The sequence below is a fragment of the Solanum verrucosum genome, unplaced genomic scaffold, assembly GCF_900185275.1.
Source record: "Solanum verrucosum unplaced genomic scaffold, falcon-dt-bn FXZP01000174.1, whole genome shotgun sequence".
NCBI lineage: Eukaryota > Viridiplantae > Streptophyta > Magnoliopsida > Solanales > Solanaceae > Solanum > Solanum verrucosum.
The window spans coordinates 1,109,615-1,171,918 of NW_026020241.1; the positions used below are offsets into that span (position 1 = coordinate 1,109,615).

General features: G+C 36.8%; 1 protein-coding gene across 1 annotated transcript; it reads right to left on the reverse strand.

Moving 5' to 3' along the window:
• Positions 1–36,853: 36,853 nt before the first annotated feature.
• LOC125832857 (uncharacterized) lies at positions 36,854–40,911 on the reverse strand (the record flags this gene model as incomplete). The annotated part of the gene is made up of 5 exons (XM_049512046.1): positions 36,854–36,973; positions 37,111–37,905; positions 38,023–38,660; positions 39,102–39,358; positions 39,809–40,911. Coding segments are annotated over 5 exons (2,913 nt in total), but the record flags the coding sequence as incomplete, so codon positions are not given.
• Between the last annotated feature and the right edge of the window lie 21,393 nt (positions 40,912–62,304).

The following is a 62,304-nucleotide window of genomic DNA, read 5'->3' on the forward strand; positions in this document are numbered from 1 at the left end:
ATTTGAGAGGTAGCTGCTTATCAACCTAACGGGCTCTTTTTTCATATTTTGTTTTAAGCTTTTTTCTACCAGAGTATCAAAGACTGAGACTTGTATTTATTTTTTAATTCTGTATTTTTCATTAGTGTCTTCTACACGTAACAAATAGGTTTTGGGATGTTGTTAAGAATGAATAAGTTTTCTGTCTTTTTCTTGTTCTTATTTTACTGTTTTCCACATTTTCTTTCTTTTTGTTGGGTTGAGGCTAACTTGTCTTGGCGGGAATAGACAAGTGCTATCATGTCCATTTTTGGATCATGATATTTAGGGACTCTACAAATTGCATTGTGGTGGTTTTTAAAAATGCTACAATTACCCTTGCCATGAGCATATTTTGGCGGTTTTAATAAACCTCCACACATCCTCCACAAAATGATTGTGTAATTTGTGGAGGTTTTTAGTTTCAATTGGTGATGGTTTAGAACCTTCACAATCTGATCTCAATCTTTTAAAAATTATATTTGTGTGGATTTAAAATATCCTGATATGAAATCAAATTTTCCATAATTTGATTTGTGAAGTTTTTTAAACTATTATCGCTTAATAAAATTTGGATTACATCAAGCCCTTAAAATAATATGAATAAATAATGTTACTAGATAACAAATTAGATACAAATCAAATTTCATTAAACAAACTCATATTAATAAGCTTCAAAAAATTTAATTAATAGCGAATTAAAGTAATACAAACTTGTGTATAATAACATGAACACTGCAATTTCAAATCCTTTAAAATTCTCATCAAATAAACATAAAAAAAAATTATTAACATTGTTTGGTGATTTAACTTGCTGTCATCCGATCTTTTATTCAAGGGTGAAGCAAACTCAATCTATGTGATTGCCTGAAATAAAGAAAACCATGAAAAAAAACTCATGCATGATTAGATAAACATATATTTTTATATGTCTTAATTAGGCCTGGTGAGGAGACTGGGATAGCCCACCCCAGCCCGCTACCTGCTCAAGACCCGTATCGCCGATTTTAGTCCCGCCTGGTTTTCCGAGTTGGGGGGATATGGGGTTAGGGGACCGGGGAGGGGACGGTTCACGGTTTCGTCCCGCTCGAAATGGCCCGGTTCCTGCCCGGCTGAACCGACCGGTCTCGCAGGACACTCCTTTATTAATTTTTTTAATTTCAAATATTGTAGCTATTGGGGACCATTGGAGCAACAACTAGTGGCCCCCTAAACGACTATAATCATAATTTTTGACCATTTAAGCCTCCCTACCAACCCCTCTTTTAAAACTTTAATTTTAACCTTAAAGTTACAATAACTACATTTTAGTCCATTTTTGATATTATAAGTACCCCTTTATCCTTCACTATTTGTTACAAAATTATCTAATCTCTCATCTATATTCTATATTCTCTCATTTTTAAATCTTAATTATTGATTCCACATCATTCTCAATTCTCAATTTCTATCATAATATTTATATTTCAATTAATATCATAATATCTATAATATAAATGCATTTATATTTTTTATATTGCTATCAAGTATTCATGTTACAAGTTACAACTTAAAAGTTACAAACTACAACAATATTTTTGGAGCAAGCTTCAAAAATTGGTTATAACGTCTGCTATTAACGCAGACGTTTGATGCATTCGTTTCATTTTTTTTTGTTTATTTTATTTTTCCCAATAAGATTTTGTTTTATTATTATTTTATATTACACTACACATTTAAATATGAGTTCTAACAAAAAATTATCGGTAAGGAGAAAGTAACAACCGCTAATTGTAATCTATTTAATTTTTCCTGAAAATGTAGTAAGGAAGAAAATAAAGGTAAATGTGGTGGAACTTCTTCTAAATCAATGCCTAGAGTAAGATTTAATCCAAATGATTCTACTTATGTTGATGATACTTCTTTCACTCCTCATTTTAATATCGATTCAAATGTTGAAATTGATCATGAAGTTTTAGAATGACGTTATGGTAATACGAATTGTGATGAAAATTCAAGTGAAGAAGTAGAAGTTTATTTAGAAGAGGATGAATTGGAAGAAACACCTACTAGCCCCGCGACGGAACCTCCAACTCAAACTACAATTCCAAATGAGCAAAATTGTCAACCCTCCCCCCCGGGACCTCCTACAAGGGAAAAGTTTAAGTATCAACGCCCTAAAACCTCTATTGTGTTGCAATTTTTGACTTTTGATAAGGAAAACTCTATTGCTATTCGTAATAAGTGGAAACAACACTTTGCACAAAGATACGGTGGAGATAAAGGTGGAACGGGGGGCTTAAATAGACATTTGTTAACTTGTAGACCGATTGAATATAAGGCCACCAAATATCTAATAGATAAAAAAAAAGGAATTCAAATTAATGATGTTGATATTAATTCAAATGTTAATCAATCGGTAGGGGCTTCTAACATGGTTCAAGGAAAGTTGGGTCCTTCTAACCCCAGTGGTCCACTAACAAAACGTAAATATAATAATGAAATAGATTGCGAAAATTTAGCTAAGATGGTTCTGTTTGTGGTTTGCCTAATGGTTTTCCTTCACATCCCGATTTTATTGAATATATTCAAAAAACTTATAATCCTTCTTTTAAATGTTTTTCAAGAAATACTGTTAAATCTGATGTTTTTTATATCAAGGTAAACATTGTCAATATCTTCGTCGTTTATTTCGCATATCAGATTGTTGAGTGTCTATAAGTTCCGACATGGGTCATTGTGTTAATATATATGATTATTTAACTGTTACAACACATTCGATTGATCATAACTTTGATTTGCAAAAAAAAATCATAAGTTATAAAGAAAATGTAGAGAAAAAAAAGGTGCATATATAGCTTCAACTATTTTAGGTGTTTTAGATTTTTATATGCTTTTAGATAAATTAATGAGTGTCGCATTAGATAATGCATCTAATAATACAAACATTGTTAGTATGTTAAAAACTAGACTATGTCCAATTGATACTAATTTTTTTTCATATTAGATATGTTGCACATGTAGTAAATTTAGTTGTACAAGATGACATTTCATTATTTGATTGTGGTTGTATGAAAATTGGATATGCTATTTTATGGATTTTTTTATGATCGTAGACATTCTAGAATTAGGGAATTTAACCAGCGTTGTGCACTATGTAATATGACACCACGAAAAGTTCCAAAACATATTAAAACAAGGTGGAATTCTTTTTATGAAATGCTTTAAGTTGCTTATGAATATAAAAAACCCATGCAAATGGTTTTTAATGCTCATAATTCTGACCAAGTAGAAAGAATTTGTGAAGCAGTTTGGGAAGAAACTAAATAACTAATGGATTTTTAAAACTTTTTTATCCGGCTACAACCATGTTTTCTTGAATTTATTATCCTACTATTTCATCAATATTAATATATATTTGTTCTATTTCAATTTAATTTTCTAAATACAAATAAATCAAATAATTTACAGACACAATTGAAGGTATGATTGACAAATTTTAATTTTTTTTCCTATTCCTCAATTTTATTTTTAACTGCAACTTTACTTAACCTTCAATATAAATTACGAGATGTGCAGGGACTTGTTGGAACTTTTTATGGTACTTTAGAAACTTTACCGAAAGAAGTTCCAACTGGTGATATCTGTAAGTCTAGCATAAAACTTGAAGCAAAAATTTCGTATGAAAAATATAGAACTATAGAAATAATTGAAGGAGAAGTTTTTCAAACTTAGCTACCAGTAATGATGAAATTGATAATTTTATGTGAGGTTTTCTTGGTCTTTATTTTACCAACTGTGATGATTTTGAAGAATATCTTAATCAGTATTTAGAAATAGTTGACTACGAGCATGAAAATGTAGAAATATTATCATGGTGGAGGAGACGTGGCAATGCATTCCAATTCTTAACAAAATGGTTTGTGATGTTCTAGCTATTCAAGATTCATCAGTTGTTTCAGAGACTGCTTCTAGTGCGGCAAGATTTTAAATTGGAGATCACATACATTCATTGGTAGAAGAAAGCTTGGAGATATCAGTTTTATTTAGAGCTTGGGTCAACGCCAAGAGGGGAATTACAATTTGCCAAAGTTAACTTCCAAACAAGAATCTTGGATTAGTTCAGCAATTGGAACTAGTGGAGATGAATTAGAGGCAAAATAGTTTCCAGCAACATTGCCAACACCGGAGGATTTTACCATCGATTTGATACGAGAGTTAGAAACTAGTTTTCTTGGATAATACATATATTAGATTACATTCGAGAACTAATTGTAATAGAACCCTTCCTAGAAGTTGGTTGCGTAGATTTGTTACTCCTCTTATATTTGTAACAAAAATTAGACTTACATATGAGAACTTATTGAAACAAAACCCTTCCTAGAAGGTGCTGTGTAGATTAGTTACTCCTCTAATATTTGTAAGTTGTAAGTTGCAATTTGAATAGATTTGAATAAATTTAAAGGCTTTAATCAACTCTATTTTTACACAACTATTGTCTTGCATTTTAAGTTTAATACATACATACATATATACATGTTGATATATACATATATACTAAACTTAAATTAAAACACTTTACTTTAAAATTTGAATTTTGAATTTTGAAATTTAAAATTTAAGTTTGAAACTTCAAATTTCAAATATTAATTTTGAACTTTGAAATCTAAGAGATGAAATTTGAATTTTTCAAAAGTTAAGCATTTTTACTAAGCTAAACATGTTATTGAAAACAATTAAATAAATATATATAAAAAAAATATAAAATCCCGCATCCCGTCCCGTCCCATCCCATCCCGTTAATATAGTTTTCACGCCCCGAGCCTACACCCTGGACGTGGTCGGCACACTAGAACCATTGTCGGTGCCCAAGAGAACTCTTGGCATGGTTCAATGCTCAGCGGAACACTTACTCGAAAATAGATGAACTCAAAAGTAAATATTTGACTCAAATGTCTCAAATACATAACTCAGAATATTTAGAAAAACATTCAATTAGCCAAAAGAGGCAACTCAAGTCTTAAACATTTAACAATGGAAATGAAAAGACTCCTCAAAACACTACTGTGCTAATTAGGAAAGGATCATAGGCAACTATTAATTAAGTCCACTAAATCTTAAAAACAACCAACCAAATTAAAATGTTCCCTTTGATGCAAATTGTTGAGCCTCAATAAAACCATTCTTTCAATTCACTCAATTCATCTTCCCTGAAATAATTGTCAACCTTTGTTTTGGCCCTAGACCCTCCTTGGACATTGTGCACCTGAACTCAGGCTAAAAGCCTAAGTTTATGGTGGCTACTATAGAGGAAGACAAGAAAATAAAGGGGTATGAAAAGATTTATGTATTGATAAAAAAGAAAAATATTAATATAGTGTGGCAAAAGAAAGAAAATAAAAGGATAAAAGAATGAAATGTTGAAGAGAAAGTTGAAACAAAAAAGAAAAGTAAGTCAAAAACACACTTGAGTTTTTTTAAAATGAGGAGAAAAACAAAATTGAGGTGATACCCGGATTGCTTGTAAAAGGAAAATAGTCAAGGTAATGACAAAGAGGGCATAAAAGTCACTTAAAATCAAAATACACCACACCTGACCCTGAGCCTATGTCACAAGCTAAGAAATTTCTATAATGATCCTAATTTAACGGTTTGGGAGTTTGTGTAGAAACTAAGGGCAAGTCTATGGTATTGTGCTTGTACTAGATTGAATTCAATTATAAGAGTGAGTGTATACTTAGTCCCTGAAATTGAACTATAAATCAATATATGTGTGATCAAAGGGATTTCTTTGAGGTGAGGGTACAAGTTACATTATCGAAAAGTTGGTATCTTGGTAATTGATGTTTGTGTTGATTTTCGATGAACTTAATGATGGCACTGTACTAAAAAATTAAAATGGAGGATTGATTGTTGTGAAAAAATTACATGTGATTGCTTGAGCTTTGGGTTTACTTTTGCATCGTGTCGTTTAGAGTGAGTAGTGTCGCTTGAGTACATGAAATGATTTTAAGTCGAGGATGTTGATGTACCACAGATTTACGGTACTCATAATTCCTTAAACTTGGACTTTTGTGTACGTCTTGAGAATTTGTTATTAGATTTGATGGTATTTTTCTTGTATTTTACTAGAAAACAAGTTTTGGATTGGCCAGGATGAAAATGTTGAAGTGGTAGTGTTTTTGGGGTTTGACAACTCAACGTAGAAGCCATAAGAATAAGTTGTGAATTGAAGCAGTGAAATTCGGGGCTAAGTATAAAATGAAAAGGCCAAACTACAAGTCATAGGAACTTCTATGAGCCGCAGGGTTGACTCATAGGAAAGAGAAGAGAGTTGAGTTCCAGTACTTGAAACTACGAAATGCCAGGACAGGTCGTACAAATATCTACAGGTCATAGAGCATACTTGTAGAAATGTCCATAAATTAAGAAGTCAAGTTGTTGTTTGAGGAAAGGTTCCTATGAATCGTAGGAATTCCTAACGGTTTGTAGGAACAAGTCATAGAACTGGCTACCCAACCAGATTTTCCTATATTTCCATTTTCAAATTTATTTAGGATTAGATGTTTATAAACAATCATTTTTGTTTATATTTTTTTAGAGTTAGACAATTTCATACTTTGTTTTGGCTTTGAGAATTAATTTGTGAACACTTTGTCCATTTATTCTTGATGTATCGGTTTATCCTATAGCTTTTGTTCATCAATTCAAGATTTCAAATTTCAATTACTTTAACTACAACTTCATGATTTATTTTAACGAACTTAATATGAATTGTGATTACCAAAGCATGAGTTGAAAAATCCAAAAATAGGGTTGTTAGAACCATGTGGAATTAACAAAGTAGACTTAACAATTATTAATTTTCGAATAATGTTTATGCATGTACTGTTAATCTCTTTATTTTGATTACTATTTAATAGGAGGCTTACATTAGAACCCATTTTATTCCTACTTGCCTGACCAAAGAAGTAACGAATGAGAAAAGAGATTAAACAACAGAGATTTGGCGTGATAATCAGTCGTCTAATAGCTTAAACCATATCTTTAAAGGCTAATATAGGGTCAAGGTTAAGCGTTAGTAAAGCATACACTCGTAGACCAACCTAGTTGCATGGTGAAATTCCTTATTTGTACAACCAATCATTTAGGAGACACCTAACTTACTGACTTTGCATGTTAAACACTACACAAGGTAACTATTATAAGGTTTACTGTGTTATGAATGTGGGGAAAACATATACCCTAGTTTCATCTTATACAAATTCTACAAAATGTTAAATCATTCTTATTTGGTTACTTCTTACTGAATTCAATCAATTAATATTTTGTGTTACAAAATTCCCCTTTTACGAAAATAATCTAACTAACAATACAATCAACAATTCATTGGCCCAAGTCTAGACCTGATTTTCATGGGATTGACCCTAGCCTATATTAGGTTCTTTATTTGAACAAAGACCACTTATACTTCTTTAGGGAGATGTAATTTTGGCGTATCATCCACCTCAGGGTTGATTTGTTTGGGGAAACCATTGATTGAGAAATAAATTTGGGGTTGATAATTGCTCTAGAGATATTTGTGATGGCTACACAAAACCTAACTTCTCTCTCATTCCCATGTTTGATTAGTCATTTGTGGCAAAAGGAAAATGTCCCCTTTGTGGACAAGAGAGGCGTAGAGATAACGCTACATCACCTTTTGATATTACGTAGATCAATGTTGAGTACCTTCGAGATGAGGCTAGGGAAAAAGAAACCATTGATGGACTCTTCCTGGGTAGTAGATATGAAGACTTGGGAGGGTGAATCAGTACCTCTCACTCTAAATATTAAGGCTTTAGGTAATCTTACTTCAAATACTACTCCCTTACCTACAGTTGCTACTACTTTCCATCCCCGACTGACTTAAGTAATTATGATTTTGATGGGAAACCCTATACATTTTGCGGCTATGTGAGCCTCTCAATTATAGGCTCAATTGCCTTTTATGATTGAGAAAGCTATACAGGCTACCCTTGATCCCTTAAAATAGATGATCAGGGGTCACAGGGAGACATTGAGATTGTATAAGGAGTGAATTGATACCTTATCCTCTACTTTTGAGGAATGTGAGAGAAAGAAGGGAGTTGTTGTCAATTGCTCAGTCTTGAGGGCTGAAATGTCTAAGCTGAAGAAAGACGTGGATAATTGAAATCCACTTATATCTCATTCTTATAGGTTAATCCTGATGCACTTGAGGGCACCAAAATAGAGGTTTCTCTGGTTATTTTGACAAAAACTATGGAGCCCTAGGTTGCGCATAATTTTGAGACCTCCAAGACTGATGAAAAGGAGTTTTGTGTGGTGGAAGAGCATGATGTTGCATCTCTGAAAGTTGATCTTTTTGCGGAATTGTGAAATAATGAGGAGGGGCTAGTGTAGATGACGACAAAGGTGTCCCTTCGTGAACTTCCATGATCAACTCTAGCTCCGGTAGCATGGGTATCTACGACACCCACCTAACTACCTTAGAGTGTGACAGTGAGGGAAACTCAAGGTATAGATCACCAATCTCCCTATCCGAGCAAGAGGATGATCAGATGTTACAAAGAAGGAGAGCTGAGCTGAGCTGCGATCTAAAAAGCTACATGATCCAGCCAGCATACTAGTGACTCCCATGCCTCCTCCACCACCAGCAGAAATGGTTTAGTAGGTATCTCTAGTGCCCCCAGTATAGACACCTCCCCCTCGATCGTTGAACAGATTAAAGGCTGACGGGTTAAGGACTATCTTAAAGGAGAAGAGGTTGTCTACAGAAGAAGTGGTGGACAGGTACCTAAAAGTGTGGAACACCATCAAGTTCCACAAGTTTGAGATCTTTATAGATCCCTGAGATTCATACATACCTTCTTGGGTCCGAGAGTTTTATGTTGAGTATGGAAAGTTGGTGCCCAATAGGAAGAAGAAGGCCAGCTCATTCGTACCAGTTGATCATATGATGGTGCATGGTAAGAAGGTAAAATGCAGCAACACCGACATTAATGGGGTGCTAGGGTGTACGATGAATGTGATCCTCTACTTGGTGGATCAGATACAAAAGAAGACATTTGATGACTCGAAGGGGTGGTTGGCTCCTCGAATATCTAACATCAGACCAAAATGGATCGAGACATAAGTCTAGATAGAGATTAAGGACTTGAATATTGCTGGCCGTTATTGGTTTGGATTTATTAGCAGCACCCTAATGCCTTCACAGAATGAGTCCACACTTTGTCATCCTAAGGCTGCTTTATTGGGTTGCATCATTGACCGGGGATAGACTGAATCTCAGGTTGAGAGGACGAGAGGTGCACTGGTGGACACTTTGCTGATTGTTGACGTGGAGATGCTATAGACAGACACAACCCCTCCAACATAGGACGGTAAGCCTTCAAGTACCCCTGGAACTTCTACTATTGTTCCTTCTACTTATTCTATTGCTACTACCTCTACTGCTGCTGCTTCTCGACCACCATTGACCCAGGCTATGCTTTTCAAGATAGGCCATCTGGTCCAATCTTCTAATGTACGTGCGTTACAAGTAGAAGTTGTTGTTCCTGGTATGATTGAGAGGGCCATTGTTGCTGCCTTAGATCCTATCTTGGCTGAGTTGAGAGAGAATAGGGAGTTGATCAACACATATGGCTTGGCATTAGATTCCCTCATGGTGAGAGTGGAGGCATGTGAGCAGAGTGAACGTCAATCTGATGATGTGACCACTTAGAGAGCCGATGATGCTAGCCTGAGACGGGATATGGATGAGCTTAAATCCACAGATATGTCTATGTTTTTTGGCACGGTAGACCTTTGTAAAGCCCCGAGTACAGAGTTGCCAGCCATTTTTTAGATCCTTCTGGCAACTACGATCCGAGATGTTGTTGTGGCTAATGAGGATGCCGAGTCTAATTCTCCCAAGACTGATGAGGAGGAGCTTGGTACATGAGATGCAACAAACTATGATAACCCAAAGGACTTAGAGGGTGTGATGGTTCAGATAGTTATGGAGGCCTCTCTTATGGATACATCGATGGTTGGCTCCAGTGGAGTAAAGGATGGAGTTGAGTGGAGCACTGGTGCCTAGAACGAGGGAGTCATAGATGTGCAGAGTTCACCTCAAGCATAGCCTGATAGGAGGATCTTGACTCTCTTTATTTTTATTTCTAGACTTTTTATTTCTTTTACAGTGAGGACAATTTTTAGTTTTGTTTTCCGGGACGAGGTATCTTCACACCTGCCTCTTTTGGGTTGTTTTTGTGAATTTTTTATTTTTGATAGCTTGTTTTTCTTACTTTGTGTGACTATGGCTGTTTGGTTTTTAATGTGAATGTTGATTGGTTTTTTATCAAAATTTAAAATTACACCTCTTGATGTTTGTGAATGTGTTTGTTCTCTTGCATATTTCAGTATTGGTTGCAATCAATATCGATGACTTGAATAGTTCTCTTGATTGAACAATATGTTTATGCAATTCCAATGAGGCAAATTTGAGTTGCAGAAGTCATGGGTGAACTCTTAGCATCTCATTGTGACTGGCCGGTTATTGAAATGAATCTTCTTATGATCGTTGCACGCGCGCTAAAATTGTAGAATGTTAATTGATAATTGTGTTGAATGCCATGTGTGTTGATATTTTCTTGAAATATGTGCTTGGTAATACATAGAACTTGCCCCATTAGTTCAATGGACTAATGTCGGCAAATGATAGAGATGATCTTAGGCAAAATATTTGGAGTGTGAACCAAATTGCTAGTATACCTCTTTGTGACCACCTTGTGAGAGTGCAAATCTAGCTTAACACCATTTGAGTCTAACCTTTTCTCTGGTTGAAACATGAGAACATTTGACCTTTTCTTCCCATCACCTAAAAATTTCATGAAGCATTGGTCCTTTTGAATATCCAACTTAGGCCAAAAGCCTAAGTTGGGGTGTGGTGAAAAGGAGGAAAGTCACAAAGTTTTTGAAAATTTTCCATTGATGGATTGTGTTGAGAGAAGATGGAACCCCTCCATATAAAAAAAAAAGAACAAAACAAAAAAAAAAAAAAAGATTGAAAAAGAAAGAGAATGTTTCAGTAAAGTTTGTGCAGTGGATAAAAGAAATGGGGTCTCCAATGAATCAAACTTAAAAGAACATAGGGTGGATTGTGAAAATCAAAAAGAGTGAAAACAAAAAGAGAAAATCTAAAATGCAGGTCATACTTCACGAAGGTAGAAGTAACTAAGCCAAAATGATTATACCTTTACCCTCAGCCCCGTTACAAGCCTTAAAAGTACTTGGTGATCTTCATTGAGCTCAATGTCATGTTGATTGGAAATATAGGCAAGCCTATGGATAAAATCATGCATGTGTTTATCTTTAAGAGTGTGAGAGTTGCTTTTAATTCCTTAATTCTGAAATGTTGATGAGCTTTGTGTGAGCATGGAATCATTCTTGTTGTGAGGGCTTTGTAATACTTTTGTTGAGCTTGAATTTGCATTTGAAGAAAACATTATGAGCTTGAGTTCTATTTGATGATGGCTAGTCACAGTTTGAAACTTTTAGTGCATAGTTGAACATTACATTGGTAGATTGAACTTCTTATGCATTCATGTTGAGCCTTTAGTAGCACTATTTGTAGACATCTTTGTTGAACTGATTGATCTTGTATTTTACTTGAGGACAAGCAAAAGTTTATGTTGGGGGTGTTGATAAGTGGGGATTTCGACATATTTAAGGTTTAATATCTAGAGTTTTAGTATCCTCAATGCCTATTCTATGCTCTAAACTTATGTCTAAATTCTAATTTGCAGCAACGAAGGCAAAAGAGCAAGGAAAGGACATTATGTAACATCCCATATTCTAAAAGACCAAAATAACAGATTTCTAGAGAGTTGCAGGAGCCAGACCACGTCGGCCACTCAGGGCTCGTGGATTAGACCACAGACCGTAGGTTTGGTCCATGGTTGGCCTGCCTGGGAAGGGTCTGAGGGTCCAGGACCACGTCGCGACCCATGAACAGTAGGTCAGACCATGGTCCCTAGTCGGTGACCGTGATTTGAGACCATGATCGATGGTTCACCAGGACAGGCTGTGGGTTAGACCACGGTCCATTGACTGGGGTCAGTGGGTCACCGTTGTTAGTTAATATTTCACGGGCAGTTGGGTCTTTTCCTAATTAATTAGTTCCTATACTATGTCATTTTTCCTATATCTAGAACCCCTATATAAGCCTTTCTAACCCCAAATTCACCCCACTTAATTCATTTTTTCTTAAATCCCAAAAGAAAACCAAAACCTCCTATCAAATATTCTCTCTCTAGAACTTGAAGAAGAAGAAGAAGAAGATTCAAGTAGGGTTTGAAGCTAAGGATCCAAATTCTCCATTGAAGATAAGTAATTGGACTTGAGTTATGGTAGCTTTCATCCATGGGTTCCTTCCACCCATTGAGTCCCCAAATTCCTCTATTTCAAATGGTAGAATTCCCCAATTAGATAGAGTTTTCCTCAAACATCATATGTTCTTTTAATTATTGATTTTAATGATTTATTTATGTTTAAATATGCACTAATTGATGATTAACAATGATTTTATGGTGTTTCACCTATGAACCCATGCAAACCCCCATGCTTTCCAAATTATGGTCTCATAGAGTTGGGTTGTTGATTATGATAGATGAGTTTTTATGATCTAAAGCATGAAGTAATAGAATTACATGAAATTATGATAAATCCCTATCTAATGCTAGAATTATAGATTTGGTGATTGAGAGTAGCTTTGAACCTTGAATGGGCAAAGTATGAAGTTATGGATGTTCTTATGAAACCTATGTGGATGTTTTAAGGGTGTTGTTAGAGGAAAGTGTCAATGTTGTTGTTGGTGTGTTGATGAAAGGTTATTCTCATAAACCACTTACAACCACGATGTGAAAGGTTTTCGCACATACTGTAACAGCCTGTAAAACGAATAAGTGAAACTAGAGCCTAACATGTGTGTGTTTGAGTTGGTGTGAGGTTTGAGGGTGTAAAATGTTGTTCCGAGCTATGGTTGAGGGGTTTAGGGATTAAACATCAAGTTACGAATCCCCAAGTACAACCCTAGGGGTCCTTGAAGAGGAGCATTTGCCTAACCCCAAGGCTGCCCCAAAAAGAGAATGTTCCCAAAAATGTGGTGACATATGGAGGGGGACCACGCCCCGTAGGTCAAGCCATGACTCTTGGACTTGTTTCGTGGGTCAAGTCCCTCATGTCCAAGCCACAGCCCTAAACCACACTTGACCAGGATGGGGCGTGATCCAGGACACGGTCCGTGGTTTGGTGGTCGTGGTTCACCCCTGCAAAAGTTTTCAAGGGTTTGGCCAATGTGGGGGTGGTTTGGTAAATTCATGTTAAGTCTAGTTTGGTTGAGGGACGGTTTTAATTAGTTATGGCTGAATAAATAAGCGGCCCCTTACACTTGTTCATATTTTTCATTTAGATACTTAAATTCTAAGGTTTACCTATTGAACACTAGAACTCAAACTATAATGTGTCTATTGGACACACTGTGGTGACATGGCATAACATGTGTAGTACACTCTCCTTTGAGAGAGTGGAACGCCCTAATATTTTATTTTTTACTGTTGTCTCCTCCAATGTCTATTTGCAACACTATTTCCCCCTTTTCCACCATCTTCACCAACCACTCCCAGGAATAAACTTATTTTTTGTCAAAATTGCAATGAATAATCTACGAAGAAATGCCAGTCGTCAACCACCATGAACAAATGATCTAATTAGCTTTATCAAACTTTTGATCCCTACATTCAATTATTTCATCAAACAGAGCATCAAATTGATGAAAGGAAGAGATTCATTGGTGGGAGTCACCGTCGTTAACCCATGCCATTACCAACATTCTGTGCCACCAATATCACCTCACAATTCTCCATAAAATCTCCATCTAGCCGACGAAATTTAAACCAGAAGCATATATCGTCTTCTCTCCATCTCACAAAAAAGTCATTTCTTTCACATAACCCATTTCCACATGCATCAACACATCTATTCATAAATCATTTAAAGATTTTTATTGGGTATGAATCATTGAAAGTTGAACAAGTTTACCCTATTTTATCAAGATTTGTTGAAAAAATTTGCCAAAAATCAAGCGTAAAACAACAATAAAAAATGTACAAAAGAATCCAAAATAAATTTTATTAGAACAACAAAGATGGGCTGCAGCGAGGGCAGTTGTTTGATAAGAAATGGAATTGTTTGTTGGTGGTGGTGTTACAATGGCGGTAGGGGTGGCAGGGGGACCGGGTCGGCCCGCCCCGGCCCGCGACCAGTCCGAGAACCGGCCCGCCGGACCCAGTCCCGTTTGAAGATGGCGGGATGGGGGATTTCGGGATAGGGGACCGGTACCGGTCCGGTTCACCCGTTGGTCCCGGTCGACCCGGATGAACCGGCCGGTTTGCGGGATCCCCTAACATTTATTTTTAAAAAATAAAAAAAAATTCTATCCGTTGGGCAACGGCTAGTGGGCCCCCCAACGGATATTTTGGCAGTTTTTTCCCCCAACCAACACCCCTACCACCCCTACTTTTAATAATTTACTTTAAACCCTCAAGTTATTATAAATACACTTTAACCCACTTTTAATATTATAAATACCCCTCTATCCCTTATTATTTCTTACAAAATTATATATTCTCTCATCTATTTTTTATATTCTTTCAAGTCTCAACTCTCAATCTTAAGTCTCAAATCTCAATATTTTATTTCATTTAAGTCTCATATTATATCATAATACATATATTTCAATTCTAAGTTTTCATCTTATATATCATAATATATATGTCTAAGTTTTCATATCATATTTGCTATCAAATATTGGAGTTCCAAATTACAAGTTACAAGTTACAAGTTACAACAAACTACAAGCTTCAAGAATCGGTTATAACGTCTGCTATTAACACAGACGTTTGGTACATTCGTTTCATAATATTTCTATTTTATTTTTCGTCATTAATTTTTGTGTTATTATTATTTTTATATTATACTTTACATATAATTAAATATGAGTTCTAACAAAAAAAATATCGGTAAAGGAAAAGAGAAGGAACCAAGTGGCATTAGTAGATTATTTAATTTTACTAAAAAAAGTAGTAAGGAAAAAAATAAGAGTAAATGTGGTGGTACTTCTAGAGTTAGATTTAATACAAATGATTCTACTTATGTTGATGATACTTCTTATGATATTGATTCAAATGCTCCACTCGATCATGAACTTTTACAACAAATTTATGGTGATATTAATCCTTATCTTGATGAAAATTCAGGTGAAGAAGTAGAAGTTGGTTCGGGAGAAGATGAATTAGAAGATACACCTACTAGTCCGGTGACAAATGTTCCAAATGAAACTACAAATTCAACGGAGCAAAATTCTGGACGCCCACCCCTTATACCTCCTACAAGGGAGAAGGTGAAGTATCAATGCCCTAAAACTTCTGTTGTGTGGCAATTTATGACTTTAGATAAGGAAAATTCTATTGCTATTTGTAATAAATGTAAGCAACCTTTTAAACATAAATAAGGTGGAGGTCAAGGTGGGACGGGGGGCTTAAATAGACATTTGTTATCTTGTGTGCCGATTCAATATAAAGAAGCTAAATCATTAGCCGATAGAAAAAAAGGAATTTCAGTTAATGATTTTGATATTAATGTAATGAATCGGTAGGGGCTTCTAACATGGTTCAAGGAACATTAGATCCTTCTAACCCCGGTGGTCCACTAACACAACGTAAATATAATAAGGAAAGAAATCGTGAAAATTTAGCTAAAATGGTTTCTGTTTGTGGTTTACCTTATAGTTTTCCTTCACATCCCAGTTTTATTGAATATATTCAACAAACTTATAATCCTAATTATAGAGGTTTTTCAAGAAATACTGTTAAATCTGATGTTTTTGTATATCAAGGTAAACATTGTCAATATCTTCGTTGTGTGTTTAGCATATTAGATTGTAAAGTGTCTATAACTTCGGACATGTGTCGTAGTGTTAATGGACGTGATTATTTAACGGTTACAGCACATTAGATTGATCATAACTGGAATTTGCAAAAAAGAATCTTAAGTTATAAAGAATGTGTAGAGAAAAAAACTGGAGCATATTTAGCTTCAAATATTTTGAGTGTTATAGATTATTACATGCTTATAGATAAAGTAATGTCTGTCGCATTAGATAATGCATCTAATAATGTAAACGCTGCTAGTATGTTAAAAATTAGATTATGTCCAATTGATGATAATTCTTTTCATGTTAGATGTGTTGCACATGTATTAAATTTAGTTGTACAAGATGGTATTTCATTATTTGAATGTGGTTGTATGAAAATTGAATATGTTGTTGCCTGGATTTTTTATGCTAATAGAGTTGCTGGAATTAGGGAATTTAATGAGCGTTGTGTACTATGTGATTTGCCACCAAGAAAAATTCCAAGACATATTAAAACAAGGTGGAATTCTTTTTATGAAATGCTTTCAGTTGCTTACGAATATAGAGGACCCATACAAATGGTGTTTAATGCTCATAATGCTGACCCATTAGACAGAATTTGTGAAGAAGATTGGGAAGAAAGTAATGAACTATTAGAATTTTTAAGACTTTTTTATGATGCAACAACCATGTTTTCTGGAATTTATTATCCTACTATTTCATCAGTATTAATAGTTATTTGTGCTATTTCAATTCAATTTTCTAAATACAAAAATATTGAAAAATTTAGAATTGCAATTGAAGGTATGATTGAAAAATTTAAAAAATATTTTTTTCCTATTCCTCAAATTTTTTTAACTGCTACTTTACTTCATCCTGACTATAAATTACAAGGTGTGCAGGGACTTGTTGACACTTTTTATAATACCTTAGAAATTTCACCGGAAATAAATCCAACTAGTCAAATGTGTAAGTGTAGCATAAAAGTAGAAGCAAAAATTTTGTATGAAAAATATAGAACTACAGGAAATATTCAAGAAGTTGGTCAAACTTCTAATCCTCAGAGTAAAGCTCGAATTTCAAGTTATATGCGAGATTTTCTTGGTCTTAATTCTACTAACCGTGATGATTTTGAAGAATATCTTAATCAAACTTTAGAAACAGTGGAAGACGAAGATGGTAATGAAGATTTATTAGCATGGTGGAGGAGGCGGAGCGTTGCATTTCCAATTTTAAGCAAAATGGTTCGTGATGTTCTAGCTATTCAAGCTTCATCAGTTGCATCAGAGGCTGCTTTTAGTGCGGCAAGGTTTCAACTTGGCGATCATAGACATTCATTGGCGGAAGACAGTTTGGAAATATCAGTTTTATTTAGAGATTGGGCCAACGCCGAAAGGAGAAATGATAATTTGCCAAAGTTAAGTTCCAAACAAGAAGCTTGGATTAATGCGGTACTTGGATCTAGTGATGATGAATTAGAGTCACAAGAGTTTCTAGCAAGTTTGCCAACACCAGAGGATGTTACTGTCGATATGATGCGACAATTAGAATTGAATTTTAAAGGAAAATACAAATATTAGATTACATCAGAGAACTAATTGAAACAGAACCCTTCCTAGAAGGTGGCTGCGTAAATTAGTTACTCATCTAATATTTGTAACAAATATTAGTTTTACATATGAGAACTTATTGAAACAGAACCCTTCCTAGAAGGTGGCTGCGTAGATTAGTTACTCCACTAATATTTGTAAATTGTAACTTCTAAGTTCTAAGTTGCAATTAGATTTTATTGAATAAATTTGAAGGCTTTATTAAGTCTTTTTTATATAACTATTGTCTTGCATTTTAATTTTAATATATTCATACATATTTACATATATACTAATTTGTTTGAAAATAGTTGAACATAATAAAAAGAGAACTAGCTATTACAAAATTTTATAATAAGGAACAAATGTTAAAAAATGGAACTTTAATACATCAACTAACACCTAGATTATTAAAAAAAAAAAAAGAAGGAAAATTCAAAGTATTGCACATAACGTCCTTTTTTGGGGCCTTTTCTTCAAAATCAAAATTTCAAGTTTAAATTACTTTAAAATATTTAAAAGACAAATTTGAACTTCTCAAATTTGTAATTTCAAAATTGAAAATTGAAAATTGAAGTTTGAAATTTGAAAGTTGAATTTGAAATTTGAAATTTGAAAGTTGAATTTGAAATTTGAAATTTGAAATTTGAAATTTGAAATTTGAAATTTGAAGTTTGAAATTTGAAGTTTGAAATTGAAATTTGAATTTTGAAATTTGAAAACTTAAGCATTATTTATTAGCTAAAAATGTTATTGAAAAAAAATCAAATAAACTAAAAATGTTATTCAATAACATATAATTTCAATACAAATAAATAAGTATATAAAAAATAAAAAATCCCCCGTCCCGTCCCCCCAAAACCCGTCCCATCCCGTATATATAGTGGGACGGGATGGGACTTATTTTCGTCCCCCCAATCCCGGTCCCCCCAAAATCCCCCCAGAACCGTCCCCCGTCCCCTGTCCCGTCCCGTCCCCCTTCGTCCCGTCCCCCAGTCCCCGTCCCCTTGCCAGCCTTAAATGGCGGTCGAAGTGAGCTGTTTGTGAAAGAGTCCTAGGAGAGTTTTTTTTTCCGATATGTCATTTTCTTATTTGTAATAAGGCCACATAAGCAGCGTTTGAAAGTCACGCACAAAATATTTGGGCTTGCTGCAAAAATTGTGTTCAATAGGCATACAATGGCTTGAGTTCAAGTGTTCAATAGGTAAACCTTATAATTTAAGTATCTAAATGGAAAAAAAGGGACAAGTTCAAGGAGCCGCTTATGTGTTACACCATTAGTTAATTATGGTATTTTAAGGGATTTTAAAGTATTAAAACATATTTTAGACTTCATTATTTCAAAACCCAAAATACAAACCTCCCCTCTCCTCCAAAAGTTCTCTCTCTAGAAACCTCCATTGGAGGTGAAGACTTCTAGCTTCCAAGGTCAAGACTTCAAGTTTTTCAGGGGATTTTTGTTGATTTAATCCATTAAAGGTATGGTAGTCTTCATCCTTGACTTAGTTTCTTTGAAGGAGCCAATCTCAAAAGTGATTTCAAGTCTCCAATGTTTACCCAAAAACCCTAGATTTCAATCTATGCATGAGTTCGATTCTAAATGATTTACAAAGGATTTATTGCATTGATTTATGAATGAATTGTGGATTTAAATATGAATTAAGATGATTTCTTCTTAGAACCCGTGTTTTCCCCCAAATTCCTAAGTTGTGATTTGTGATTGGAATTTGATTGACTATGAATTATGTGGGTTGTTTATGTGTATATGGATATGAAATGTTGAAATTATGTTATTTCTCTTGCCAAATTTTATTGATCTAAGGTGTGTGGGTGAATGTGATCCATGACCCTTGAAGGGCAAGTTATCATCAAATTACATATTGAAGTAGAATTGTGCTTGATCTACTGATACACTTGAAAGGTGGAGGTGTTTACTTACTATGTATTGTAGTATTGAATTGATGGATATCTTCCTTGTACCTCTATATATAAAGGATCTATGTATGATCATGATGTAAAGTATATATGTGTGATTTCAATGACTGTATGATCAACCTACGAATGATGAGGCTATATGTGAAAGGTTATTCTCACATGCACACACACTCATAAATGACTAATGAATGGAGTTTTTATGATTATGTTAATGATGATAGGTTGATTGAAAAGATATTCTCAATTGTACTCTTATGAATGATAATGACATGTTGTGAAAGGACTTCCTCACAATATGGGATTCTTAGTTGAAAGGCTATTCTCATCTTTGAGACTATGAGCTATCTAATGAATGAATGTTGGGTTTGAGATGGATACTCATTCGAAGTTGAGGCGGGGTATATAGCAACAATTCCTTATCCCATCATAATGAATGTTAAGTATTCTGTGGGGAATAACGCTAAGCACTGAGAGGATATGAATTGAGATAGATTCTCATCCAGGAGTTGAGGTGGGGTATCTAGTAACAATCTCTTGAGTTGGATTCTCATACGTGAGTTGAGGCGGGGTATCTAGTAGCAATCTCCTTATCCCATAACTATGTGCCCACATAGGTCTATTGAGTGGATCCACCTAAGCTATAAAACAATGGTCCTACCTTAGGCAAGTAGGAATCCCTTTATCCGGTGAGGGTGACACCAGGATTCCATGTCAAGCTCTCATGGTCTATGTTGGTTAAGGCTTACCTCCACAAAAAATGTTAATGAACTATGGCTTCTTAAGAATGCACAACTTTGTATGGGTGGTGGTATGGGACGCAAACTATGCATTGCACAATTAGGCTTTGAGAGAGATTCTGGTGTGTTCCTTTATAATGTGAATTATAATGAATGTGCTCTTATGATGATGTTAATGAGAATGTTGATCAAATGTCTAATGAATGAAAGTGCTCTTAATGAAATGAAGCTAATGAAGAATGTGACTTATATATTTAATGTAATGATGTGTGTTATCTTGGATTGTTTATGAGTTACTTCCTTATCATGACTTATTGTATATGAATGTGCCTTGCCTATGGTGACTTCAAAGAAGTACTTAGTGTGAGTAGTAGTATGGGATGCTACTTGCATATTGCACAAGTGTGACTTAGAGTTTCCCTAGGTGATGGTCTTTATGTATTGATATGACTTATGTGATGTTTATGTCTCTTATGTATGAGTATTGTGTAAGGATGGAAAAGTTGAATGGTAAGTTCACTTTTGGTGACCTTAAGGTGGTACTTTGGTGTGGATGGTTGTATGGAAAGCTATACATACATTGCATAAAGTATAGCTTGAGGGTTACTTGAGGTGAAGGCATTAATGTGAAGGTAATGGTTTATATGTGATTATGTTCTAATGTGGTTAAATGACTTGTATGTTGGTTGTGGTTGAATATTATGCCTCTTATGCTTATGTTCATGAAATTTTCTCAAAATGGCATATATCATGACTTTCAAATAAAATGTCTATTTTAAGAATGTTTTTTCATGGTTATCATACTTAGTACTTAATTGTGATAACCCATTCTTCTTCATGTTTTACTACAAGTATGGGTCCCGGCATTTGAGTGATTCTCTCTAGTAAAGATTTGAATTGAGATTCTCCAAGACTAAGTGGTATGTCCTCATAGATCAAGGACAAGTGTTTAGATGTATCCTTTCTTTTCATGTAATAGACTATTATTAAAACTTCGATTGTAAAGGGTCGTGACCGTATTTTGTTTCAAGTATGTTGTTTAGATGGACATGTGAGACGATAGACTTCTGCTTGCTTTTAATGTTTTTGGTTGTTGGATTTATAAGAGAAAAGTTTTAAATTCCGCACTATTTTTAAGTATTTTATGCAATGAATATGCTATGAGGCTTGTATCAGACCCCTTCAGGGTAAAGTACGATGTGTCGCTTCTGGGGTGTAGACTTGGGTCGTGACAAACATGGTATTAGAGCACAAGTTTTTGGGAATAGTTTTTAGGATTGATGTCTCATAAGCCACGTCTAGTAGAGTCTTATTCATCGGTGTGAGTCGCGACACATCTATGACCGAGAGGCTATAGGACGTTAGGAAGTTACACTTCTTTCATTATTCTTGAAGTCGTGCCTTAGAATTTATCTCTTTAAGTGTCCTTTTCCTAATCCTTCACTTGTGTTTATAGGATATGAATACAAGAAGGACGTCTGCAAGAAGAGTGGAAGAGGAGAATGTAAATGAGGGAGTTCCTCCCCAAGGTCCTCAAGGTGACCAAGTTCCTCAAGGAAATCAAGTTACGGCTGATGCTCTAGACATGACTAATGAAGAGATTAGGTCAGCTTTTCTAACCTTAGCCTAAGCTATGACGGCCCAAGTTAATCGGTATGTGGGGCCTAGAGTGAATACTATTGAAAGTACTATGGCTTCTAGGTTAAGGGACATTGTAAGGACGAATCCTTCGGTATTTCATGGTTCCAAGGTGGGAGAGGATCCCCAAGAGTTTTTGGATGAGATGTATAAGATAGTCAATGCTATGGGGGTGACTTCTAGAGAAAAAGCCAAACTTATCTCTTACCAATTGAAAGATGTTGCCCAAGTTTGGTTCACCCAATGGAAAAGCAATAGGCCTATAGTAACGGGTCCTATAGAATGGTAGGAGTTTTAAGGAAGCATTCCTTGGTAGGTACTTTTCCCTTGAGAAGAGGGAAGTTAAGGTGGAGGAATTTATCAACCTTAGGTAAGGTAGCATGAGTGTGGAGGAGTATTCCTTGAAATTAACCCTATTGTCTAAGTATGCTCCATCTTTGGTGTCTAACCCTAGAGATGAGATGAGTAGGTTTGTGACCGGTGTATCCAACCTTTTTAAGGAAGAGTGTCGTACGGCAATGCTACATGATGACATGAACATTTCTAGACTCATAGTGTATGCTCAATCTATTGAGGAGTCCAAACTTGAAAGGTAGAGTAGAGAGATGAAGAGGTCTAGGTCCGATGAAAGAAGTCAACCAAGGTTCAAAAAGAGGTCATCTAACCAATATTCTTTAATGGTGAACAAGGATAGGTGTCTAACCCTAATTCTCAAGGATGAAATGGAAGTGGTTCTTCTTTTAAGAGGTCTAGATGTGCCAAGTGTGGGAAGCAACATTTGCGTAAGTGCCTTGCCGGCACGGATTGGTGCTTTGGGTGTGGAAATAAGGGTCATAAGATAGAGAGATTTCCAAACACTCTCGGTAAAATGAAGGGAGGGTAAGCAAGCTTTTCTTGATGGCCCGGATCCTAATGCTCCAAAGAGAAACCGTTTCTGTGTGCTTCTAGCTAGCAAGGACAAAGGAGCTAATCGGGATGAATGTACCGGTAACTAATAGTTCCTTTTGGTTGTGAATGTTGTATTGAGGTTCTTTTGTTGTTTTTCATGTTAGACTTAGTTGGGTTTTCTCCTAAGTGGAGGATAGTATGTTGAATAGTAAGGTTGTTGAGAGTTTTGATATCCTTATCTCTTTCCTTCTATTCCTATTCAAGCTTGAGACCAAGAGTTCTTTGTAGCTTGTTTCATGTTTTTACATTTATGTGTAAATATGTGTTTCCATAGTCTCCTTATGTTATGAATGTTCTTAATGATTTTATGTTTGAATGATAAAATGAGTTTATATGAACTATGTTCCTCTTGTTGATATGCATTTAGTATGAGTTGTATATATGCTTCATGATGTTAAATGTTGAACATGCATAAATGTGTTTTTATGAAGAAATTGCATAATGTGCTTAATGATGTTGTGATGAGCATGATATGAGTTGGAGAAGGTAATTCCTCCAATGTAATGAGAAATGTTGAAGTTATGTTTGCATAATGAGTTTGTAGATATAGTCCCTACTTTCTTGTATTGCATTGACCTTATTGATGTGGAATTGATGTTTCCTCCTAGTTTTGTGCATTTGTTTATGATGTTCCATGCGTGATGGGCTGCTAGTCTTGAGTCACTAATCTCTTAATGTGTTTTAAGTGTCATTCGAGGACGAATGTTTCTAAATGGGGGATAATGTAATGACCCATAAAACAAATAAGTGAAACTAGAGCCTAACATGTGTGTGTTTGAGTTGGTGTGAGATTTGAGGGTGTACAATATTGTCCCGAGCTATGTTGAGGGGTCTAGGGGTTAAACGTCAAGGTAAGAATCTCCAAGGACCACCCTAGGGATCCTTGAGGAGGACCCTTAGCCTAACCCCAAGGCTGCCCCAAAAAGAGAATGTTGCCAAAAATGTGGTGACCTATGGAGGGGGACCACGCCCCGTATGTCAAACCACGACTCGTGGACTTGTCCCATGGGTAAAGTCCCTCATGTCCAAGCCACAGCCACAAATCACGCTTGACCAGGACGTGGCGTGATCCAGACCATGGTCCTTGGATTAGTGGCCGTGGTTCACCCCTACAAAAGCTGTCAAGGGTTCGGCTAATGTGGGGGTGGTTTGGTAAATTCATGTTAAGTCTAGTTTGGTAGGGAGACGGTTTTAATTAGTTATTTATGGTATTTTAAGGTTTTTTAAAGTATTAAAACATATTTTAGACTTCATTATTTCAAAACCCAAAATACAAACCTCCCATCCCCTCCAAAAGTTCTCTCTATAGAAACCTCCATTGGAGGTGAAGACTTCAAGCTTCAATGGTCAAGACTTAAAGTTTACCAAGGGATTATCATGGATTTATTCCATTAAAGGTATGGTAGTATTCATCCTTGACTTAGTTTCTTTGAAGGATCCAATCTCAAAGTGATTTCAAGTCTCCAATGTTTACCCAAAAACCCAAGATTTCAATCTATGCATGGATTCGATTCTAAATGTTTTCCAAAGGCTGTATTTCTTTGATTTATGAATGAATTGTGGATTTAAAGATGAATTAAAATTATTTCTTCTTAGAACCCATATTTTCCCCCATATTCCTAAGTTGTGATTTATGATTGGGATTTGATTGATTATGAAGTATGTGGGTTGTTTATGTGTATATGGATATAGAATGTTGAAATAATGTTATTGCTCTTGCCAAATTTTATTGATCTAAGGTGTGTGGGTCCACCTAAGCTATAAAACAATGGTCCTCCCTTAGGCAAATAAGAATCCCTTCATCCGGTGAGGGTGACACCGGGATTCCATGTCAAGCTCACATGGTCTATGTCAGTTAAGGCTTACCCCCACAAAGAATTTTAATGAACTATGGCTTCTTAAGAATGCACTACTTAGTGTGGGTGGTGGTATGACACGCCATCTATGCATTGCAAAACTAGGCTACGAGATTGTGGTGTGTTCCTTTATAATGTTAAGTATAATGAATGTGCTCTTATGATGATGTTAATGAGAACGTGGATCTAATGTCTAATGAATGAAGGTGCTCTTAATGAAATGAAGTTCATGAAAAATGTGACTTATGTATTTAATGTATTAATGCATGCTATACTTGGATTGTATTATGAGTTACTTCATTGTCATGACTTATTGTATATGAATGTGCCTTGCCTATGGTGAGTTCAAAGAAGTACTTAGTGTGAGTAATAGTATGGGATGCTACTTGGACATTGCACAAGTATGACTTACAGTTGCCCTAGGTGATGGTTTTTATGTGTTAATATTACTTATGTAATGTTTATGTCTCTTATGTATGATTATTGTGTAAGGATGAAAAGGTTGAATGGTAAGTTCAATTTTGGTGACCTTAAGGTTGTACTTTGGTGTGGATAGTGGTGTTGAATGCTATCCATACATTGCACAAAGTATAGCTTGAGGGTTTCCTGAGGTGAAGACATTAATGTGAAGGTAATGTTTTATATGTGATTATGTTCTAATGTGGTTAAATGACTTGTATGTTGGTTATGGTTGAATATTATGCCTCTTATGCTTATGTTCATGAAGTTTTCTCAAAATGGCATATATCATGACTTTCAAATAAAATGTCCGTTTTAAGCATGTTTTTGCATGGCTATCATACTTAGTACTTAATTGTGCTATCCCATTCTTCTTAATGTTTTACTACAAGTGCATGTCCCGGCATTTGAGTAATTCTCTCTAGTAAAGCTTGGAATTGAGATTCTCCAAGACTAAGTGGTATGTCCTCATATATCGAGGACAAGTGTTTAGATTGTTCCTTTCTTTTCATGTAATAGACTATTGTTAAGCCTTCGATTGTAAAGGGCTGTGACCCTATTTTATTTCAAGTATGTTGTTCAGATGGCCATATGAGACGATAGACTTCTGCTTGCTTTTAATGTTTTCGATTGTTGGATTTGTAAGAGAAAAGTTTTAAATTACGCACTATTTCTAAGTATCTTATGAAATGAATATGTGATGAGGCTTATATGAGACCCCTTCGGGGTCAAGTACGCTATGTTGTTTTCGGGGTGTAGACTCGGATCGTGACACATAGTAAGGACTCTTAGGTTGAAACGTCATTCTCACCTAATTAAATCAATGAATAAGAGCTATCCTAATGAACAAGATTGGATTGACAAGGTGACATGTCTTTCCATGGATGATGAGAATAAGCAAGAAAATACTATTTCGTGGAAATTATGTTTAGCTCCAAGTGGATATTGACATCTAGATGGAAGCTTTCCCATTAGTAAAGGTTGGGTTTGTAGAAAAAGTCTCATGAGATGGAAGATCTCCCGTAGAGGCTAAGTTTCTAGTAGCAATCTCCTTATCCCATAACTATGTGCCCCCATAGGTTGATTAGCTAATGGATACACTTAAGCTAGAATGTTCATGGTTCTACCTTAGGCAAGTAGATTACTTCTTTTTGGTATGGGAGACACAGGGTGATCATGTTTTAGCTCACATGGTCTATATGTCGGTTAAGGCTAATTCTCTCACAACAACATGACTAATGAACTAAGGTTACTTAACGAAGTATCACATATGTGTTCAAAGGCTTAAAGATGATTTAGCTTGCATTGACCATGATGTTATGACTTATGTTTTCTAACCCTCTTATATCATGTTTTAATTGGTAAATTGCATGTCATGAAACGAAATGTCCTTCTTAGCATTTTTAAATGTTTTTATGCATAACTATTATACTTAGTGCATTTTTGTACTAACGCATACTCTTGCCTACATTTTTTCCAAATGTAGGGTTCGGCAGGTAGGGTTTCCATTCTAGTGGCTAGACCTTGGACTTTGATCTCTTTCTGAGCATGGTGAGTCCTCATGGTTCGAGGATGGACTTTCCTTATTGTAGTTTCACTTTCGTATTTCCTTTTGAACTTGATATATGGGCTAGGCCCAGTTTTCATTCGATTGTATTAGATGGCTATATTGAGATATGAGTTAGACTTCCATTTTTTCTATAAATCTATTTTGGACTTTAATGCAGTTTTAGTTTTCATTTTTCTACTACATTATGTTATGAGGCCTAAGTGGCTTGTATGGAGTCCTTTGGGGTTCTATACGCCATGTTACATCTAGGGGGTACCCCTTGGTCGTGACAAACTTAGTAATCATAGCACAAGGCTTAGAATGGTCCTAGGATGTCTCATAAACCACGTCTAGTAGAGTCTTGTTCATGAGTGTGAAGTGCACCACATTTATGAATGAGAGGCTACAAGATGATTAGGAAACTCCACTTCTTTCATTACTATTAAGTTGTGCCATAAAGTTTAACTCTGCAAAGTCTCTCTCCTAATCCTTACCTTATGTTCTTCAAGATATGTCTACTCGAAGGGATTACACTAGAAGGAATGTGAGGGAGAACGAGGAACAATAAGCTTCTCCTCAAGCTACAATCGACCCCTTGGCCAAACAAGTTACAAATGCCGAGTTTAGATCGGCATTTAAAGTGTTGGCCCAAGCCATGAAGCCTTAAGACAATAGAGAGAGGGTAGTCCCCGTGAACTCAAATGTGGGTAGGGCAGCTTCAATAGTGAGGAATTTTTTAGGATGAACCCTACGGAATTTCATGGCTCCAAAATTGAGAAAGATCCTCAAGAGTTCATCGACGATGTCTATAAAGTACTTGCTATCATGCGACTGACTCCAGGTGAGAAGGCGGAATTGGACGCCTACCAATTGTAAAGTGTTTCTCAAGTGTGGTACACCCTATGGAAAGAGGCTAGACCGGTGGGAGTGGGTCATATTTAATGGGAAGTGTTCAAATCTGCTTTCCTTGATAGAATCTTTCCCCTTGAGATGAGGGAAGCCAAGGTGCTAGAGTTCATTAACCTTCCTCTAGGAAGCATGAGTGTGAGGGAGTATTCTATAAAGTTCACTCAATTGTCCAAATATACTTCAACTAAGGTTGTCGATTCAAGGGCTAGAATGAGTAAGTTTGTATCAGCTATATCCGAAATGGTGGTTAAAGAGTGTCGTACCGCCATGCTCATTGGTGACATGGATATATCTTGTCTCATGTTGCGTGCACAATAAATCAAAAAAAGAGAAACACAAAGAGAAGTCTTTAGAGGTAAAAAGGGCTAAGATCGGTGATGGTGGTTTCTCACATGCTAGATCTCATGTACATTGTTGTCCTAAGCATCGTCAAGGGTTTTCTCGTCAAGGTTCCTCTAATTCTCCACCTAGGTTTAACAACGATAGGGTGTCTAATTCTCCACCTAGGTTTAATGGAGGTGTCTCTCATTTGGCTAGGTCTACATGTGCTAAATGTTGGAAGAAACATGATGGTAAGTGCCTAGATGGCACTAATAGATGCTTTAGTTGTAGGAAGAGTGGACACAAAATGAGAGAGTTCCCCATGCTTGTAGCAAAAGGAATGGAAATCAAGCAAGCTCCTTCTAGTGGTTCAAATTCCAATGCTCCAAAGAAAAATTGCTTCTATGCTCTCCAAACCCAAGGTGACCAAGAGAGCTCTCTGGATGTAGTGACTGGTATGTTAAAAGTTTTTGTACAAGATGTGTATGCTTTGCTTGATCTCGGGGCTACTTTATCCTTTGTAACACCTTATGTGGCCATGAAGTTTGATATGCTCCCCAAAATATTGTTAGAACCTTTTTCTGTCTCTATAGAAAGTGTCCTATTTCCTTATGCCATAGAGTTACCCTTGTAGATTTGGTAGAACTTCACATGTTGGTCTTTTTTGTCATGCTTGGGATGGATTGGTTGTATTCTTGCTGTGCTTCCATAGATTGTAGGACTCGAGTGGTTAGATTTTAGTTTCCAAATGAGCCTATCCTTGAGTGGAAGGGGGGAAATTCCATGCCTAGAGGTCAATTTGTGTCTTTTCTAAAAGCTAGAAAGATGATTTCGAAAGGGTGCTTTTACCATCTTATTAGGGTGAGGGATGTTGATTTTGAAACCCCTACTCTTGAATTGGTCCTGTAGTTAAAGAGTTTCCGAATGTTTTCTCCGATGATTTACCCAGTATTCCTCCCGAGCGGGAAATAAACTTCGGTATTGACCTTCTCGCAGATATGCAACCTATCTCTATTACTCCTTATAAAATGGCACCGGTGGAACTTAAGGAGTTGAAGGATCAATTAAAGGATTTTTTGGATAAGGGCTTCATCCGACCGAGTATCTTTCCACGGGGTGCTGCGGTTTTGTTTGTAAGGAAGAAAGATGGTTCCCTTCGTATGTGTATTGACTATAGACATTTGAACAAGGTCACTATCAAGAACAAATATCCTCTTCCGAGGATTGACGACTTGTTTGACCAACATCAAGGGGCTAGTTATTTCTTAGAAGTTGATCTTCGTTCGGGTTATCAGTAATTAAGGGTGAAAGATGATGAAATTTTGAAGATGGCTTTCCAAACTCGGTATGGTCATTATGAATATTTAGTAATGTCCTTTAGGTTGACTAATACTCCAGCAGCGTTTATGGATTTGATGAATAGGGTTTTTAGACAATACCTTTATATGTTCGTAATTGTGTTTATCGATGATATTTTGATCTATTCGAGAAGTGAGGAAGAGCATACTGATCATTTGAGAATCGTGTTGTGAATTCTTAAAAATCAACAACTTTTTACAAAGTTTAGCAAATCTGAATTTTGGTTGAGGTTCGTAGCTTTTCTTGGGCATATTGTGTCAAGCAAGGGTATTGAGGTAGATTCTATCAAGACAGATGCGGTCAAGAGTTGGTCTAAACCTCTAACTCCTTTTGATATTAGAAGTTTTTTAGGTTTTGTTGGTTACTATAGAAGATTTGTTGAGGGTTTTCCCTCCATTGCTTCTCTTTGATGGCTTTGACTCAAAAGAAGGACAAATTCATATGGTCGGAAGCTTGTGAAAAATGTTTCCAAGAGTTGGAAGATAGACTTACGTCTGCTCCGATGTTGACCTTACCGTAAGGTACGAATGGCTTTGTGATGTATTGTGATGCCTCTAGAGTTGGGTTGGGATGTGTGCTTATGCAAAATGGAAAGGTGTTTGCCTATGCTTCAAGGCAAATTAAAGTCCATGAGAAGAATTATCTGACCCATGGCCTTGAGTTAGCAGCGGTTGTTTTTGCCTTCAAGATATAGAGGCACTATTTGTATGGGGTTCATGTGGATGTTTTCACCGATTATCAGAGCTTGCTATACGTTTTTAGTCAAAAGGACTTGAATCTTCGACAAAGAAGGTAGCTAGAACTATTGAAGGATTATAACATGAGTGTCTTTTATCACCCCGGTAAAGAGAATGTTGTAGCGGATACTCTTAGTCGCCTATCAATGGGTAGTGTTGGTCTTGTTGAGGATGAGAACAAAGAGTTGGTTGGAGATGTTCATAGGTTGTCTCGATTAGGGGTCCAACTAGGGGATTCCAACAAGGGTGGTGTCATGGTTGATAATGGGTTTCAAAATATTGCAATAACACATTCTCTGGAAAACTGGTCAGACATTGAAGCAACAACTTTTGGAACCTCAACCATGTTTCATGGATAGGCTCACCATCAATCCAATTGAAATTCCGAATATTATCCCTCAACTTAACCATCTTTGAGGGAGGGAAAAACCTTTCATAAAATACTTCTGTAAGATCCTCCCAAGAAGTAATTGATTCCCTTGGTAATTCAGTTAACCACTTTGTTGCCTCCCCCATTAGAGAGAAAGGAAACAAAAGAAGTCGGACTTACTCTTTGGTGATCTTCTTGAAGGGAAATGGTCCACACACATCAACGAAATTTCGAATTTGGTCATGAGGGTCCTCATGAGATAGTCCCCCAAAGAGACCTTTCATTTGCAACATAGTGTTGGTTGATGTGAGGCCAAAAATATATTTCTTATCATTATTTGCCTCACATTTATATTTATACTAGTTTTGACGCACGTGCATTGCACGTGAATATCAAACCATGTACCGCTCTATTTTTAAAAATAATGTGAATATTATTAAATAAAATATTAGTCATTCTTAAAATCATATCTTAGTTACACCTCTTAAATATATTTCTCCTCCCTTTCCCATAGTGCGTTACTTTGTATTATTGTATAATTTGTATTGTTGGTGTTCTTACTTTTAATATAATATAAATATTGATATATAATATAGAAGATATACTAAATTTTATTTTTTTCGTTGGGGTATTAAATTAATTTAACATTCATGTTTGGGAGTGTTCTAATTTTACTTAACTTTGAGATTGTCAAAGTCTGTAAATCAAACTTGAGGTTTTAAGAAGAGAAAAATAGAAAACACAAAAAAGGCATAGTTTAAAAATGTGGGGAAACCCCTCCATTTATAGTTAAAAATTTATAGTATACTATGTGCATATTATTTCTTATCATAAAAATAGAGAAGATATACTAAATAGGACATTTTAAGAAGAAAAAGAAGAATAATGAATATTTTTTTTTAAATGTAGTTTAAAATTTTGAGGAAGCCCCTCTTTTTATAGTTAACAAAGGGTAGTGTATGAAAACTGATTATTGTGCCATATCAAAAAGAAGTCACAACCCTATAGAAAAGTCACAAGCCTTCAGAAAGGTCATAACTCATCAAAAAATTCATAACTCGTTGGAAAAGTCGCAACCCTTCGGAAAAGTCACAACTCTTCTGAAAAGTCGCAACCCTGTAGAAAAGTCACAACCCTTCAAAAATGTCACAACTCATCGAAAAAGTTATAACTCTTCGAAAATGTCACAACCCTTCAATGTGAAAAGGTGTCTGGCTTTAATACAATATAATACTATACACATAAATAAATATAATAAAATATAAAATATAAAAGATATACTACATTCGGTGTTTTAAGTTGTATTATAATAATTTAACATTTAAGTTAAGTCGTTCATTATTTTAAGGTAGTATATAGATTTAAAAAATTAGATATAGATCGGCCTAATTTTAATTTGATATGTTTAAAAAATAAAGAAAACGTTTAATTTAAGGATCAGATGTAGAATATATAAAAATGTCTTTTAACTCTGTGGACTTAAAGATGCCCCCCACCCCTTATGAAAAAAGAACATTCTATAATAAACTGAATAAAATTAAAAGTACAATAAATAAATTGGAAAGGAAAGAGTACTTATTAAATGTAGTTTGGAATCTTCAAACAAGTTTTTGATCAAATACTTTTCTCCAACTGTTTGAGACTTTTCATATTCTGAACACCAAGTCGTAGTTTGTGCAACGGAAAATTATTGAACTTCTTGTCAAGTAAAAGTTGTTGCAAAAGTATATTTTATAGCTATGAAAATGAATACATATTAATTATCAAGATATTCTTCTTGTTTAAAGCTGAGTTATTTCATTTTCCTTATTGCATCAATTTTTGTTGATTTATCTAATTTACACATAAAGAATATTGTAATTGCATAATTGAACAACTCTTAGAATCTTCCTTATTTTGAGAAGAAGAATATAAAACTTACAAAATTTATAGTTTAAAAGTGTGAGAAACCCCATCTATTTATAGAAAACAAAGGATAGTATGAAAAGGTACTTATCATGTATTTTCCAATAAAAGATTGAAAAAGAAGTGCATGATGGAAAGAAAGGGGGTGTCCAATGAGCCATACAAGAATTTTTATGCTTGAAAGAACTTAGGGTGGATTGTGAAAATCAAAAGAGTGGAAGAAAAAGAGAAGAAGTGAAATGCAAACCATGCTTTATGAAGGTAGAAGTCACTAAGCCAATATGATCATACATTTACCCTCATCCCCATTACAAGCCTTGAAAGGCCTCGGTGATCTTGATTGAGCCGAATGACAAGTGATTGGAATATACGGGCAAGCCTATGGGTAGAATCATGCATGTGTTTATCTTCCAGAGTGTGAGATTGATTTTCATTCCTTAATTTTTAAATGTTGATGAACTTTGCGTGGCCATGGAATCATTCTTGATGTGAGGGCATTCGAATACTCTTGTTGAACTTGAATCTGCATTTGAAGCAAGCATTGTGAGCCTGACTTCTATTTTATGATGACTAGTCACAATTTTAAAAAAATTGTGCATAATTGAACATTTCTTGGGTAGATTAAACCTCGTGTGCATTCATATTGAGTCTCAAGTAGCACTATTTGTAGACATCCTTGTTGACCTAATTGATCTTGTGTTTTACTTAAGGACAAGCATAGTTTAAGTTGGGGATATTGATGAGTCAGGAATTTCGACTCATTTAGGGTTTAATATTCAAGAAATTAGTGTCCTCAATGCCTATTTTATGCTCATAACTGATGTTAAAATGTTAATTTGCAGCAATGAAGGCAAAAGAGCAAGGCAAGAACATCACAAGGTGAAAAAGAGTGTAAAATGTTGAAAATATTGAAGGAAAGCAAAGCTGGTACTCACCAAAGCCACTCGGCGACTCGCCGAGTAGACTTTCAGCTCTCCCAAAGTTCCAGAGTGCCAGCCCTTGGACAAGACCAACTTGGCGAGCAAACTGGTGGTTCGGCGGCGCTGATTTCAATCGCCTAAAGTTACAGAATGATTTTGTTGGAAAAGGCATGCCAAAAAGGCAAGTAGAGGAGCACTCGACATATCGCCGACCAGTTCGGTGAGCCCAACTTATTTCGCCGAGTGGACTCCATACTGAAATTCTGGGAACGTATAAATTCAACTTTGAAAAAAAGAAAAGGCGTTCCCACATTGTCCACTTCTGGGTTTTTTTATCTTCAACATTCTAAAACATTGATTTTACATTTTTAAGTAGATATTTAGGGTTTGTGAGATTTTTAGCTTCAATTTGAGCATTTGGAGACTTGTGGATTGTTGCCAAATCTGATGGAAAACTTTTTTGGTGACGATTTCTTGTTCTTTATCATGTTTGGATAAAACCCCCATTCTTACGGGTGTGATTATGTAGTTGAATGCATTAATTAGCATTGATTTGAAGTGGGTTCAATTAATAGTTTGTGTTTTAATTGTGGAATTGTAGTTGTAAATGCAATTATAGCTTAATACTCTATACTTACTTGAGAAATAAGTGTGAGAGTTAAATTATTACTTGAGGATTGTAGTGATTATGTTGTTATGGATATATCTTGAGACAGTGGATCTGAATGCAATCTTACAAATCTAGCTTGAGAAAGTAGATTAATTAAGGTAATGGGTTGTTAATCTGTGTTGTGATTGTTGAGGTTCAAAAGAACTCGCTTGATTTGCAATAGTTAATTGAGAAATGGCTATTGTATCCAAAACCTAACCTACCTACTGAGATTCAACGACTTTTAGTAAATAATAATCACCCATTGCACGAAATTGGCATTCAATTTTTCACACTCCCAAGAAACTCTCTCTATTTGTTTATCCACGGTTTTAGTAGTCATAATTTGGTTGCCCAAATTCCCCCATTTGACATTAATTGTCAAAACCTTGTTATTTACTTTATTGGTGTGAAATGTCTACATCTACAAACGATTAGAATACCATTTGACTTTTTAATCAAATTTTTTATCGTATCACTCCTTGTGGGATCGACCCCAACTCTTAGTTGGGTTTATACTTGTTAGCAACTCCCTACACTTAAAATTGGATGAAATGTAGTTGAGTGTTATCTTTGGTCCCGAAAACCTTTCTAATACCTTTCATGTCTCTACTCCCGTTGGTGATTCTATTATTTCTAACAAAGTTTATAGAAATTTTCCTATTACAATTTTTCATAGGGTCCCTCTTGTTGATTTTGTAGAGCTTGATGTGTTACATTTTGACATTATTCTTAGGATGGATTTGCTACATGCATGTTATACTTCCATAGATTGTAAGACCCGATTAGTCACTTTCTGAACGAACCTATCATGTCGTTTGAAGGGGGAAATTGTATTCATAACGGTCAGCTTATATCTTTCCTAAAGGAAAGGAAGATGATCTCTAAGGGTTGCATTTATTATCTTGTTCAGGTTGGAATATAGATTCTAAGACCCCTATTCTCGACTCTATTCTGATTGTAAATGAGTTTTCGGAAGTGTTTTTGATGATCTCCCTTGTATTCCTCCCAAAAGAGAAATAGACTCTGGTTTTGAACTTTTCCCGGATACACAACCTATTTCTATTCCTCCGTAATTTATGGCCTCGGAAAAATTTAAGAATTTTAAGGATCAATTGAAAACCTTAATGGATAGAGGATTCATTAAACCGACTATCTCACCATGGGGTGTTCCGCTGTTTTTTGTTTGAAAAAAGGATGGTTCTCTCCGAATGTGCATTGACATCGGCCGGAATGGGTAGTCGCTTGGTTGATTCTAATAAGATGGTCTAGTCGTTCATATTGGGTCTGAAATTTCTTTTGTATCGGATGTAAAAGCTTAGCAAGATATTGATTCGGTATTAGTTGAAAAAGCCATTGAGGCTTTCTCCCAAGGGGGAGATGGTGTCCTTTGATACCAAGGTTGGTTATATGTTCCGAATGTTAACGAATTGAGGAAAGAGATTCTGAAAGAAGCACACAGTTCTCATTATTATATTCGCCTGGGAGCCACCAAGATGGACTATGATTTGCGGGAAGTATATTGGTGGAATTGGATGAAAAAGGACATCGCTGAATTTGTGGCTAAATGTCTATATTGTCAACAAGTGAAAGTCATGCATCAGAAACATGGAGGTATGGCTCAATAAACTACTATTCCTACATGGAAGTGAGAACATTTGAATATGTATTTCATCATATATTTATCACGCACTCATCGACAGTTTGATTCAATTTGGATTATTATGGACCAAATGAAAAAATCGACTCTCTTTCTTCCCGATAAGACTTCATTTTCAGTCAAAGAGTATGACAGTATTTATATTTGAGAACAGTTAAGGTTGCATGGACTGCCCTTTTTGATAACAACAAGGTTAAGGGAGATCACAAATAGAGAATTAAATATTAGAATGCGGAAGCACAAAGAAAAGAAACAAAAAAAACTAAATAAAGATATGGGAAATTCGAAGGAAAGATCCACGAATTTCCAAAGATTAGATGTTCTAAGGCCTTGAAAAGATCCAAGTAACAACGTATAGATTTATGGAAGAAATCTAACGCCTTTACTTGAGAAAACGAATCAAAACGATAGATTCGGATCTTGACCGCTTTATGAGTAACTAAAGACAATAATTAGTATGTAGAAACTAATCACCTTCTAAAGAATACCAAAAAGAAACCAAAGATATCACAAGAAGAAGTTACTTTATACCTTAAACTATGAAACTAGTAAAGGTTTAAAGATAAATTCTCAAAGAACAAGTCACAAAGGTTCAAAGAACTCTCTCAAATATTCTTAATATCAATCTAAATTGTCTTTAATGAATGAAAAGGACTCCTATATATAGGAGAAGGGAAAAACGTCCAAGAAGCCAAACCCTAAAAAAACAATTACAAGGAATCCTACTCTAGAAAGGAAATAAAGTAACCTAACTAGGAACAAATTTAGTACTTCTAGGAAAGCATTAAATGGTACTTAGGAGACCATAAATAGACTAAGGAAAATATTAATAACCTATATATAAATAAATAAATAAGGTAAATCCCAACTAGGAGAAGAATCTTGACAATCTTGGAAAGTTTGACTAGTCTTCTCTCAAAACTTGGGCAGAAAGCAACTCTTGTTGTGGCTGATTCTTGGACTCTTCTTGACCTTTTTTGCACGAAATTGGACCTTAAAATTCCTCATCTTGGGCTTGAATTTGGGCCACCAAATAATTGTAGCATTTGGACAATTCCTCTCCCTTGGGCTTGAGCTCTTCTTCCCCAATAAGAAACCTTTGGATCCGCGATTGAAGCCCATTGAGCTTATCATTGAACTCCTTGGTTTGAGATCTTGTTATGGGCCTCCTTGGAGTTTCTAAAGCGTCATCCTTGTCCTTCAATGGAGTAGAGCTTCCTTGGATGCTATCATTCCCCTCTTCTTGAAGAGAATTCGTCCTCGAATTCAAATCTGCATCAAAATGGGCAAGATCAGAAACATTAAAAGTAGCACTAACTTGGAACTCACCAGGAAGATCAAGTTTATAAGCATTGTCTCCAATCCTTTCAAGGACTTTGTATGGCCCACTTCCTCTAGGATCTAGTTTGGTCTTTCTTTTGGAAGGAAATCTTTCCTTTCGCATATGCACCCAAACCAAGTCACCAGGTTTAAAAACAACATATTTTCTGCCCTTATTCCTTCGCAATGCAACTTCCTTGTTCTTCTTTTCAATTGCAAGCCTTGTATGTTCATGAATTTTCTTCATCATATCAGCCTTCTTCTTACCATCAAGATTAGCAAAATCATTAGTAGGCAAAGGCAATAAATCAAGGGGGTAAGGGGGTTGAATCCATATACAACTTCAAAAGGAGTCTTACCAGTAGAAGAATGGAAGGTCCTATTATAAGCAAATTCTACAATAGGTAAGTAATCTTCCCAAGAAGTCAACTTTCCTTTCAAAATAGCCCTCAACATGTTCCCTAAAGTTCTATTAACCACTTCCGTTTGCCCGTCCGTTTGTGGGTGACAAGATGTAGAAAATAGCAATTTAGTTCCCAACTTTCCCCAAAGAATTCTCCAAAAGTGACTTAAGAACTTGGCATCCCTATCACTAACAATAGTTCTAGGTATTCCATGCAATTTAACCACTTCCTTTACAAACAAGTCAGCCACATGAGATGCATCATTAGTCTTTTTACATGGGATAAAACGAGCCATTTTAGAAAATCTATCTACTACCACAAATATACTATCCTTACCATACTTAGTCCTTGGCAGCCCCAATATGAAATCCATAGAAATATCAATCCAAGGGGAATTAGAAACAGGTAAAGGAGTATAAAGACCATGCGGCAATGTTCTAGACTTAGCCTGTTTACATTCAAGACAATAAGAACACACTTTTTCAACATCCTTTCTCATGCTAGGCCAATAAAAATGTTCAGAAAGTATTTCCAGTGTTTTGGGTACACCAAAATGTCCCATTAGCCCTCCACAATGTGCTTCCCTAACAAATAGTTCACGCAACGAGCAATTAGGAACACATAATTTATTTTCCTTGAATAGAAATTCATCTTGAAGATTAAATTTCTCAAAAGGACCTAACTTACATTCAGCAAAAATCTCACCAAAATCAGAATCATTAGCATAGAGGAACTTGATTTGGTCAAAACCCAATAACTTTGAAGTAAGAGTAGAGATCAAAACATACCTTCTTGAGAGTGCATCAGCAACCACATTCTCCTTTCCTTGTTTGTAAGCAATTACATAAGGAAAAGTTTCAATAAACTCTACCCATTTAGCATGCCTACGACTAAGTTTACCTTGGCTCTTCAAGTATTTTAATGACTCATGATCAGTCTTGACCACAAATTCTCGAGGCCACAAGTAGTGCTGCCATGTAGCTAACGCCCTCACCAAGGCATATAGCTCCTTATCATAAGTTGAGTAGTTCAATGTTGCTCCACTTAGCTTTTCACTAAAGTAGGCAATTGGCTTGGAGTCTTGCATCAAAACTGCACCTATGCCCTTACCAGAGGCATCACACTCAACTTCAAAAGACTTAGAAAAATCAGGCAATTGCAAAAGAGGCGCAGAACACAATTTATCCTTCAGCAAGTTAAATGCATCATCTTGTTCCTTTCCCCATGTAAAAACCTTATCTTTTTTAATAACTTCAGTTAAAGGAGCAGCAATGGTGCTAAAGTCTCGCACAAACCTCCTATAAAAACTAGCAAGTCCATGAAAACTCCTAACTTCAGTTACACTATTAGGTTTAGGCCATTCTTTTATTGCCTTGATTTTCTCATCATCTACTTCAACTCCCTTAGAACTGACCACAAAACCTAAGAAAACCACACGATCCACACAGAAAGTACACTTTTTGAGATTAGCAAATAAGCGCTGATTTCTAAGAACTTCAAAAACTTGTTTTAAGTGCTCTAGGTGTTCATCCAGATTTTGAGAAAAGATCAAGATGTCATCAAAATACACCACAATAAATTTTCCATGGAAATCTTTAAAAACATGATTCATTAGTCTCATAAAAGTGCTTGGTGCATTAGTCAAGCCAAAGGGCATAACTAACCACTCATAAAGTCCATATTTGGTCTTAAAAGCAGTTTTCCATTCATCTCCAGGATTCATACGAATCTGATGGTAACCACTCTTTAGATCAATTTTAGAAAAGATTTTGGAACCATACAGTTGGTCCAACATGTCATCAAGACGAGGGATAGGATGGCGATACTTTACCGTTATCTTGTTGATGGCTCGACAATCTACACACATCCTCCATGTTCCATCCTTTTTGGGGACCAATAGGACTGGAACAGAGCATGGGCTCATACTCTCTCGAACAAATCCCTTTACAAGCAATTCTTCAACTTGCCGTTGTAATTCTTTGGTCTCTTCAGGATTGCTCCTATAGGCAGGCCTATTAGGAAGTTGAGACCCAGGCACAAAGTCTATTTGGTGCTCAATCCCTCTCAAAGGTGGCAATCCCTTTGGAGTGTCATCAGGAAAAACATCTTCAAAATTCTGCAAAAGAGAAGAAACACTATTTGGCAAAGAAGGAGTTAGTTGTTCAAAATTAATCAATACTTCTTTGTAAGTAAGTAGTATTATGGGCAGTCCCTCTCTCCTAGCATTCAAACACTCTTTGGCTTTTATATAAAGGCTCTCATTTTTCTTTTCCTTAGCCTCTTTCCTCTCACCAAAACATTTTATTTTTTTACTCACACCCTCTTTTACCTCTTTACTTAGATCGCTGCCCTCTCTCTCTTTCTCTCGGCCATCTCTCTTTTTTTCTATCTCTTGGCCTTTTTCTTTTCCCTCAAGCTCACTTTTTACCTCTCCCTTTTGTTTTCCCATTGTTTCCCTCAATCGTTTTTGATCTTCAAACACTTGAGAAGGAGATAATGGTGCAAGAGTATACTTCTTACCATTATGCAGAAGACTATACCTATTCTTTCTCCCATGATGAGTAGTATCCCTATCATACTGCCAAGGTCGGCCAAGTAAAACATGACATGCTTGCATTGGAACTACATCACAAAGAATCTCATCTTCATACCTACCAACATTGAATGAAATCATGCATTGTTTGTTTACTTTTACTTCTCCACAATCATTCAACCATTGGAGCCTATATGGGGTAGAGCGCTTCATGCATGCAATTCCTAGTTTATCCACCAAGTATGAACTCACCACATTTGCACAACTTCCCCCATCAATAATCATAGAATAAGTCTTCCCTTTTATCCCACACCTAGTATGAAACAAATTCTCTCTCTGCCCTTCATCAACACTACCCAAATTGATAGTCATAATTCTCCTAACCACCCCAATTATACCATCATTAGGCAGTTCCAAATCATCTTCCTCACTTACACCTTCTCCCTCTTCTTCTTCCCCCTCACTTTTTTCACTCTCATATTCTCCATTCTCTCTAAGTAGGATGTTTCTTCTACTTGGACATTCATGCATCATATGCCCCCTTCCATGACATTTGTGACATTGAATAGAACTTGAAGGTTTAGAAGATTTAGGATTAAAGGTTTTACCTCCCTCCTCAACCTTACCTTTACCTCTATCATCTTGAGGTTTGGAAGGAGCTTTCCCCTCTTGAGTTGACCATGGCTTCTTAGAGATAGTGTTTGGTCGACTTCTCCATGAGTTATTTTGCTGCTTTTTCTCAATTTGTTTTTCAACTTTTACAGACAAATCAACTAACTCATCTAAAGTTACATATTGTTGTATCTCTACTACATTAGCTATTTCTGTATTTAAACCATTTAAAAATCTAGCTATTGTAGCCTCTTCTTCCTCCATGCAGTTAGCTTGGATCATAGCCATATCCATGCTTTTGAAGTACTCATCCACCGACATGGAGCCTTGCTTCAAGCGTTGAAGGCGAGATTGTAGATCTCTTTGGAAGTATGATGGAATAAATCGCTTCCTCATTACCCTCTTCATCTCTGCCCACGTAGCAATAGGTGGTAACTCCTCTTGCAATCTGTCCCTAGCAAGCTTTTTCCACCAAGAAGCAGCATAATCAGAAAACTCAACAATAGCAAGTTTAACTTTCTTACCCTCAGAGTAGTTATGGCAATCAAAGATGGCTTCAACTCGTCTCTCCCAATCAAGGTACAAGTCTGGATCCCTTGTCCCCTTGAAAGATGGCATCTTCATCTTTATACTATTTATATTATCATCTTCTACTCTACCTCTTTGTCCCCTCCTATCTCTTCTTTCTAGATTAAATTCAACATCAAAATCATCATTATCATATTCAGGATTTACAAAAGGGATATGGGGTACATTCCTTCTAACTTGGGGTCTAACATTATTTGGGGGTACAACATTATTCTCCCTCCTAATTGCAGCTATGGTGTCATTCTGTTCGATAATCATATCCCTCATCTCTTGAAATTGAAGGGTCCATCTCTCAAATTGTTGGTGCATAGCTTGAAGGGTGAAGTCGTTCCTTCCTTTGACCTCGGCTTCTAAACGAGCCCTTTCCTCATTACCACCTGAATTAGACATCTAAAAAAAAAAGAATAAATGATCAAGTATCACACTTTTAATATGGCTTTTACCCTCTTTTAAACTCACCCACACTTGCCTTTTTCCACTCAAAATCACCTTTGAACGAGAATACTTTGTAGATTTATAATTAAACCAAAACGTGTATCAAGTTCGTAGTAATAAAGTATGGAATCTTGGGGTACAAAAGAAAGTAAAGAACTAGTCCTAGAACAAGTAGGATTTAGTTGAAACAAAACGCGAATAAAAAGGAACTTATTTTAGAATTATAAGAACAAGAAAAAAAAAAAATTCCTCTTATTCTTAAAGGTCTAGAATCCCCTCTTCTTGCTACCTTCTTGCTTGGAAACAAATTAATGCAAAACTTGGAGAGCAAGTAATAAGTTTACTTGGAGAGCAAGTAATAAGATTTCTTGAATAGCAAGTAATAAGCTTTCTTGGGTATCAAGTAATCAAATTTCTTGGAGGACAAGTAATCAGATTTCTTTGAGAGCAAGTTATAACTTTTTTTTTTTCTGTTCACGCAACTGTAATAATTTTTTTTTTTTTTTTCACGACGCTACTGTTCACGTTTTTTTTTTTTTTTTTTTTTTTTTTTGTTGCTCTAAGAAGAAATCCCAAGATTTATCAAGAACGGAATCTTGATAGAACCGCTCTGATACCACTTGATAACAGCAAGGTTAAGGGAGATCACAAATAGAGAATTAAATATTAGAATGCGGAAGCACAAAGAAAAGAAACAAAAAAAACTAAATAAAGATATGGGAAATTCGAAGGAAAGATCCACGAATTTCCAAAGATTAGATGTTCTAAGGCCTTGAAAAGATCCAAGTAACAACGTATAGATTTATGGAAGAAATCTAACGCCTTTACTTGAGAAAACGAATCAAAACGATAGATTCGGATCTTGACCGCTTTATGAGTAACTAAAGACAATAATTAGTATGTAGAAACTAATCACCTTCTAAAGAATACCAAAAAGAAACCAAAGATATCACAAGAAGAAGTTACTTTATACCTTAAACTATGAAACTAGTAAAGGTTTAAAGATAAATTCTCAAAGAACAAGTCACAAAGGTTCAAAGAACTCTCTCAAATATTATTAATATCAATCTAAATTGTCTTTAATGAATGAAAAGGACTCCTATATATAGGAGAAGGGAAAAACGTCCAAGAAGCCAAACCCTAAAAAAAACAATTACAAGGAATCCTACTCTAGAAAGGAAATAAAGTAACCTAACTAGGAACAAATTTAGTACTTCTAGGAAAGCATTAAATGGTACTTAGGAGACCATAAATAGACTAAGGAAAATATTAATAACCTATATATAAATAAATAAATAAGGTAAATCCCAACTAGGAAAAGAATCTTGACAATCTTGGAAAGTTTGACTAGTCTTCTCTCAAAACTTGGGCAGAAAGCAACTCTTGTTGTGGCTGATTCTTGGACTCTTCTTGACCTTTTTTGCACGAAATTGGACCTTAAAATTCCTCATCTTGGGCTTGAATTTGGGCCACCAAATAATTGTAGCATTTGGACAATTCCTCTCCCTTGGGCTTGAGCTCTTCTTCCCCAATAAGAAACCTTTGGATCAGCGATTGAAGCCCATTGAGCTTATCATTGAACTCCTTGGTTTGAGATCTTGTTATGGGCCTCCTTGGAGTTTCTAAAGCGTCATCCTTGTCCTTCAATGGAGTAGAGCTTCCTTGGATGCTATCATTCCCCTCTTCTTGAAGAGAATTCGTCCTCGAATTCAAATCTGCATCAAAATGGGAAAGATCAGAAACATTAAAAGTAGCACTAACTTGGAACTCACCAGGAAGATCAAGTTTATAAGCATTGTCTCCAATCCTTTCAAGGACTTTGTATGGCCCACTTCCTCTAGGATCTAGTTTGGTCTTTCTTTTGGAAGGAAATCTTTCCTTTCGCATATGCACCCAAACCAAGTCACCAGGTTTAAAAACAACATATTTTCTGCCCTTATTCCTTCGCAATGCAACTTCCTTGTTCTTCTTTTCAATTGCAAGCCTTGTTTGTTCATGAATTTTCTTCATCATATCAGCCTTCTTCTTACCATCAAGATTAGCAAAATCATTAGTAGGCAAAGGCAATAAATCAAGGGGGGTAAGGGGGTTGAATCCATATACAACTTCAAAAGGAGTCTTACCAGTAGAAGAATGGAAGGTCCTATTATAAGCAAATTCTACAATAGGTAAGTAATCTTCCCAAGAAGTCAACTTTCCTTTCAAAATAGCCCTCAACATGTTCCCTAAAGTTCTATTAACCACTTCCGTTTGCCCGTCCGTTTGTGGGTGACAAGATGTAGAAAATAGCAATTTAGTTCCCAACTTTCCCCAAAGAATTCTCCAAAAGTGACTTAAGAACTTGGCATCCCTATCCTAACAATAGTTCTAGGTATTCCATGCAATTTAACCACTTCCTTTACAAACAAGTCAGCCACATGAGATGCATCATTAGTCTTTTTACATGGGATAAAACGAGCCATTTTAGAAAATCTATCTACTACCACAAATATACTATCCTTACCATACTTAGTCCTTGGCAGCCCCAATATGAAATCCATAGAAATATCAATCCAAGGGGAATTAGAAACAGGTAAAGGAGTATAAAGACCATGCGGCAATGTTCTAGACTTAGCCTGTTTACATTCAAGACAATAAGAACACACTTTTTCAACATCCTTTCTCATGCTAGGCCAATAAAAATGTTCAGAAAGTATTTCCAGTGTTTTGGGTACACCAAAATGTCCCATTAGCCCTCCACAATGTGCTTCCCTAACAAATAGTTCACGCAACGAGCAGTTAGGAACACATAATTTATTTTCCTTGAATAGAAATTCATCTTGAAGATTAAATTTCTCAAAAGGACCTAACTTACATTCAGCAAAAATCTCACCAAAATCAGAATCATTAGCATAGAGGAACTTGATTTGGTCAAAACCCAATAACTTTGAAGTAAGAGTAGAGATCAAAACATACCTTCTTGAGAGTGCATCAGCAACCACATTCTCCTTTCCTTGTTTGTAAGCAATTACATAAGGAAAAGTTTCAATAAACTCTACCCATTTAGCATGCCTACGACTAAGTTTACCTTGGCTCTTCAAGTATTTTAATGACTCATGATCAGTCTTGACCACAAATTCTCGAGGCCACAAGTAGTGCTGCCATGTAGCTAACGCCCTCACCAAGGCATATAGCTCCTTATCATAAGTTGAGTAGTTCAATGTTGCTCCACTTAGCTTTTCACTAAAGTAGGCAATTGGCTTGGAGTCTTGCATCAAAACTGCACCTATGCCCTTACCAGAGGCATCACACTCAACTTCAAAAGACTTAGAAAAATCAGGCAATTGCAAAAGAGGCGCAGAACACAATTTATCCTTCAGCAAGTTAAATGCATCATCTTGTTCCTTTCCCCATGTAAAAACCTTATCTTTTTTAATAACTTCAGTTAAAGGAGCAGCAATGGTGCTAAAGTCTCGCACAAACCTCCTATAAAAACTAGCAAGTCCATGAAAACTCCTAACTTCAGTTACACTATTAGGTTTAGGCCATTCTTTTATTGCCTTGATTTTCTCATCATCTACTTCAACTCCCTTAGAACTGACCACAAAACCTAAGAAAACCACACGATCCACACAGAAAGTACACTTTTTGAGATTAGCAAATAAGCGCTGATTTCTAAGAACTTCAAAAACTTGTTTTAAGTGCTCTAGGTGTTCATCCAGATTTTGAGAAAAGATCAAGATGTCATCAAAATACACCACAATAAATTTTCCATGGAAATCTTTAAAAACATGATTCATTAGTCTCATAAAAGTGCTTGGTGCATTAGTCAAGCCAAAGGGCATAACTAACCACTCATAAAGTCCATATTTGGTCTTAAAAGCAGTTTTCCATTCATCTCCAGGATTCATACGAATCTGATGGTAACCACTCTTTAGATCAATTTTAGAAAAGATTTTGGAACCATACAGTTGGTCCAACATGTCATCAAGACGAGGGATAGGATGGCGATACTTTACCGTTATCTTGTTGATGGCTCGACAATCTACACACATCCTCCATGTTCCATCCTTTTTGGGGACCAATAGGACTGGAACAGAGCATGGGCTCATACTCTCTCGAACAAATCCCTTTACAAGCAATTCTTCAACTTGCCGTTGTAATTCTTTGGTCTCTTCAGGATTGCTCCTATAGGCAGGCCTATTAGGAAGTTGAGACCCAGGCACAAAGTCTATTTGGTGCTCAATCCCTCTCAAAGGTGGCAATCCCTTTGGAGTGTCATCAGGAAAAACATCTTCAAAATTCTGCAAAAGAGAAGAAACACTATTTGGCAAAGAAGGAGTTAGTTGTTCAAAATTAATCAATACTTCTTTGTAAGTAAGTAGTATTATGGGCAGTCCCTCTCTCCTAGCATTCAAACACTCTTTGGCTTTTATATAAAGGCTCTCATTTTTCTTTTCCTTAGCCTCTTTCCTCTCACCAAAACATTTTATTTTTTTACTCACACCCTCTTTTACCTCTTTACTTAGATCGCTGCCCTCTCTCTCTTTCTCTCGGCCATCTCTTTTTTTTCTATCTCTTGGCCTTTTTCTTTTCCCTCAAGCTCACTTTTTACCTCTCCCTTTTGTTTTCCCATTGTTTCCCTCAATCGTTTTTGATCTTCAAACACTTGAGAAGGAGATAATGGTGCAAGAGTATACTTCTTACCATTATGCAGAAGACTATACCTATTCTTTCTCCCATGATGAGTAGTATCCCTATCATACTGCCAAGGTCGGCCAAGTAAAACATGACATGCTTGCATTGGAACTACATCACAAAGAATCTCATCTTCATACCTACCAACATTGAATGAAATCATGCATTGTTTGTTTACTTTTACTTCTCCACAATCATTCAACCATTGGAGCCTATATGGGGTAGAGCGCTTCATGCATGCAATTCCTAGTTTATCCACCAAGTATGAACTCACCACATTTGCACAACTTCCCCCATCAATAATCATAGAATAAGTCTTCCCTTTTATCCCACACCTAGTATGAAACAAATTCTCTCTCTGCCCTTCATCAACACTACCCAAATTGATAGTCATAATTCTCCTAACCACCCCAATTATACCATCATTAGGCAGTTCCAAATCATCTTCCTCACTTACACCTTCTCCCTCTTCTTCTTCCCCCTCACTTTTTTCACTCTCATATTCTCCATTCTCTCTAAGTAGGATGTTTCTTCTACTTGGACATTCATGCATCATATGCCCCCTTCCATGACATTTGTGACATTGAATAGAACTTGAAGGTTTAGAAGATTTAGGATTAAAGGTTTTACCTCCCTCCTCAACCTTACCTTTACCTCTATCATCTTGAGGTTTGGAAGGAGCTTTCCCCTCTTGAGTTGACCATGGCTTCTTAGAGATAGTGTTTGGTCGACTTCTCCATGAGTTATTTTGCTGCTTTTTCTCAATTTGTTTTTCAACTTTTACAGACAAATCAACTAACTCATCTAAAGTTACATATTGTTGTATCTCTACTACATTAGCTATTTCTGTATTTAAACCATTTAAAAATCTAGCTATTGTAGCCTCTTCTTCCTCCATGCAGTTAGCTTGGATCATAGCCATATCCATGCTTTTGAAGTACTCATCCACCGACATGGAGCCTTGCTTCAAGCGTTGAAGGCGAGATTGTAGATCTCTTTGGAAGTATGATGGAATAAATCGCTTCCTCATTACCCTCTTCATCTCTGCCCACGTAGCAATAGGTGGTAACTCCTCTTGCAATCTGTCCCTAGCAAGCTTTTTCCACCAAGAAGCAGCATAATCAGAAAACTCAACAACAGCAAGTTTAACTTTCTTACCCTCAGAGTAGTTATGGCAATCAAAGATGGCTTCAACTCGTCTCTCCCAATCAAGGTACAAGTCTGGATCCCTTGTCCCCTTGAAAGATGGCATCTTCATCTTTATACTATTTATATTATCATCTTCTACTCTACCTCTTTGTCCCCTCCTATCTCTTCTTTCTAGATTAAATTCAACATCAAAATCATCATTATCATATTCAGGATTTACAAAAGGGATATGGGGTACATTCCTTCTAACTTGGGGTCTAACATTATTTGGGGGTACAACATTATTCTCCCTCCTAATTGCAGCTATGGTGTCATTCTGCTCGATAATCATATCCCTCATCTCTTGAAATTGAAGGGTCCATCTCTCAAATTGTTGGTGCATAGCTTGAAGGGTGAAGTCGTTCCTTCCTTTGACCTCGGCTTCTAAACGAGCCCTTTCCTCATCACCACCTGAATTAGACATCTAAAAAAAAAAGAATAAATGATCAAGTATCACACTTTTAATATGGCTTTTACCCTCTTTTAAACTCACCCACACTTGCCTTTTTCCACTCAAAATCACCTTTGAACGAGAATACTTTTGTAGATTTATAATTAAACCAAAACGTGTATCAAGTTCGTAGTAATAAAGTATGGAATCTTGGGGTACAAAAGAAAGTAAAGAACTAGTCCTAGAACAAGTAGGATTTAGTTGAAACAAAACGCGAATAAAAAGGACTTATTTTAGAATTATAAGAACAAGAAAAAAAAAATTCCTCTTATTCTTAAAGGTCTAGAATCCCCTCTTCTTGCTACCTTCTTGCTTGGAAACAAATTAATGCAAAACTTGGAGATCAAGTAATAAGATTTCTAGAATGGCAAGTAATAAACTTTCTTGGGTATCAAGTAATCAAATTTCTTGGAGAGCAAGCTATAACTTTTTTTTATTATTATTTTCTGTTCACGCTACTGTTCACGCTACCGAAAAATTTTTTTTTTTTTTTTTTTTTCACGACGCTACTGTTCACGCTACAGTTTTTTTTTGATTTTTTTTGCTCTAAAAAGAAATCCCAAGATTTATCAAGAACGGAATCTTGATAGAACCGCTCTGATACCACTTGATAACAGCAAGGTTAAGGGAGATCACAAATAGAGAATTAAATATTAGAATGCGGAAGCACAAAGAAAAGAAACAAAAAAACTAAATAAAGATATGGGAAATTCGAAGGAAAGATCCACGAATTTCCAAAGATTAGATGTTCTAAGGCCTTGAAAAGATCCAAGTAACAACGTATAGATTTATGGAAGAAATCTAACGCCTTTACTTGAGAAAACGAATCAAAACGATAGATTCGGATCTTGACCGCTTTATGAGTAACTAAAGACAATAATTAGTATGTAGAAACTAATCACCTTCTAAAGAATACCAAAAAGAAACCAAAGATATCACAAGAAGAAGTTACTTTATACCTTAAACTATGAAACTAGTAAAGGTTTAAAGATAAATTCTCAAAGAACAAGTCACAAAGGTTCAAAGAACTCTCCCAAATATTATTAATATCAATCTAAATTGTCTTTAATGAATGAAAAGGACTCCTATATATAGGAGAAGGGAAAAACGTCCAAGAAGCCAAACCCTAAAAAAACAATTACAAGGAATCCTACTCTAGAAAGGAAATAAAGTAACCTAACTAGGAACAAATTTAGTACTTCTAGGAAAGCATTAAATGGTACTTAGGAGACCATAAATAGACTAAGGAAAATATTAATAACCTATATATAAATAAATAAATAAGGTAAATCCCAACTAGGAAAAGAATCTTGACAATCTTGGAAAGTTTGACTAGTCTTCTCTCAAAACTTGGGCAGAAAGCAACTCTTGTTGTGGCTGATTCTTGGACTCTTCTTGACCTTTTTTGCACGAAATTGGACCTTAAAATTCCTCATCTTGGGCTTGAATTTGGGCCACCAAATAATTGTAGCATTTGGACAATTCCTCTCCCTTGGGCTTGAGCTCTTCTTCCCCAATAAGAAACCTTTGGATCAGCGATTGAAGCCCATTGAGCTTATCATTGAACTCCTTGGTTTGAGATCTTGTTATGGGCTTCCTTGGAGTTTCTAAAGCGTCATCCTTGTCCTTCAATGGAGTAGAGCTTCCTTGGATGCTATCAGTAGAGTTGGCTCTTTTCTGATAAGCTCAGTATAAGCAATCTTCAACATTAGCCGCGCCAATTTGAAAGGTAATCAACGGTGTGTGAACACGAATGATTGTGAGTTCATTTTCACTAACGCTAACGTTGTTGTTTATTGTTTTTGTTGAATATTTCTTATTGCCGGGTACCATGGAAATCGGTAACAAAACCTACCTACCAAAGGGAAAGGTTACCTTAGAATCTTCCATGAGGACTCCTACTGAAGAGAGTCGGATAATGAGGATGTTGGATGGAAGCTTGGTTGTGATTAGAGGTCGTCTATCCGAGAGAAATTCTAGACTAACCAAGGTGGAGGATGAGATTTGGGCCAAAGAGACAGGGTTCACATTACCATCGGGGTTTAATTTTTGATCTTAATAGTGTTTTTGAAGAATATTCAAATCTTCAATAAGGGAATATTTGAAAAGGAAAGTGTTTAATTGCAAAAAGGAAGAACGAGAAAGTGTTAAAGTGTTTGTAAAAAAAGAATTTACAAAAAAGGGTAAATACAAAAGGCCAAGGAAGATGGTGGGACCACCAAGGTTTAATTTTCGGAGCCTTGCAGTTGCAACTTGAGGAATTAGGGCAAATCCCGACTTGGATCGCCCATTCCACTTGGCGCCTTGCCGAATTTCCACCCAGATCTAAGCCGTGGTCATCGAACCCACTCGGCGCATTGCCGAACTTCCACCCAGATCGCCAAGTTGCCTTGTCCATTTGTAGAGTTTGGCGAGTCAATCTTCAATCTGGCGATCTGAACTTCATGTTAGAAGAAGAACACATGCCATTTGTCAATGGGAAACTCGTCTTATGACACTTTTCATCTAAGGTTCTAATGCTTAGTTTTTTTTCTTTTGACACTAGTTCGTAATCAAGATTCCTAAACTGATTTTCAACTAGTAAGTACCTACTCGTTGCCTATAGGTTTTCGAAATTCACTTCTTTGGTATGGCTTTTCTTTGTGTGCTTTTATTCGTTTTACTTCGTAGTTAACTTCTTTCTTGACTCAAGTCCGTTTGCTTTAATTGAGTCGTCCGTTTTTCATTAAACAAAACTCCATTTCGACCAAGAGTAGAATTGGCTCTTTTGTGATAAGCTGAGTATAAGAAATCTTCAACATTAGCCGCTCAAATTTGAAAGGTAGTCAAAGGTGTGTAAACACGAGTGATTGTGAGTTCATTTTCACTAACGCTAACGTTATTTTTTATTGTTTTTGTTGAGTATTTCTTATTGCAAGGTACCATGGAAATCAGAAACAAAACCTACCCTCCAAAGGGAAGGGTTACCGTAGAATCTTCCATGAGGACTCCTACTGAAGAGAGTCGAATAATGAGTATGTTGGATGGAAGCTTGGTTCAGTTTAGAGGTCGTCTATCCGAGAGAAATTCTAGACTAACCAATGTGGAGTATGAGATTTGGGTCAAAGAGACAGGGTTCACATTATTACCATCTTATGTGGTAACACAAACAATACCTAGGAAAGCCATGATCAATCACGAGCAAAGGGAGAATATCTTCTACTCCAAGTGCCTCATCGAGACCCAAATATGCGCTTTGATAATTGACAGTGGAAGTTGTGCCAACCTTGCTAGCACCGTTGTGGTGGACTACTTGAACCTTCCTACCACTAAAGCATGCTAAGCCATACAGACTTCAACGGTTAAATGAGGAGGAATTGACGGTACATGAACATGCGTTGATTAAGTTCCAAATTGGGAAATATCATGATGTTGTACTTTGTGATGTGATTCCCATGCAAGCTAGTCATGTACTACTTGGGAGGCATTGGCAACACAGCCACACGTCAATACATGATGGAAGGCACAACACCTATACCGTCATGTTATTGCTAACGCTAACCCTCATGCCATGAGGATCTTGTTTGTTTGCTCCCCCTAGGGTTTTCAAGGTATGGATTCGAGGACGAATCCTTTTCAAGAAGGGGAGAATGATGTAAAATGGATTACATCAAGCCTTTCAATTCACGAACTTCAATGCTTTTATGCAGTGTTCACAAGGATGGAGGTTGTTTGGCATGTATGGATGCCAAAGAGGGAGTTCCATGCCTTGCATGAGAACGTATGCATTTTGAAGGAACTCCCAATTGGGCAACACCATGCCTGGATGATAGCTTGGAGCGTGGAAGGCTTAACGAAGCGAGGAAGAGCAAGTGAAGAATGTGCTCCATTCGACGAGCTGGAGAACAGTTCGGCGACTTGCCAAAGCCCTTTGGGGAGTGTTCCCAATATCGCAAACTGTCCTAGGAGCTACAGAGGGGATAACTGCTCACTAGGCGAGCTGAAGACCATTGGGCATCCCCGAGTGGATTGGGGTGATAGTTCCCAGACCAGCCAAAGTTCCAGTAGCTTCCCAGCCAAGGCAAGGAGCAGAGTTCCTCGCCGAACCTATTGGGCGCATCGCCGACTCATTAGGCGATCCCGACGTGGCTCACCCATTCGCCCATTTTGGGTATCCTTTGTTCCATCTATGTTATAATGACTAAAACTATAAATAGGCCTTTAGAGTTTCATTTTAGGGTAGATTTATTTTGAATATTGTGGTTGTAAACTTTAACTCCTTGTGTGAGTGTTGAAAGTTTGGTAAGATTTTGTTGAACCTTGTTTAGAAACGAATGTTTCTTGGGATATTGATTCCCTCGAGGTATTCATAAGAGTTAGCTTCTTCTTGACGGATTAACGAGCTGAGGATTTTGGGTTTAATATACCCTTAGGTTGCTCTTTGTTTCCTCCTTTTGTGTCTATCTATTTATCCGGATTTGGTACTTGTTAGGATCTAGATTGGAGTTTATTAGATTTAATACATCCTTTAGTTGCCAATTGTTTCTTATCTTGTGTCTCTTCTTCTATGTTTCTTGTTTTCCACTATTTGTTGTGATTCTTCTAGTGAGAAATTACATCATTTGGTGATGGGCAAGGCTTAGAATTGTTCCTACGAATTCTAGTCTTGGGTTGTTACAAAAAATAGGGGTGAAAATCGTTTTCTAGAAAACCCCAAAACTAATTTGTTGATTTGAGTCTTGTTTGAAGTTTCTAAGGTTATATTAGTGTTTCCTAACCTTATTTGAGTTTAGATATAAGATTTGGTGAAGTTTGGTTCACTACTGAAGTTTCGACCATTGTTGGTTGAAGAAGCTTTGAAGAAGACGAAGTGGGTTTTGAAATCTGGAAGATTTGGTAAGGAATTGAGTGCTAAAAAGTATTGAGGTTTGTTCCCTATATCAAGGAGAGCATTCACCTAATGTTTCATGAACCTCCGAGGTAAAAATTTCTGGGGTTTAATTTTGGATCTTCATAGTTTTCTTGAAGAATATTCAAATCTTCAATAAGGGAATATTTGAAAAAGGAAGAAAGAGAAAGTGTTAAGGTGTTTGTAAAAAAAGAATTTACAAAAAAGGGTAAATACAAAAGGCCAAGGAAAACGGTGGGACCAGCAAGGTTTAATTTTCGGAGCCTTGCAGTTGCCACTTGAGGAATTTGGGTCAAATCCCAACTTGGATCGCCCATTCCACTTGGCGCCTCCTCCTTTGGGCAGCTAGGTTGCCGAGTTGGACCTCATTTTGATGAAGACACTGGAAATTTGGACGACCTAAGCCGTGGTCACCAAACCCAGTCGGCGCATTGCCGAACTTTCACCCAGATCGCCAAGTTGCCTTGTCCGTTTATAGAGTTTGGCGAGTCAATATTCAATCTGGCGAGCTGAACTTCACGTTAGAAGAAGAACACATGCCATTTGGCAATGGGAAACTCGTCTTATCACACTTTTCATCTCAGGTTCTAATTCTTAGTTTCTTTTCTTTTGACTCTAGTTCGTAATCAAGATTCCTAAACTGATTTTCAACTAGTAAGTACCTACTCGTTGCCTATAGGTTTTCGAAATTCACTTATTTGTTATTGCTTTTGTTTGTGTGCTTTTTTATACGTTTTACTTCGTAGTTAACTTCTTTCTTGACTCAAGTCCGTTTGCTTTAATTGAGTCGTCCGTTTTTCATTAAACAAAAATCCATTCCGACCAAGAGTAGAGTTGGCTCTTTTCTGATAAGCTCAGTATAAGCAATCTTCAACATTAGCCGCGCCAATTTGAAAGGTAATCAACGGTGTGTGAACACGAATGATTGTGAGTTCATTTTCACTAACGCTAACGTTGTTGTTTATTGTTTTTGTTGAATATTTCTTATTGCCGGGTACCATGGAAATCGGTAACAAAACCTACCTACCAAAGGGAAAGGTTACCTTAGAATCTTCCATGAGGACTCCTACTGAAGAGAGTCGGATAATGAGGATGTTGGATGGAAGCTTGGTTGTGATTAGAGGTCGTCTATCCGAGAGAAATTCTAGACTAACCAAGGTGGAGGATGAGATTTGGGCCAAAGAGACAGGGTTCACATTACCATCGGGGTTTAATTTTTGATCTTAATAGTGTTTTTGAAGAATATTCAAATCTTCAATAAGGGAATATTTGAAAAGGAAAGTGTTTAATTGCAAAAAGGAAGAACGAGAAAGTGTTAAAGTGTTTGTAAAAAAAGAATTTACAAAAAAGGGTAAATACAAAAGGCCAAGGAAGATGGTGGGACCACCAAGGTTTAATTTTCGGAGCCTTGCAGTTGCAACTTGAGGAATTAGGGCAAATCCCGACTTGGATCGCCCATTCCACTTGGCGCCTTGCCGAATTTCCACCCAGATCTAAGCCGTGGTCATCGAACCCACTCGGCGCATTGCCGAACTTCCACCCAGATCGCCAAGTTGCCTTGTCCATTTGTAGAGTTTGGCGAGTCAATCTTCAATCTGGCGATCTGAACTTCATGTTAGAAGAAGAACACATGCCATTTGTCAATGGGAAACTCGTCTTATGACACTTTTCATCTAAGGTTCTAATGCTTAGTTTTTTTTCTTTTGACACTAGTTCGTAATCAAGATTCCTAAACTGATTTTCAACTAGTAAGTACCTACTCGTTGCCTATAGGTTTTCGAAATTCACTTCTTTGGTATGGCTTTTCTTTGTGTGCTTTTATTCGTTTTACTTCGTAGTTAACTTCTTTCTTGACTCAAGTCCGTTTGCTTTAATTGAGTCGTCCGTTTTTCATTAAACAAAACTCCATTTCGACCAAGAGTAGAATTGGCTCTTTTGTGATAAGCTGAGTATAAGAAATCTTCAACATTAGCCGCTCAAATTTGAAAGGTAGTCAAAGGTGTGTAAACACGAGTGATTGTGAGTTCATTTTCACTAACGCTAACGTTATTTTTTATTGTTTTTGTTGAGTATTTCTTATTGCAAGGTACCATGGAAATCAGAAACAAAACCTACCCTCCAAAGGGAAGGGTTACCGTAGAATCTTCCATGAGGACTCCTACTGAAGAGAGTCGGATAATGAGTATGTTGGATGGAAGCTTGGTTCAGTTTAGAGGTCGTCTATCCGAGAGAAATTCTAGACTAACCAATGTGGAGTATGAGATTTGGGTCAAAGAGACAGGGTTCACATTACCATCTTATGTGGTAACACAAACAATACCTAGGAAAGCCATGATCAATCACGAGCAAAGGGAGAATATCTTCTACTCCAAGTGCCTCATCGAGACCCAAATATGCGCTTTGATAATTGACAGTGGAAGTTGTGCCAACCTTGCTAGCACCGTTGTGGTGGACTACTTGAACCTTCCTACCACTAAAGCATGCTAAGCCATACAGACTTCAACGGTTAAATGAGGAGGAATTGACGGTACATGAACATGCGTTGATTAAGTTCCAAATTGGGAAATATCATGATGTTGTACTTTGTGATGTGATTCCCATGCAAGCTAGTCATGTACTACTTGGGAGGCATTGGCAACACAGCCACACGTCAATACATGATGGAAGGCACAACACCTATACCGTCATGTTATTGCTAACGCTAACCCTCATGCCATGAGGATCTTGTTTGTTTGCTCCCCCTAGGGTTTTCAAGGTATGGATTCGAGGACGAATCCTTTTCAAGAAGGGGAGAATGATGTAAAATGGATTACATCAAGCCTTTCAATTCACGAACTTCAATGCTTTTATGCAGTGTTCACAAGGATGGAGGTTGTTTGGCATGTATGGATGCCAAAGAGGGAGTTCCATGCCTTGCATGAGAACGTATGCATTTTGAAGGAACTCCCAATTGGGCAACACCATGCCTGGATGATAGCTTGGAGCGTGGAAGGCTTAACGAAGCGAGGAAGAGCAAGTGAAGAATGTGCTCCATTCGACGAGCTGGAGAACAGTTCGGCGACTTGCCAAAGCCCTTTGGGGAGTGTTCCCAATATCGCAAACTGTCCTAGGAGCTACAGAGGGGATAACTGCTCACTAGGCGAGCTGAAGACCATTGGGCATCCCCAAGTGGATTGGGGTGATAGTTCCCAGACCAGCCAAAGTTCCAGTAGCTTCCCAGCCAAGGCAAGGAGCAGAGTTCCTCGCCGAACCTATTGGGCGCATCGCCGACTCATTAGGCGATCCCGACGTGGCTCACCCATTCGCCCATTTTGGGTATCCTTTGTTCCATCTATGTTATAATGACTAAAACTATAAATAGGCCTTTAGAGTTTCATTTTAGGGTAGATTTATTTTGAATATTGTGGTTGTAAACTTTAACTCCTTGTGTGAGTGTTGAAAGTTTGGTAAGATTTTGTTGAACCTTGTTTAGAAACGAATGTTTCTTGGGATATTGATTCCCTCGAGGTATTCATAAGAGTTAGCTTCTTCTTGACGGATTAACGAGCTGAGGATTTTGGGTTTAATATACCCTTAGGTTGCTCTTTGTTTCCTCCTTTTGTGTCTATCTATTTATCCGGATTTGGTACTTGTTAGGATCTAGATTGGAGTTTATTAGATTTAATACATCCTTTAGTTGCCAATTGTTTCTTATCTTGTGTCTCTTCTTCTATGTTTCTTGTTTTCCACTATTTGTTGTGATTCTTCTAGTGAGAAATTACATCATTTGGTGATGGGCAAGGCTTAGAATTGTTCCTACGAATTCTAGTCTTGGGTTGTTACAAAAAATAGGGGTGAAAATCGTTTTCTAGAAAACCCCAAAACTAATTTGTTGATTTGAGTCTTGTTTGAAGTTTCTAAGGTTATATTAGTGTTTCCTAACCTTATTTGAGTTTAGATATAAGATTTGGTGAAGTTTGGTTCACTACTGAAGTTTCGACCATTGTTGGTTGAAGAAGCTTTGAAGAAGACGAAGTGGGTTTTGAAATCTGGAAGATTTGGTAAGGAATTGAGTGCTAAAAAGTATTGAGGTTTGTTCCCTATATCAAGGAGAGCATTCACCTAATGTTTCATGAACCTCCGAGGTAAAAATTTCTGGGGTTTAATTTTGGATCTTCATAGTTTTCTTGAAGAATATTCAAATCTTCAATAAGGGAATATTTGAAAAGGAAAGTGTTTAATTCCAAAAAGGAAGAAAGAGAAAGTGTTAAGGTGTTTGTAAAAAAAGAATTTACAAAAAAGGGTAAATACAAAAGGCCAAGGAAAACGGTGGGACCAGCAAGGTTTAATTTTCGGAGCCTTGCAGTTGCCACTTGAGGAATTTGGGTCAAATCCCAACTTGGATCGCCCATTCCACTTGGCGCCTCCTCCTTTGGGCAGCTAGGTTGCCGAGTTGGACCTCATTTTGATGAAGACACTGGAAATTTGGACGACCTAAGCCGTGGTCACCAAACCCAGTCGGCGCATTGCCGAACTTTCACCCAGATCGCCAAGTTGCCTTGTCCGTTTATAGAGTTTGGCGAGTCAATATTCAATCTGGCGAGCTGAACTTCACGTTAGAAGAAGAACACATGCCATTTGGCAATGGGAAACTCGTCTTATCACACTTTTCATCTCAGGTTCTAATTCTTAGTTTCTTTTCTTTTGACTCTAGTTCGTAATCAAGATTCCTAAACTGATTTTCAACTAGTAAGTACCTACTCGTTGCCTATAGGTTTTCGAAATTCACTTATTTGTTATTGCTTTTGTTTGTGTGCTTTTTTATACGTTTTACTTCGTAGTTAACTTCTTTCTTGACTCAAGTCCGTTTGCTTTAATTGAGTCGTCCGTTTTTCATTAAACAAAAATCCATTCCGACCAAGAGTAGAGTTGGCTCTTTTCTGATAAGCTCAGTATAAGCAATCTTCAACATTAGCCGCGCCAATTTGAAAGGTAATCAACGGTGTGTGAACACGAATGATTGTGAGTTCATTTTCACTAACGCTAACGTTGTTGTTTATTGTTTTTGTTGAATATTTCTTATTGCCGGGTACCATGGAAATCGGTAACAAAACCTACCTACCAAAGGGAAAGGTTACCTTAGAATCTTCCATGAGGACTCCTACTGAAGAGAGTCGGATAATGAGGATGTTGGATGGAAGCTTGGTTGTGATTAGAGGTCGTCTATCCGAGAGAAATTCTAGACTAACCAAGGTGGAGGATGAGATTTGGGCCAAAGAGACAGGGTTCACATTACCATCGGGGTTTAATTTTTGATCTTAATAGTGTTTTTGAAGAATATTCAAATCTTCAATAAGGGAATATTTGAAAAGGAAAGTGTTTAATTGCAAAAAGGAAGAACGAGAAAGTGTTAAAGTGTTTGTAAAAAAAGAATTTACAAAAAAGGGTAAATACAAAAGGCCAAGGAAGATGGTGGGACCACCAAGGTTTAATTTTCGGAGCCTTGCAGTTGCAACTTGAGGAATTAGGGCAAATCCCGACTTGGATCGCCCATTCCACTTGGCGCCTTGCCGAATTTCCACCCAGATCTAAGCCGTGGTCATCGAACCCACTCGGCGCATTGCCGAACTTCCACCCAGATCGCCAAGTTGCCTTGTCCATTTGTAGAGTTTGGCGAGTCAATCTTCAATCTGGCGATCTGAACTTCATGTTAGAAGAAGAACACATGCCATTTGTCAATGGGAAACTCGTCTTATGACACTTTTCATCTAAGGTTCTAATGCTTAGTTTTTTTTCTTTTGACACTAGTTCGTAATCAAGATTCCTAAACTGATTTTCAACTAGTAAGTACCTACTCGTTGCCTATAGGTTTTCGAAATTCACTTCTTTGGTATGGCTTTTCTTTGTGTGCTTTTATTCGTTTTACTTCGTAGTTAACTTCTTTCTTGACTCAAGTCCGTTTGCTTTAATTGAGTCGTCCGTTTTTCATTAAACAAAACTCCATTTCGACCAAGAGTAGAATTGGCTCTTTTGTGATAAGCTGAGTATAAGAAATCTTCAACATTAGCCGCTCAAATTTGAAAGGTAGTCAAAGGTGTGTAAACACGAGTGATTGTGAGTTCATTTTCACTAACGCTAACGTTATTTTTTATTGTTTTTGTTGAGTATTTCTTATTGCAAGGTACCATGGAAATCAGAAACAAAACCTACCCTCCAAAGGGAAGGGTTACCGTAGAATCTTCCATGAGGACTCCTACTGAAGAGAGTCGGATAATGAGTATGTTGGATGGAAGCTTGGTTCAGTTTAGAGGTCGTCTATCCGAGAGAAATTCTAGACTAACCAATGTGGAGTATGAGATTTGGGTCAAAGAGACAGGGTTCACATTACCATCTTATGTGGTAACACAAACAATACCTAGGAAAGCCATGATCAATCACGAGCAAAGGGAGAATATCTTCTACTCCAAGTGCCTCATCGAGACCCAAATATGCGCTTTGATAATTGACAGTGGAAGTTGTGCCAACCTTGCTAGCACCGTTGTGGTGGACTACTTGAACCTTCCTACCACTAAAGCATGCTAAGCCATACAGACTTCAACGGTTAAATGAGGAGGAATTGACGGTACATGAACATGCGTTGATTAAGTTCCAAATTGGGAAATATCATGATGTTGTACTTTGTGATGTGATTCCCATGCAAGCTAGTCATGTACTACTTGGGAGGCATTGGCAACACAGCCACACGTCAATACATGATGGAAGGCACAACACCTATACCGTCATGTTATTGCTAACGCTAACCCTCATGCCATGAGGATCTTGTTTGTTTGCTCCCCCTAGGGTTTTCAAGGTATGGATTCGAGGACGAATCCTTTTCAAGAAGGGGAGAATGATGTAAAATGGATTACATCAAGCCTTTCAATTCACGAACTTCAATGCTTTTATGCAGTGTTCACAAGGATGGAGGTTGTTTGGCATGTATGGATGCCAAAGAGGGAGTTCCATGCCTTGCATGAGAACGTATGCATTTTGAAGGAACTCCCAATTGGGCAACACCATGCCTGGATGATAGCTTGGAGCGTGGAAGGCTTAACGAAGCGAGGAAGAGCAAGTGAAGAATGTGCTCCATTCGACGAGCTGGAGAACAGTTCGGCGACTTGCCAAAGCCCTTTGGGGAGTGTTCCCAATATCGCAAACTGTCCTAGGAGCTACAGAGGGGATAACTGCTCACTAGGCGAGCTGAAGACCATTGGGCATCCCCAAGTGGATTGGGGTGATAGTTCCCAGACCAGCCAAAGTTCCAGTAGCTTCCCAGCCAAGGCAAGGAGCAGAGTTCCTCGCCGAACCTATTGGGCGCATCGCCGACTCATTAGGCGATCCCGACGTGGCTCACCCATTCGCCCATTTTGGGTATCCTTTGTTCCATCTATGTTATAATGACTAAAACTATAAATAGGCCTTTAGAGTTTCATTTTAGGGTAGATTTATTTTGAATATTGTGGTTGTAAACTTTAACTCCTTGTGTGAGTGTTGAAAGTTTGGTAAGATTTTGTTGAACCTTGTTTAGAAACGAATGTTTCTTGGGATATTGATTCCCTCGAGGTATTCATAAGAGTTAGCTTCTTCTTGACGGATTAACGAGCTGAGGATTTTGGGTTTAATATACCCTTAGGTTGCTCTTTGTTTCCTCCTTTTGTGTCTATCTATTTATCCGGATTTGGTACTTGTTAGGATCTAGATTGGAGTTTATTAGATTTAATACATCCTTTAGTTGCCAATTGTTTCTTATCTTGTGTCTCTTCTTCTATGTTTCTTGTTTTCCACTATTTGTTGTGATTCTTCTAGTGAGAAATTACATCATTTGGTGATGGGCAAGGCTTAGAATTGTTCCTACGAATTCTAGTCTTGGGTTGTTACAAAAAATAGGGGTGAAAATCGTTTTCTAGAAAACCCCAAAACTAATTTGTTGATTTGAGTCTTGTTTGAAGTTTCTAAGGTTATATTAGTGTTTCCTAACCTTATTTGAGTTTAGATATAAGATTTGGTGAAGTTTGGTTCACTACTGAAGTTTCGACCATTGTTGGTTGAAGAAGCTTTGAAGAAGACGAAGTGGGTTTTGAAATCTGGAAGATTTGGTAAGGAATTGAGTGCTAAAAAGTATTGAGGTTTGTTCCCTATATCAAGGAGAGCATTCACCTAATGTTTCATGAACCTCCGAGGTAAAAATTTCTGGGGTTTAATTTTGGATCTTCATAGTTTTCTTGAAGAATATTCAAATCTTCAATAAGGGAATATTTGAAAAGGAAAGTGTTAATTCCAAAAGGAAGAAAGAGAAAGTGTTAAGGTGTTTGTAAAAAAAGAATTTACAAAAAAGGGTAAATACAAAAGGCCAAGGAAAACGGTGGGACCAGCAAGGTTTAATTTTCGGAGCCTTGCAGTTGCCACTTGAGGAATTTGGGTCAAATCCCAACTTGGATCGCCCATTCCACTTGGCGCCTCCTCCTTTGGGCAGCTAGGTTGCCGAGTTGGACCTCATTTTGATGAAGACACTGGAAATTTGGACGACCTAAGCCGTGGTCACCAAACCCAGTCGGCGCATTGCCGAACTTTCACCCAGATCGCCAAGTTGCCTTGTCCGTTTATAGAGTTTGGCGAGTCAATATTCAATCTGGCGAGCTGAACTTCACGTTAGAAGAAGAACACATGCCATTTGGCAATGGGAAACTCGTCTTATCACACTTTTCATCTCAGGTTCTAATTCTTAGTTTCTTTTCTTTTGACTCTAGTTCGTAATCAAGATTCCTAAACTGATTTTCAACTAGTAAGTACCTACTCGTTGCCTATAGGTTTTCGAAATTCACTTATTTGTTATTGCTTTTGTTTGTGTGCTTTTTTATACGTTTTACTTCGTAGTTAACTTCTTTCTTGACTCAAGTCCGTTTGCTTTAATTGAGTCGTCCGTTTTTCATTAAACAAAAATCCATTCCGACCAAGAGTAGAGTTGGCTCTTTTCTGATAAGCTCAGTATAAGCAATCTTCAACATTAGCCGCGCCAATTTGAAAGGTAATCAACGGTGTGTGAACACGAATGATTGTGAGTTCATTTTCACTAACGCTAACGTTGTTGTTTATTGTTTTTGTTGAATATTTCTTATTGCCGGGTACCATGGAAATCGGTAACAAAACCTACCTACCAAAGGGAAAGGTTACCTTAGAATCTTCCATGAGGACTCCTACTGAAGAGAGTCGGATAATGAGGATGTTGGATGGAAGCTTGGTTGTGATTAGAGGTCGTCTATCCGAGAGAAATTCTAGACTAACCAAGGTGGAGGATGAGATTTGGGCCAAAGAGACAGGGTTCACATTACCATCGGGGTTTAATTTTTGATCTTAATAGTGTTTTTGAAGAATATTCAAATCTTCAATAAGGGAATATTTGAAAAGGAAAGTGTTTAATTGCAAAAAGGAAGAACGAGAAAGTGTTAAAGTGTTTGTAAAAAAAGAATTTACAAAAAAGGGTAAATACAAAAGGCCAAGGAAGATGGTGGGACCACCAAGGTTTAATTTTCGGAGCCTTGCAGTTGCAACTTGAGGAATTAGGGCAAATCCCGACTTGGATCGCCCATTCCACTTGGCGCCTTGCCGAATTTCCACCCAGATCTAAGCCGTGGTCATCGAACCCACTCGGCGCATTGCCGAACTTCCAACCCAGAAT